Source organism: Moschus berezovskii, chromosome 24, assembly GCF_049115385.1.
Source record: "Moschus berezovskii isolate FMDL1 chromosome 24, NW_MosBer_1.0, whole genome shotgun sequence".
NCBI classification, from domain to species: domain Eukaryota; kingdom Metazoa; phylum Chordata; class Mammalia; order Artiodactyla; family Moschidae; genus Moschus; species Moschus berezovskii.
Window position 1 is genome coordinate 48,211,109 of NC_142483.1, and position 72,089 is coordinate 48,283,197.

The 72,089-nt window shown below is 43.4% G+C and overlaps 1 protein-coding gene across 3 annotated transcripts; it reads right to left on the reverse strand.

The window, feature by feature from the left end:
• Positions 1 to 6,037: 6,037 nt before the first annotated feature.
• Positions 6,038 to 40,477, reverse strand: ENTPD3 (ectonucleoside triphosphate diphosphohydrolase 3). 3 transcript variants are annotated; one of them, XM_055414583.2, is made up of 11 exons: positions 40,402 to 40,477; positions 39,556 to 39,607; positions 35,832 to 35,959; positions 27,037 to 27,154; positions 19,285 to 19,435; positions 16,811 to 16,970; positions 15,620 to 15,853; positions 10,704 to 10,976; positions 10,431 to 10,541; positions 9,433 to 9,570; positions 6,038 to 7,670 (listed from the first exon to the last, which is right to left on the reverse strand). In XM_055414583.2, the coding sequence occupies exons 2-11, from the start codon at positions 39,593 to 39,595 to the stop codon at positions 7,434 to 7,436; spliced, it is 1,590 nt and encodes a 529-aa protein (XP_055270558.1). In that variant the 5' UTR covers positions 39,596 to 39,607; positions 40,402 to 40,477; the 3' UTR covers positions 6,038 to 7,433. The 3 variants fall into 3 exon arrangements, with proteins under 3 accessions (XP_055270558.1, XP_055270557.1, XP_088688110.1); XM_055414582.2 differs by lacking the exon at positions 40,402 to 40,477 and adding an exon at positions 39,908 to 40,351; XM_088831984.1 differs by lacking the exon at positions 10,704 to 10,976.
• Positions 40,478 to 72,089: the final 31,612 nt, after the last annotated feature.

A 72,089-nucleotide genomic window follows, 5' to 3' on the forward strand; every position in this document is an offset into this window, starting at 1 on the left:
AAGAAGAACTAAAGAGCCTCTTGATGAAAGTGAAAGAGGAGAGTGAAAAAGTTGGCTTAAAGCTCAACATTCAGAAAACTAAGATCATGGCATCTGGTCCCATCACTTCATGGCAAATAGATGGGGAAACAATGGAAACAGTGAGAGATTTTAATTTTTTGGGCTCCAAAATCACTGCATAGACTCCAAAATCACTACATAGATGGTTGACGGCAGCCATGAAATTAAAAGACGCTTGCTCCTTGGAAGAAAAGCTATGACCAACCTAGATAACATTAAAAAGCAGAGACATTGCCACCAAATGTCTGTCTAGTCAAAGCTATGATTTTTCTAGTGGTCATGTATGGATGTGAGAGTTGGACTAGAAAGAAAACTGAGTGCTGAAAAATTGATGGTTTTGAACTGTGGTGTTGGAGAAGACTCTTGAGAGTCCCTAAGGAGATCAAACCAGTCCATCCTAAAGGAAATCAGTCCTGAATATTCATTGGAAGGACTGATGCTGAAGCTGAAACTCCAATACTTTGGCCATGGGATGCGAAGAACTGACTCATTTGAAAAGATCCTGATGCTGAGCAAGATTGAGGACAGGAGGAGAAGGGGACAACAGAGGCTGAGATGGTTGGGTGGCATCGCTGACTTGATGGACATGAGTTTGAGCAGACGCTGGGAGTCGGTGATGGACAGGGAAGCCTGGCATGCTGCAATCCATGGGGTCGCAAAGAGTCAGACACGACTGAGTGACTGAACTGAACTGAACTGTCAGTCCATAAGTCCTGTTTTTATGGACTGACTGCTTGTGTGCCCCCAATAATCATATGTTGAAACCATAACCCCCAATGTGGTGGTGTTTGGGTATGGGACCTTTGGGAAGTAATTAGGGTTAGATGAGGTTATGAGGGGGGTTCACTAATCATGATGAGATGATTATAAAAAGAGAGAGCTCACTTTCCCTTTCTGCATAAGCACAGAGGAAAGGTCAGTGAGAGGGTAGCTATCTACAAAGCAGAGAGCTCTCACCAGGCACTGAACTGACCAGCACCTTAATCGTGGACTTCTTAGCTTCCAGAAGAGTGAGAAAATAAACTTCTGTTTAAGCCACCCAGTCTGTGGTAGTTTATTATGGCAGCCCTAACAGACTGAAATATCTGTTTATCTCTTTCCATACAAAAGGTATCAATTTTACCTTCTTTGTTTAGTTTTACCTGTTTTTGAGCTTTATATTAATAGAATTATTCTACCTACCTACCTAATGACTTGCTTTTTAACCTCAACATTATATTTGTAAGAGCTGTCCATATTGAGTATATATTTGTAGTTCTTTTGTTTTAATGCTGTATGGTATTTTCTAGTACCAACATGTTACTATTTATTCTTCCGTTATATGAGATGGGAGTCTTGGTTGCTGGTAAGAACATTCCTAGGCATGTATCCCGATATACATTAGAACACATATCTCAAAGGTATATACTTTGGCCTGGAATTTTCCGGCCATCTGGTATGCATGTCTTCAACATTATTAGATAATAGCACAGGTTCCCAGAATGGTTGCACTAACTTATAGTCCCACCAGCAATGAATGAGAATTCCATTTTTCTATACTTTCATTAATACTTGGTATTGTCAGACTTTTTTAAATTAATTAATTTATTTTTTTATTGGAGGCTAATTATTTTACAATATTATATTGGTTGGTTTTGTGTCAGACTTTTAAATTTGCCAGAATAATGGGTATATTGTGCTGTCTTGTAGTTTTAATTTGCATTGCCCTGTTTAATGAAATTGAGCACCTTTTTATATTTATTGGACATTTAGATTTCTTCCTTTGTAAAACGTCTTTTCAAACCTTTTGCCCACTGAGGAAAACTGGGTCATCTGCCTTCTTCTCACTGATTTGTGGTTCTTCATACAGTTAATCAGCTATATACTTTGCAGATACCTTTTACCATTCTATGGTTTGTTTTTTCATTCTTAGTGCTGTTTTTTGACAAATAGAAGTTCTTAATCTAATGTGATCCATCATATCCAGTATTCTTTTACGGTTAATGGTTTTTGTGTAGTGTTTAAGAAACCCTTTCCTTATTCAAGATCTTACATTTTCCGCCCTACATTCTATTCTGAAACCGTTGTAGGTTTATCTTTCAAACTTACTACCTGGGGATGATATTTTTCAGATCCTTATTTGTTCATTTGGCTGCATCGGGTCTTAATTTTGGCACACAGGATCTTCGTTGTGTCATGCAGGATCTTTCGTTGAGGCGCACAGACTCACTAGTTGTGGTGCATCAGCTTACTTGCTCTGCAGCACGTGTCATCTCAGTTCCCCAACCAGGGATTGAACCCGTGTTCCCTGCATTGCAAGGCACAGTCTTACCCCCTGGACCACCAGGAAAGTCCCTGGGAATGATTTTTGAAAATGTGAGAGGAAGGGTTGAATTTTCCTTATTTCTCCATGTGGAAATCCAGTTGTCCCACATTTTTCACTACTGCTCTGATGAGACACCTCTGTCATAAATCACACAACTATATATGAATGGGTATGTTGGACTACAAAATTCTAAAGTCAGATGCCTAACTGTCATGATATTGACTTTGTGAAGGGAAATATGATGGACATAATATGGTTTCCTTGCAGTCAAAGTGTGGAGTCCTAACCACTGGGCATCCAGGGAATTCCTAAATTTTTGTTTGTTTGTTTTTTCCAAATGTATTTTAGACTTAACCAGACTCTCAACTCACAATCTCCATCTCCAAAAATGCTTACTAGCTGGCAATGCTGGTGTGTTATTTTACCTTTGAGCCCATGTTTTTCTTGCATGGTTATTATAAGGAGTAGGCATAATTTGTGACATCTAATCAAGAAAATTAGAGATTCCAAGGGAACATTTCATGCAAAGATGGGCTCGATAAAGGACAGAAATGGTATGGACCTAACAGAAGCAGAAGATATTAAGAAGAGGTGGCAAGAATACACAGAAGAACTGTACAAAAAGATCTTCACGACCAAGATAGTCACGATAACGTGATCACTGACCTAGAGCCAGACATCTTGGAATGTGAAGTCAAGTGGGCCTTAGAAAGCATCACTACGAACAAAGCTAGTGGAGGTGATGGAATTCCAGTTGAGCTATTTCAAATCTTGAAAGATGATGCTGTGAAAGTGCTGCACTAAATATGCCAGCAAATTCAGAAAACTCAGCAGTGGCCACAGGACTGGAAAAGGTCAGTCTTCATTCCAGTCCCAAAGAAAGGCAATGCCAAAGAATGCTCAAACTACCGCACAATTGCACTCATCTCACACGCTAGTAAAGTAATGCTCAAAATTCTCCAAGCCAGGCTTCAGCAATGTGTGAACCGTGAACTCCCAGATGTTCAAGCAGGTTTTAGAAAAGGCAGAGGCACCAGAGATCAAATTGCCAACATCTGCTGGATCATGGAGAAAGCAAGAGAGTTCCAGAAAACCATCTATTTCTGCTTCATTGACTATGCCAAGGCCTTTGACTGTGTGGATCACAATAAACTGTGGAAAATTCTGAAAGAGATGGGAATATCAGACCACCTGACCTGCCTCTTGAGAAACCTGTATGCAGGTCAGGAAGCAACAGTCAGAACTGTACATGGAACAACAGACTGGTTCCAAATAGGAAAAGGAGTGCGTCAAGGCTGTATATTGTCACCCTGCTTATTTAACTTATATGCAGAGTACATCATGAGGAACGCTGGGCTGGAGGAAGCACAAGCTAGAATCAAGATTGCTGGGAGAAATATCAATAACCTCAGATATGCAGATGACACCACCCTTATGGCAGAAAGTGAAGAGGAACTCAAAAGCCTCTTGATGAAAGTGAAAGAGGATAGTGAAAAGTTTGGCTTGAAGCTCAACATTCAGAAAACAAAGATCATGGCATCTGGTCCCATCACTTCATGGGAAATAGATGGAAAAACAGTGGAAACAGTGTCAGACTTTATTTTTGGGGGCTCCAAAATCACTGCAGATGGTGAGTGCAGCCATGAAATTAAAAGACGCTTACTCCTTGGAAGGAAAGTTATGACCAACCTAGATAGTATATTAAAAAGCAGAGACATTACTTTGCCAACAAAGGTCCGTCTAGTCAAGGCTATGGTTTTTCCCGTGGTCATGTATGGATGTGAGAGTTGGACTGTGAAGAAAGCTGATTGCCGAAGAATTGATGCTTTTGAACTGTGGTGCTGGAGAAGACTCTTGAGAGTCCCTTGTACTGCAAGGAGATCCAACCAGTCCATTCTAAAGGAGATCAATCCTGGATGTTCATTGGAAGGACTGATGCTGAAGCTGAAACTGCAATACTTTGGCCACCTCATGCGACGAGTTGACTCACTGGAAAAGACTCTGATGCTGGGAAAGGTTGGGGGTGGGAGGAGAAGGGGACGACAGAGAATGAGATGGCTGGATGGCATCACCGACTCTGTGGACATGAGTTTGAGTGAACTCCAGGAGTTGGTGATAGACAGGGAAGCCTGGCGTGCTTTGATTCATGGGGTCGCAGAGAGTCGGACACGACTGAACGACTGAACTGAACTGAACTGAAATCATAGTTAGTGATTTATTATCAGTACATATTTCACATGTAAGCACTTGCCCTGTTTGGAGCTTAGGGGCTTGGAGTTCTGTAGTTGTGTTAATTTTTATGACTGTGTAACAAGTGGCCTCAAACTCAGTGCCCTATAATAGCACCCATTTCTGACCTCGCAGTTCTGGAGGTCAGAAGTCTGGGCGGGTTCTCTGCTTAGAGACTCACAAGGCTGAAATGATTGGAGGCTCTGGGGAGATCTGCCTCCAAGTTCACTTAGGTTTGTGGCTGAACTCAACTCCTTGCAGTTGTAGGACTGAGGTCCTTCTTCCATGCTGGCTGTCAGCCAGGGGTTACTCTTAGTTCCTAGGGGTTGCCCTAAGGCCCTTTCCACCTAGCCTTCTCCATCTTCAAATTCAGTTCAGTTCAGTTCAGTCGCTCAGTCGTGTCCGACTCTCTGCAACCCCATGAATCACAGCACGCCAGGCCTTCCTGTCCCTCACCAACTCCCGGAGTAACAGTCAAATCCTCCTAATGCTTTGAATATGACTTTCTTTCCTGGAAAAAGTGAAAGTGAAAGTTGCTCACTTGTGTCCAACTCTTTATGACCTCATGGACTATACAGTCCATGGAATTCTCCAGGCTGGAATACTGGAGTGGGTAGCCTTTCCCTTCTCCAGGGGATCTTCCCAACCCAGGGATCAAACCCAGATCTCCCTCATTGCAGGAGGATTCTTTACCATCAGAGTCACCAGGAAAGCCCAGGTATAGTGGAATGGGTAGCCTATCCCTTCTCCAGCAGATCTTCCCAACCCAGGAATTGAAGTGGGGTCTCCTGCATTGCAGGTGGATTCTTTCCTAAGTAAACTATCAGGGAAGCCTGGAGAAAACACTCTACCTTTAAAGAAGTCATGGAAATTGTGAGTTGCGATTAGATTAGAATTTTGTAGTTCAGTTGCATGATTAGCAATAATATGAGAATTTATGTAGTTTTTAAAAAGTAGTCCAAGAGATAGATCATGATGTGTGTGTGCATGCATGCATGAGTGTGTGCAAGGAATGCTTTGTGAAGGAAATAGAGCTGGGATTGCACCTTGAGAAATATGGTGGTTTGGATGAGTGGGAGGATAACCCACAGTCTAGGTAGGGAAAACTGTGAACAGTGGTGCACTTTGGGATGGGAGCAGCCATTCTGGTTTGGAATCAAGATGTGAGTGGCAGGTTGTAGCCTCACAGAAGCTTTGTAATGTCAGATAAGGTAAGGAAATGTTGGACTCACTTATCTCAAGGAACCAAAGGTTTATTAAAGTGAAACAAAACACTTTGAGCTCTCTGGAATAAAGATGATATTGATGCATGACTTACTTAACACACTAGGAAAGTCTGCTCAAGAAACTTTTTTTAGTTGTTTAGTTTATTTTCATAAATGCCACGTTGGGTCCTTAGGAGAAAGAGTACCATATGCATGTAACAAACACACACACTGCAAGTCACAATAAAATAAGTCTCCTTTATTCTGTACTCAGTGAACAAACTATAATCTGAGAGAATGTTTATTTTTACTTTGTAGCCATTGGACTTGCTAAAGCCCCTTCCCACTTTGGAGTTAAATATCCCTGCAGCTTCCTTTCACCCCTCAAAGTCAGGAACTATGGCTACTGTGCAAAGGTCTACCATCTAGGAAAGTGATTGGTAAGCAAATCAGAAGAGGGTGTCCTGTGACAGCATCAGGTGGACCTGTGGGAATGGTGGGTGAAATATACACAGGGTGCTAATGATGGAAGGGCAACCCTAAGCAAAAGTCTGCTGCTGCCGCTAAGTCACTTCAGTCATGTCCAACTCTGTGCCACCCCATAGACGGCAGCCCACCAGGCTCCCCTGTCCCTGGGATTCTCCAGGCAAGAACACTGGAGTGGGTTGCCGTTTCCTTCTCCAATGCATGAAAGTGAAAGTGAAGTCGCTCAGTCGTGTCCGACTCTTAGCAACCCCATGGACTGCAGCCTACCAGGCTCCTCTGTCCATGGGATTTTCCAGGCAAGAGTACTGGAGTGGGGTGCCATTGCCTTCTCTGAAGCAAAAACCTAGCAAAGGCAAAATGATCTGGAGCATGATAGCCTTGCTAGGAATAAACATTTTACAAGGGCACTCAGAAATGGGAAGGGGAGGTGACGAGGATGATACACACGCAGGTGGCGATCTAATGACCAGAGCCCCGAGAGAGGGAATCCTACTTCAGGAATGGCCTGTAGTGTTCTGGTAGATGTTCTGTGTGGCTCTGCCCTTCAGGTTCTGCCTGCATGACAGAAGCTTGGCTGTGGCCTGTGTCCTTGGGGGTGAAGGAGGATTTTCCCCCAGATACAATATTCTACCAAGCTGAGGGAGCTCAATGTTATTAATGATTGTTAAGGAAATTCTTAGTTAAGGACCAATGAGAGGAAGCCATAAAATGAGATATTTGATTGGACCAGATGCTTACTAGACACCTGCCAGTTTCCAGTTCTACTGGGAAGACTATGGCATTTTTGAGGGAGGGAAAATGCAAACTGAGCCCTGAGGTCAACTCTTCCACATTCATCTGTCATCTTCCAACTTACTCTTCCTGTGGGACACTTGGAATAAGGAGACTGACCTTGATGGCCTGTCTCTCCTCTGTTCCCCAATAGGTCAGCTAGTGGGTAGCAGGGGTCTCTGACAGAGGAATGAGCACAGAACATTTGAGGGACTTCTCAAGAGGTGTTTTGACATAAATCAGTAACTGAGAGGCACAGGACCTAGGCATTGGACTTTAGCTGTATTTCCTGAAGATGAACATTTTGCTTGCATTGTCTGGTGCCCCCCAAGCTGGTTATGGGCAGCTCTCAGGCTCTAGGAACCACTCTGTGAGGCTCACTCAGAGTCCACCATGTTGTCCAAGGCATGCTGGGAGTGCCTCTGATTTCTGGACAACACACACAAGTACACGAGATATGTCAGACACAGCAAGACCACTGCTGCAAAGAAGGCGAGGGTGCCCACGAAGGCAGAAGGCTTGATGGGCAGGCGGATGAGGGGGCTTTCGGCTGGGATCTGGTTGGTCAGGCTGAGCATGTAGCCTAGAGACCAGGCTATGCTGCTGTTCCCCACCTGTGGAGTAGAGGAGACGGCTCAGTTCTCAGGACTGGGCTTGAGGCACCGATTATATCCCCAGGACACACCATGGTCACCCTCCTGAGACACCCCCAGGAACTGTGGCCAAAGGAGGTCAATGGACTTGCCTAAGTTCAGAAATTGCAGAGACTGGGCTAGAACCCAGGTCATCATGACCACAAAGGCTTGAGGTCCAACCTCCCACATTGCAGAGAACTAATCCTCACAGCCTCATCACAGCCAGCGTGAAGAGGGCACAGTTAATAGCAGTGGAAGTCTTCCTATCACTGGGTACAGAAGTGTCTATAGCTAAAGAAAGAAGTGACGCATGTTTTACCGAACCCAGGACCAGTTTCTAAGAAAAGAAGGTCAGTCTAAGTGGGAAGCAGACTGTGCCAGTTTCATCTGGTAGTTCCATCCGTTTTTGTTTGCATGGTTTTAGGCCATTTTAGTAGATGTATAAATGTTTCACATTTGTAATCTTCAATCCTCTCTCTCACTGCAGTGTCTTCTCTTGTTGTGGAGCATAGACTCGAAGGTGCGCAGGCTTAGTAGTTGTGGTGCGTGGACTTAGTTGCTCCCTGGCATGTGGAATCTTCCCAGACCAGGGATTGAACCCATGTCCCCTGCAGTGGCAGGTGGATTCTCATCTATTGAGCCACCAAGGGAATCCCCCAGATATTTTGGATATAAATCTTTGTTTGGCAAATCTCCTGAAGTCTTTTTATATCCTCACATTTGAATACTGATTTGACTGATATTAAATTCTTTATAAATAAAAGAAAGGAACTTGAAACCTAGAATTATGTATCCCCCCCCCCAAATTGGTATTTAATGGAAAATCATAATGTGCTTTCCTGGTAATTAGATTAATTAGAAACAAAGCTTGGAGAGTACATGCCAACAACAGTCCTTATCTGTCTCCAGACATTCTTATTTTTTATGGCTGACTCAATTTTATCTATGTAAATCAGTCACAAGCCTAATACTGGATATTGCTTGCTTTAATCTAATTACTGCTGAAGCTCATATTGAACAGACTGACTCCAGACATACTTCAGGCTTTACATCTGCTATTCCTGAAATGAGAAAACCCTCCAAGAACCTGGGGAACAGAGCACTGGATCAACATAACAGCAAGGCTGAGTCCTGGAAGCAAAGTACAGAGGTGCCTCACCAAACAGTCAGCTGTCATTCCAGCATCAGACCATTCTGGACACTTGAAAGTGAATACAGTGACCTCAGACTCATTCCAAGATCAAATTCTTATTTAATGCTGCTTGCTTAATCCCTGTGCTCTAAAGAATAGATCTCCCTCTGACATCTGTGTAAAATGGAGATCAGTTAGTTACTATTCTCTTAACAAAACTGTTGTATTTGAAGCTTCTTGTCAGGATAAAAAATCTCAGTTCCTTAACATATTTATGGATTCACTTAACAATATTTACTAACAGCCTTCTATGTTCTCAGCCTTGTGTGAGTGCTAGGAATATGAGGATGATAAAGCAAGTCCTGCCCCCACAGAGCTTAGAGTCCACAGTTCTTGGCTTCCTTAGCTCACATAGGTTTCTGATGACCACTTCCTCTAAATTCTCCATATCTCTTCTCATAAGCTCACCAGAGATCAAGCCTCATTGGCTCCCATTCAGCAAGTTTAAATCCCCAATTCCCACTTATCTCCTACATTTCTTTAACACACATACAAACAAACATCTATTTTGAGAGGAAGAAGAGGAAAACAATTTGTGCTTTGACTTACTTCCTTTTTAAAATGTATTTGGCGCCAGCTTTCCTCGGTGAATTTGTATCCACTTACAAGTAAATGGTAGATATAGTGGGCCGAGAAGCAGTAGGAGCGCACATACTGCTCATCAAACTGGGGCAGCAGCAGTGAGATCTGAAGGCAAGTTCAAAACAGGGAGGAGGCAGGTTTTAAAATGCGCATTTCAGAACAGCTTAGTTCAGCAGTCATATTTTAAAGAGTCGTATCACCCAGAGAATTTAATAATTAAAATTACTATAAAATAATGCAATGACAAAAAATCCATGTTTTATGTTCATTTGTTTCATTTTTTAGATTCCACATATATGTGATAAAATACAGTATCTGTCTTCCTCCGTCTGACTTATTTCACTAAGCATAATACCCTCCAGTTCTGCTCATGTTGCTGCAAATGGCAAAATTTCATTCTTCTAAGTGGCTGAGTGATATTCCATTGTATATATACACCACATCTCCTATATTAAAAACAAATCCCTTTACAACATAACTGAGTGGTAAAGAACCCGCCTGCAATGTAGGAGACACAGCAGATGCAGGTTTGATCCCTGGGTCGGGAAGATCCCCTGGTGGAAATGGCAACCCACTCCAGTATTCTTGCCTGGAGAATCCTATGAACAGAGGAGCCTGGTAGGCTACAGTTCATAGGGTCGCAAAGAGTTGGACTGAAGCGACTTAGCACGCATACAATATCATGGAAGAGCAAGCTTAAGTTTATAGAGTGCTTGTTACATGCCAGACACTGTTATAAACATTGTGCCCATGAATAGAAAGACATTTAATCCACAACACAGCTGTGAGGTGGGATTCCTTATTACCCCCATCTTACAGATGTGGTGAAGGAGAACAGCATAAAAGTCAAATTCAGAACATACATACACACATGTACACACACACACACACACACAGGCGCAAATGAAATCTACTCTGCTCTACTGTTTTGTACCAATATGGATCCTTTTTCTTTAAATACTGACCTGACTCCAATTCTTTGAGCAAAAATTCCAGGTGCTCAAGTTGAAGGTGTGCAGAGAAAAGCTACCTGAAAGGTTGAAAGCATTGGCTGTGTAGTAGAATCCTGCAAAAGCCTGTAAGGAAGTTGTACAGAGGGAAATCATTTCTCAGAATGCAATATAATGGAGGTTTCAGGGCAGGGAATAAGAAAGTGGGAAACACCTCAGCAGAGGAAAAGCAGGAAGGTGAGAAATACTCAGTAGGGGGAAAAGGAATCTCTGTTGTTTTTCTCTTACCACAAATGACCCTTTAACTCTTGGCTGATACACCCCGTCAAAGGAACAAGCTTCGTGATCACGGCAAGCGCTGAAGTTAAACAGGGAAGCCACCTTTTCCCTACACAGTGGTGGGTCCCCGGTTCCTTCAAAAGTGATGATGTTGTTGGGATTATATCTTTCAGGTCTCATGTCCTCTGTACACAGGCTGCCAAACACCTGTGCCTCAGTGAAGGTGGTGATGTAATTCTGAGGGTAACAAGGGTTGGTGAACCTGGTTTCAGTGGTATAGTCCTATAGGTACAAGAGTAAGGTGTTAGGAATCCCTCTTGTGGAGGTCCAAGTACTTTCCTTTTGCAAGTCCTCACTGTTGTTCCCCTCCAGTGCCAAGAGAGAAATGGAAAAAAGGCCATTATACATCCAGTGGAAGGGAAGTCCCAGGTTGTCTAGATAACTCTACTTGGGGTGGGGGATTGTCACCCCACACCAGGCACAATACAAGGCTCTGCTCCAGCACTTAGCACAGCTCCATGAAGCAGGATTTATGAACTCCATTTTGATGAGAAAGCAAGATATGTTTAGGTTAATTGACCATTTTGAAGGTCATGTTATCTGTCCACCTACAAATAACAATTAAAAAGGTACAAATAAATGTATTTTGAAAATTAAGGCTCACTCCCACCCACTGTATCTGCCCAGGTTGCCTCCCTGGAAGTAACCACTATTGCCAGTTATAGTGTGTTCTAACAGAGATTCTGTGTATGCTTCTTCTATGCGTGTGCAATTACATTTTCTTTTCCCCTCTGTTTCTTTCTTTAAATTTTAAATCATAAATGGTAGTGCTCTATGCACACTCCCTGTCCCTTGCACTTCTTACTTAAGAATATATCTTTGAGATTTTCCTTTCATTGTCCATGTAAGAGTGACCTCTTCTTTTTACACTAGCTTCTTTCATGCTAGCTACATAGAACTCCACTGTACAAATAAACTGTACTTTATTTAGGGCATCCCATCTAGAGGAAAATTTCCAATCATGTGCCATTACAAAACAGTGATGTAATAAATACCCTGTTACATAGAAATCTTCGATCTGTTTGTAATTTATTTGGTATTAAGATTGTGGTAGGGATTTGATTTTACTTTCTCCAGATGATTATCCAATCTTCTATCTATGGTGAAAAATGTTCCCTTTATTTAATGCTAAATTCCAAAATGTGTTTGGTTCAATTTATGGACTCTTTTTCCCAAGGAATTGGATTTGAACTCTGTGTAATTTCAAAGCTACTAAAGTGTATCTTATCCTCTACAGTAAAATCTTGGCCCAGAAAACACTTAGCTCAGCTCTCTCACTTTACTGCTGAGGAACCTGAGGTACACATCAAAATAATGAAATCATTTAATGAAAGGCAGTCATAGGATTCTGTGCAGATTCCTCCAGAAGTCCAGCACTCAGCTGATATGAGGGTCCTACAGAAAGATTTTAATATGACTATGAACGCAGCAAATGGGCCCCTTCTGCTTCAGTGGCGTGAAAAAGTCTATGGTGTTCAAAAGTTGTTAGGTCTAATTTGTAACATATCACATCATGGTCACCCTATGGCTGAAATAATCATTGAAAGAAAAAATCAAATCAATAGCTAATCATTTAGTTTCCCCCTCCAAATCTGACTTATACTTTTTTAATAATTAAAATACGTCATTTCTGGCCTGGTTTGGAGAAGAAGCAAAATAATATAAATTATTTTTGGCTAGAAGAAGCTTGGTAAAGATTAATTCAGTTCTCTTTGGATCATGAATTATTTGTTATAGCATTCCTGAAATATAACTTGCCAGTGTGCCAAGTTACTTAGTCCCTCAACATTTAATAAATCTTCCCTGAATTTAGTCTTTGCAGGGCATTAGCATGAAAGGGTCATGTACTTTCCCAACACAGTTTTCTTTTTAAATAATGTATTTGGAATACTGCCTGTGCTTGTGCTCAGTCGCTCAGTCGTGTTCAACCCTTTGCAACCCCCACGGACTGTAGCTGGCCTGGCTCCTCCACCCATGGGATTTTCCAGGCAAGAATACTGGAGTGGGTTGTCATTTCCTCCTCCAGGGGATCTTCCCAACCCAGAGATCAAACCTGTGTCTCTTATGTCTCTTGCATTGGCAGGCGGTTTCTTTACCACTAGCACCACTTGGCAAGTCCATATATATACCATATGAAGCCAAATTTGTAAATACACACATTCTCGCATTTAAAAAAAAACTGGAAGAAAATGCAGTAATATGTTGATGATGGGTAATTCCAAGTTTTGTTGTTTATTATTTATATTCTTTATGTCTGTATTTTCTTTTTTTTTTCCTCCACTGAATATGTGTTACTTTAAAACCAGAAGAAAAAATTCTTACTTAACAAGGGAGAGAAAGTGAATGCATGTCCCTAATGTCTAACATGCTATCAGAGTGAGACTTGAGCCTTGCAGTCACTGGAGACCGCTTATTAAGAAAATAATTTGCAAAGTATATATTGGTAGCTCAGATGGTAAAGAATCCACCTGCAATGCATGAGACCTGAGTTCGATCCCTGGATCAGAAAGACCCCCTGGAGTAGGAAATGGCAACCCACTCCAATATTCTTGCCTGGAGAATTCCATGGGCAGAAGAGCCTGGCAGGCTACAGTCCATGGGGTTGCAAAGAGTTGGACACAGCTGCTTAACGCTTTCACTTTTCCATATATCTAGGTGTCACTCTCACCACAGTCTGTAGCCCTTTATATTTCAGTCCAGGAACTGAGACCTGGACTGGAAGCAATTACTCAGGCAGCGTTCATGATGCAATAAGCTTTGGGAACCTTTAAGTTGGGGTTTGGCAACACATCTTTGGAACATGAAAGTATTGGCTAAGCAGGTTGGGACATGCATTTGTGGGTGATCCTCATCACACCTGGATCCTTCCCCACACATGAGTCAGAAGGCTTAGAGGGCAAAGCCACTCTCTCAGGCATCCACATGTTATCAGGCAAGTTGAAGATGCCCCTTGTCCCTGTAAGTTGACTGTATACAGTGAGAGGCAGGGGTGTCCCACCTCTGCCCCCAGACCTGGGCTCACACCTGAGACCTGCATTCTCAAGTTCAAATGAGACCTCACCCAGATGGAGTATTCACTTCTCTACTGTAGACTGTTGGGTACATAGACAGTCATTCTTTAATAAATCTTGTAGGAGTGTGCGCACAAATATACATATACACACACCCTCATGGCCAGCCAAGTTTAAGAGGTTAGCTTCTCAAACCTAGACTCGTCCTGGGAAAAGGGTGATTTCCCCTGCCTCCATTCTCCCATCTGAAGTTCAGAGGAGCCCTGCCCTCCCTGCCCCACCCTTCACCCCTTCTAGGGCCAGAGCTGGAGGAAGGGGCCTTAAGTATTGCTAGAAATAAAAGGAGAGAGAAAAGAGGAGCCCAGTTAGAGAGGGTTGACTAAGCTCCCTGCGGGGTTTGGTTTGGCCGAGTCGGGGGGTGTATTTGGGAGTCTGGCCTGGGCACTGAGTCTCCTGAGGTGTGGAGAAGTAGCTCAGGGCTGCCTGCAGGGCCCCCGCTCTGTCTTTCCCAGGAGTGCCCAGCCCCTCCCCAAAATACATGTGGCATACATGTATGCTGGGGCTCCAGCCTTTCCTGTGAGGCTGAAAGAGGAGTTTTGGGAAGAGGGCCAGACCTGGAGGGTGAATTCTCACAATCCACCCTGCATGAATACTCAGTAAATGTAGGGATCTGAAGATGTGAGTTCTGCTGATGACTCTTTGTAAACCAACCCAATTTTTGTACAGCTGCTGCTGCTGTTGCTGCTAAGTCACTTCAGTCGTGTCCAACTCTGTGTGACCCCATAGACGGAAGCCCACTAGGCTCCACCGTCCCTGGGATTCTCCAGGCAAGAACACTGGAGTGGGTTGCCATTTCCTTCTCCAATGTGTGAAAGTGAAAAGTGAAAGTGAAGTCGCTCAGTCGTGTCCGACCCTTAGTGACCCCACCGACTGCAGCCCACCAGGCTCCTCCATCCATGTGATTTTCTAGGCAAGTGGTTGGGAAATACTGCTTCCTTCCTCATGACCAGAGTCAGCTGCAGAGGTGGGGGTTAGCCTACTGATGCTGTGTCAGCTGCTGACTCAGCCGCTGTGCCCTGCCCCAGGGCCCCTCAGGAGTCAGGATCTGTGGCCTCCAGTTGGCCTCATGCCCCTCCAGGAGATCAAGATGCCTTCCCTCCATCCTCCTTTCATCTTCATTTTCCCTTTTCAGCCATGGCCGAGATGGATGTCCCCTGAGCGCTCGAGTTTGGGGCCCGGGGTCACATCCATGGCACTAGCGCTCTCGTTGCTGCAAACAGTATTCACACCAACTTTAAATTAGTGACAGCCTGACTGATGCCTGACGCGGCCATCATATTCAGTTAGCGCATAAGTTACTGGTCAGTGTGATGGAATTTGGTTGCTCTAAGATCCCGCCAGATAAAGCGTATCAAATCTGCCTAATACAGGCTCATCTAAAAGAAGCCTGAGCCTGGGGAGGTCCTCTACCCTCTCTGTTGTCAGCAAGCATTTCTCCTGTGACCAGGTTTATTATTTTGTGTGCACTCAGGGGAGTCTCTGCAATCTCTGGCTTCTTTAGCTACTAGTTTAAAGCAGCTGTGTTCATAAAGGGATCCCAAGTGCTGAATCATTTATAAAACCTCTGGGGCTCTGGAATTGCCCTGGACTTCTGACTCAAATACACTGGAAGTGGTCAATGTATCAGAGAGAGAGAGAGGAAGAGAGCGCTTGGACCCCTACAAGTTAACAGGAAAATGCTGCTGTTTCCATCCGCCTTCTAATTGGAGTGGAAAGGACAGACCCCAGAAGGCAAGCTATCTTCCCCTCAGCCAAGACCCCCGAGGGAACACCTGTTGCCCCCGGCTCAGGTACCTGAAGGATGGTTGCCAGAAACCTCTTCTCAGCCTCGTTCCGGCCATAGCACTGGAAGCTGTGTGTGTAGAGCGTGTATTCATAGCCATACAGGGTCACCTTCATGATGTCGCTGGTGTTCAGCCCCACCTTCTCTTCTGCTGCAAAGGATATTTGGGTGGAGGCACCACCCAAATCCAGGGCACCTGTGGTCTCCTTTCCACTCGGATGCACCCACATATGCCACAGGTTCTTCTACACAGTTGGGGAAAAAAAGCAAGAAAAACGACCAAAGGTGCCATCTCTGATTGGCCAGGGTTCATCACCCAGGATCCATCTCTTATTGCTAAGAAGTTTGACATGGGGTGCATTGAGGGCCAGATCTCTCCTTTGTTTCACGGGCGGTGAACTCAAATGCTTTCAGGGACTGGACAGGCAACACAGATGAGTGAGTAGATTAGGTGCACCTGACAGGGCATGGTGAGGACTGTGGCCATCTGGGGAATGCATGAGATACAGGCTCTGTTCCAGTTGGTTGTTGGCATGCAGGAATGTGAGTCTGCTGTGACCAGCTCTTTCAACTTTTGGGGAGTGAGGGAGTCCAGAAGAATCTAGAATCATGGATTTCTACATGAATTTTCCAAAATATTAACTAAATTAATTAACTTTAACTAAAAATATATTCAAGGGAGAAGAAAACAGGTCTTGGGCTGGACATGGTAGGGGTATCCTCAGTTTACACCCTCTGTGACACGGTGATTAGCGTTCAGAGTCAGCTTTCCTCTGCACCGAAGGAGCAGGGAGTGTGGAGACTGGAGTGTGAGGAGGCCTGAGGACACAGAGTGAGTGGAGGAAGGCTGCCCGAGGGCTCTGTAAATTCCCGCCGGCTACAGGACTCCTGGGAAGGGTCATTCTCTAGTTGTATTTCAAAAGACTCATGGCCCACTGCAAGATTTAGATCCTCCCTCCCCCCTCAAGTTCTTGTTGGTTGGTAAAATGATTTTCCCCCTCCCCCATGCATTTGTCTTATTTGGGATCCAAGGCTCTGTCCCAGCTGTACATGTCTTTTCTTGACTATTGTGTCACTGCTGTTTCCCTGAAGAAACGATGAAGGACAGATGGCCCTGTCAGCATGCACCTCTGCTTAAGCTACCAACCCCAGGGGACAGAGTAAACAGCGAGATTAAAAACCATGCATTTGTTTTCACACACCTCCAGGAAATTTCCCATTAAATAGTTGGCTGTAATCCATCCATATATCCCTTCCTCTTGCCCAGAAATGATTTGAGCATCCCTAAAATCAAAGGGCTGAGACTCCAAGTAGTTTTCAATGCTCTCAAGGACTTCATTAGCTGCTGTTTCATTTTGCAACCTATGCAAGGCACAGAACACAACAGGCTGAGTGCCCAGACAACAATCTTAAAATAACCTCCCCACTCCCTCAGGCAGGGACTGTTTTCCAGATGTAGGTAAGACACAGGAACCCCCTCTGCAAGTTGAAGCCTCCCAGGCAACCATGAAGGCAGGTTCCACTTATTACCTGTCAAACCGCCAAGCAGGGAAATAGCTACCAGTAAAAATATCACTTGTTCTCTCCTCCCTTACCTGTTCCTATTCTGCTCTCTAGCAACCAGCTAAAGAGCCTCCTACTCAATCACTGTTGTTCTGTCTCAGATGAGCAGAGGAAAGGAGATTAGTGAAGGCATAGGAGTAGCATAAGTATTCGCTTGGGGCACTATGCAAAGAAACCCTCATCAGGCCAGAAGGATGGGGAGCCTAGGAGGGAGGTGGAAAGGGAGAGGGGTTTTTCCGCTGTCCCTGCTTTGCTCTTTGGGAGGGCTTTGGCATGAGGGGATATGATGGCCTTCACGGCTGCTGCTGAATTGAAATCCTTTAGTGTACTGACCCGTGGAGGAGTGGTGACATAGCATTCATATCAGCCATGACATAGTGTATTTGTATCATTCATCTGTGCCATTTTATGGAAGAAAGCTCACTTGGGACACTCTTTTCCCTTTCATCAGTGGGTTAAAGAAAGTCAGGGGGCACTGTCTCACTCTTGGCTGAAGAAGAAAGAGCAACGCTACAAGCTCAAGTCCATTCCAGTTCAGTAGCAATTTATCACTCCCTGGAAAATAATGAATAATTTTCCTAGTTTTATTAGTTCCCATCCCAGAGACTCAAATTATTGTTTTTTTCTATATTTGACTTTTCTAGCAATTAAAATATCAACTAGTTCCTCAGAAGAAATGAATCACCACCAGGAAGTTGTGAAAAAGTTCATAAAAGAAGCATCAATATTTAATTTATTCAAGTGTAACATTCACCTCGCTAAGTGGCAAACTTTCTATTCCATGTTTTTTTTCCATGGCTATAAATTACAGAGCCTTTGAATGATTTCTCACTGAGAGGACTGGGAGAAAAAAGCAACCAGACAAAGTTGAGTTCTTTGCTTCCATTAGAAAGAAAAGGCAGAAGGAAGGGATTTCTATATCATTTCTATTTCAGGTAAACACAGCAATCTTGAAAATACACTGCAGAATCCAAGAGTAAGGAAAGAAATCTGACTTCCTTCCACATTCTACTTGATCACCCAGGACATAGAAATAGAAAAAAAATGAGAGGAAAACTACAAGGAAAAAGCTCAATCCAACTGAAAGTGCTTCATGATCTTTTTGATTATCATCTGAAAGCAACTCTGTTTGTTCCTTTGAAGTTTCTTCATGTGGTGAAGAAAATACATGTAATTTTACATTCCTAGGATCATAGACAAAGTGACTTTGCAACCAAATGAGTGTCATCTTTTGGGGAGAAAGCCTTATTTTCAAAGTTTAGGGCAGCATCTGCCCTTTAATTTCGGTAGTTTTTAAGTTTGATGGGTTTTTAAAAAACTGTTTTTCTCTTATTTCAAGGTCAAGGAAATATTATCATGGAGGAAAAAAATGAGAAAGAACATTCAAAAACAATACAATGGGGTTAAAAGTCATGGCTGAAAATTTAGAAGGAACTGCTTAATTGAATGAAATGTGTATTTTTTATAGTAACTCCAAAGGCTTTGGGGCAAGGAGCAGAATTCCCATTATTTAAAAGCAGATATTTTGGTGACATCTTGTATGTGGTCTAGCTTAGTAGTATAGTGGCTTACATTTAGTGGAACTGGTTGTGCACAAGTATTAAAATTGTTATTTAGTCGCTCAGTTGTGTTCGACTCTTTCATGACCCATTGGACTGTAGCCTGCCATGCTCCTCTGTCCGTGGAATTTCCAAGAATACTGGAGGGGGTTGCTATGCCCTTCTCCAGGGGACCTCCCCAGATCAGGGATCAAACCTGAGTCTCCTGCACTGGCAGGCTGATTCTTTACCACTGAGCCACCAGGAAAACCCCTGGTGGTCAAAAACAGTTTCTCCTTTTCAAGAAAACTAAAGGTACATCCCATGACTAGATTTCGTGTTACTTTCCTTTTTTCCCAGAGTTCTCAATAAAATCACCATGGGGAAGGGAATCAAATATAGAAAGAACTGTTTCTTTCTGTGTATTAAGACTAAAAGTTTCCCAACTTTTAAAGCCTAAATTTATGGCAGAATATGGACTTCTTTCCCAGAAATACAGTTATATTATTGGAAAGGTTCAACACATTCCTGACTGTGTTAGTTCAATGGCTCCTCTGTGCCATTCGAGCTCTTACCTCAGTAATCGCATCCCAGCTGTGGCCCCCAGGTAAACGCAGGTGGACCCATGGAGATTGCCTGGAATGTGCCCCTTGACTTTTTGCATGCAATCCTCAAAGGCTTTGGGGGCATCTTGGGGGTTTTCCGCATAGTTGGAGATCCCAGAGCCTGAAGAGCAAGCATTCATCACTTCTTAGCATTCCCAGGAACCAACAAGAGCCATACAACTTTTAAATAAAGAAAATCAGCCCTGGAAATTAATGGGTTTTGGTAGGGGATTGAAAACAGTGTATGTGCTAAGTTCCATGTGGCCACACAGATGAGTCAGTTCCCAAAATGTAGAAGGAAAGAATTACAAAGGCAAAAAACAATGAGCTGAGACCTGCTTTGAAAAAAGGTTCTCATTATGGAAATTTCAAATATAAATAATAGTAGAGAGAAGAGTATAACAAACCCATGCACCCATCTTCCATTTTTAACAGTGATCAATCTTGCCCCATCTGCACTCTCCCATTCTCTCCCCATGAAGCAAACTGCAGACATGATATCATTTCATTCTATAAATATTTCAGTATGTATCATTAAAAGATAAGACGTCTTTTAAAGAAACGTAACCATAGTCTCATTAGTCTATCTAAAAGTTTAAAAAATAATCACTTAATATAATTAAATATCTAATTAAGATTCACATTTCCCCCATATTCATGTTTTTTTCTCTCCCTCTACCTCTCTCTAATTTGTTTGAACTAGGGCCCAAATAAATTCCATCCATTATAATTGGTTGCCATGTCTTTTAAGTATCCTTTAATATATAGATTCTACCCTCTCTTTCTAATTTTTCTTTGTAATTAAAGACTTTTTCCCTTGCAATCTCATTTGTCCTATAGTTTCCTAAAGTCTAGAATTTGCTGACTGCATCTCCATGGTTCATTTAATATGTTTTTTGGTTTCAGTGTTTTCTATAAATTGGTAACTGAACACAGAGGCTTAATCAGATTCAGGTCTGAACTTCTTCAGAAAGAGTAATTTGTAGGGATGTGCATTTCCAATAAGAGGCACAAGCATCTGGTTGTTTCTCTCCTTGTGCTATTAATAGGCATCAATGATCATTGCTTAGATCCATTAGCCCATTAGGGTTTGTGAAATGGTGATATTTTATTTCCATCATTCTTGTTTCACTTTTTATCTAAAATGCTTTTAAAAGAAGAAAACTTCTCCATCATTAACTACTTGGTTACCCTATAGTACAGTTTGTACAGGGAAGGCTGGATAGATATGTGCTTGATTCTTTCCCTTTATTTACCAGCTTAAAAAATATTGATTGTAGACTTCCTTGGCAGTCCAGTGGTTGACTCCATGCTTCCAATGTAGGGGGCGGAGGTTCAGTCCCTGGTTGGGGAACCAGTATCCCACATGCCACATGACATCTCCAGTATCTTCTTGACTTAACCAATGAGGGATTTTGTTTGTTTAATATCTTTAAGGGCTTATGAATCTACAGATATGTTTGATATGTGATATTGCAGTTATTATTCTTATTGATGGCCCATCTTTATCCAGTGGGGCTTTCTTCACTTTGGCAGCTGAGTCCTTTTGACATTATCCCAGAAACCTTTAAGAACTTCTCTGCTTTCTGATAAGATGAGATGTATCAATGACCTATATACTTCCTGCCCCAGATCTGGAATCTGCCATTTCTCCAAGAAATCCTGATTTCTTTTATTGAGTAATGGTATCTAGTATCCAAAATTTAGAAGTTAGGGTGCTCATTGCAAGCCTTTCCAGAAGACAGATTTCAAGAGAAAACATGTCATGAATTCTTAGTGGTATTTCTAATTCAGAACTTCAATTTTTCCCTTGAATTCACTGATCTTGTATCTTTATCTTCCGTTTCCTATGCTAAAAATCCTGTTCCCCAGCCACTCCAACTTAATAACTCATTTGCTTTCTTTCACAATCCACAAGCAACAGTCTCAGTATGACGATGACAATACCAGCACTACCACCAGTTGGAGGATTATTGAAAACAATTTAAATTTTTTTGAAGTTCTTTTTGTCCTTAGGGTATATCCCATTAGGCATATACAAGTGTCCATTAATAAAGTCTTCTTGAAATACATACATGCTAATTTGTCTCCAGATGGCCTATGGCTGCTTTCATGCTAAAGGAGGAGAGTTAAATGGTTACAACAGAGATCACGTGGCCAACAAATGAAAAATATTTATCCTCTTGCTCTTTGCAGAAAAAGTTTGCTGTCCGCTGACTTAGATGATTTATTGGCACTTCCAACTTAATATATTCAAAACCAGATTCCTTAATCCATGCCATAGCCCCAACCCTCAGTGTTGCCCCCTCTCAGGAGACAGTACCTTCATGCACACAGTCACTCAGGTCAGAACTGATGCTCAGGTACAATCAGCCAGGATGCCATACATTAAAATGATCATAAAATGTTGTTGGCTCTACTTCCAAAATACCGCCAAATCTCAGCACTTCTCACTCCTTCCCCAGAACCATTCTCAATCAGTGTTTCTCAGCCTCCGCACTACTGACCTTTTGGGCTGGATCGTTCTTTGCTGTGGGGACTGTTCTGCAAGTCGTGCAATGGTTAGCAGCATCCTTGTTCTCTACCACTAGATGCCAGCAGCACCACAAATCCCAGTTGTGAAAACCAAAAATGTCCCCAGAGGGACTTCCCTGGTGGTCCAGTGGCTGACTCCATGCTCCCAATGCAGGGGGCCTGGGTTCGATCCCTAGTCAGAGAACTAAGATCCCATATGCCACAACTAAGACCTGGTGCAGCCAAATAAATTCATTAAATAAAAATAATTAAAAAAATAATGTCTCCAGATATTGACAAATGTTCCCTGGGGGGCAAAATTGCCCTACGTTGAGAAGCACGAGTCTAGGCTAGACCACCCAAACATCACCTCCCACTTGCACTGCTCTAGTAACCCTGGTTTCCCTGCCTCTAATCTTAGTCTCCTGACTACATGTTGTACATTGACAGAGTGATCTGTTAAAATGATGTCATCTCATGTTAGCTCCCTGGTCAGAATCTCCTAATGGCTTCCCAATATACTTTGAACAAAATTCATTTGAGTAGAAGTCAAACCCCTTACTGCATCTCAAGGTTCTCCCTGAGCTGGCATTTCTGCTCCAGTCACACTGGCCCCTTTGCTTTTCCTAGAAAATGCTGAGCCGCTGCCACCCGTGGTCTTTTCTCTTGCCATGTCCTCTGCTAGCACATTCCTCAAACATGTGCATGGCTCACCCTCTCATCTCACTTTGGTCTTTGCTGAGCTGTCACCTTCTTTGCTCTCCCATGAAATCGCATGATTACTCTCTATCCACCTAGCTGGCTTAGTTTCTCTTCACAGCATTTCTGACTGACATCATACACCCATTTATTTGCTGTCTCTCCTTCATTAGACTGTAAGTTCTGTAACAGTAGAGACTTCGTACATTTTGGTTATTTTAGAATTCCCAGTGTCAAGAACAATTATTGGCAAATAGCACGCACCCAAATAAATATTTATTAAATATATAAATCAATCAATCAGTGAGATTTTCAGATCAGCCCACCACACTATAGGAAGGGGATTGTGTAGTTCAGTCTAGAGCAAACAAAATATATTTCTGCGAGAGCTGATCTCTGATGGGGACTGGTTAGGAGCCTTGCTAGAATGTTGAAATGTGGGATATTTGAGCATGTCCTTCAGGGACCTGTTTTCATAATGTTCCCTTAAGCCTCCCAGAGGCAAAAGGAGATTGGGTTCACAGGCTCATGGAATACTGGGAAACTCCAACGAAAGAGCTAAAACTGGTATTCCAATCTGAGAAGAGAGGGTTGGACAGCTGGCATAAGACTTACTTGAGGTGGGACAGGAGCAAAAGACATGTTCTGAGCAAAAGATGGTTTTCAACACTATAGTGACCTGGTCCCTAGAGCAACTTTTTAAGGTATTTCAATGGAGATGGTTAAGTCTAGTCTCAGTGGAGTTGAAAAAAATTTTTAACTGCTGGTGTAAAGGGAAAGCATGACTGTCACCTCTGAGAGAAGGCAGCAGGAAGCCTGAGCAGTGCATCCTGCACAAGAGATGAGGGACAGGCAAGGAACCAGTGACCCTCAGAGAATGGCTTTAAAATAAGCAGCCAGAGTAACAGACACCGGCATGGCGACCAGGAGCTAAGGCAGCACCCACTGAGCTTATAGAAAACAGCAGCACCTGAGGATGACGCCCACCACGAACGCCCTGAGAAAGATATTTCTAAGGCCCTGGGCATTCAGGAAACACTGCTAGGCAAGCAAACATTCACCACTCCCTCACACTGGCCACGGCAGGGGAGTCCTGGGGAAATCTGCAACTGAGAAACTAGAAACCCAAATTATGCTTGGCAAAGCCACTTGTCTTCCAGTGGGTGACACTTGCCAAACTTCAGCTCTGTTATTTGAGCTGTAGTTTGTGGTCTTCTGGTCATTCCGAGTATATATGGATCCCTGAGGCTACTGTGATCAAAGAGAAGATCCATTTATGGATGTGGTGTGGGCTCCATGACCCTGCCCCTCCCCTAAATCACATTCAGGGTGGGCCAAGGGCCCCTGCCCCTGAGAGACTGCCTGGGTCCCTCCCCACGAAAGTGCCACCTCTTCTTGCAGTTTGAGCCCATCACGACTGACTTGGCTGAACTGCTATCCCAAGGCTAGAGGCAGATCTTACAACTATGTTAGAACAGCCTTTTAGCAAGAATATCCACTGGGAATTCTAAAGTGTGGTGCCACATAATTAATAGCTAACAATTATTGAGTGTCTACTGTATGCCAGGTCTTTGCTACCTGCTTTATACGTGCTGGTGCTCAGTTGCTAAGTTGTGTCTGACTCTTTGTGACCTCATGGACTGTAGCCCGCCAGGCTCTCGGGAAGATCCCCTGAAGGAAGAAATGGCAACCCACTCCAGTATTCTTGCCTGAAAAATCCCATGGACCTGCTTTATACATATTATGACATTTAATCCAAACCATTCCTGTGGGGTGGGTATTACTGTTGTTATGCTTTTTATTTTAGCGATGAGGGAGTCAAGATGCAGAGAGCTCAGATAAGTTTCCAGAGCTTTCATAGTAGGGTTGAGGGTGATGTCTTAATCACTCTCCCACATTATCATCTCTGCTTGGAGTCGCTGGTCTATCTTTTCTAAAAAAGCATCCTGTTTCATGCTTCAGAGTGAAGAAATAGCTCAGAAGTTAGGAGAACAGAGATGGGATCTCTAGCTGAAGTTTCAGAAAGGCTGCTGCTGCTGAACTGCAGGTAATGATGCAAGCTGTGCTCAGAAGACAGGGAAGTTCCCTATTGTGAGGAGGCAAGAGAAGTGCCACACAGATGCCCCTTCAAATAAAGGCTCAGTGTTCAGATGTTAGTTCCTTCAGGGTTTTCTTTAGCTGCAGAAAACTGTCTTGGTCAACATCTTCTTCCCAAGCTAGCAACATCCAGTAACTGACAGTGACAGGAGGAATCACCATCCAGTCATTTCCGACCATTTATACCCAGTGCAGGACACCTCTAATTGCCTGGAGCTCTGCTACACCTGAGTTGCAATCTGACTTCTCTTTCTGTGCATGCAATCCTCCTCTTTCTGCCTCCTTTCCACAGCTGTGGATCACTCATCACTCCCTTGCACCCCAGCCTCTGTCTGCACATCTGCTTCTTGAGACCCTAACTGTGACACCTATGTCCCGGGGTTGGCGAGCTCCTGGCTGTCCTCCATGGAAGGGCAGATGATCAGAATGTACCCTGGTTATCCAGAGACAACTCCTGATCTCTCTACAGGAAAGACTAATTCTGCTTCCCAACATTTTCTATACCACGATCTGCAAGAGAGTATTCTACTTGAGCAGCTCATTGAGGGAAATGAAGGAAGTTGCTTGGGATGACTGGCCCAGAGTCTAACTCATCCTCTAGGCTGAGGGTATCCCTGTAACCTATCCTGTCCACTGGTTGGGAAGATCCAGGCCAAGTCAAACATCACAGTGCTCTAAAGAGGGTGGCACATACATATACACTCACTAACTGGGCTTGATTATGTGGCCTAAAGACTTAATTGTAAAAGGCAAATTTATAAAACATTTTTGTTTTGATTGTGCCACATGGCCTGAACCTGTGACCCCTGCAGTGGAAGTGTGGAGCCTTAACCACTGGACTGCCAGGGAAGTCCAAAACTTTTGATCGAAAAATATCTTTATGACTTCAAGTTAGGGAAGGATTTCTTAAATAAAACATACAAAAGAACAAACGAAAAGGGAGAAGACTGATAACTGTACCTTCGTAAAAATTGAGAACTTTAATTCGTCAAAAGACATCATGAAAAACTAAAAAGACAAACCATAAACTGTGAGAGATATTAGCAACAATATAATAATAATATAGCAAAGCATTCATATTTGGAATATAGACAAAGAATTCACAACTCAATAGGAAAATGTCAAGCAATTCAGTAGAAAAATGAGCAAAAGACATGAACAGGCATTTCACAGAAACAGAAATAGTCATAAATATATAAAAAGATACTTAACCTTATTAGTAACCAGGGAAATACAAATATCCCTCAACAGGGAAAAATGAACCAGGTACTCATAGCAACATAGATGGATTTTAAAAACCGAGTGGTAGTGAACAAAGCAAATTACAGAATAAGTGTTTGCTTCCGATTGTATAAATATGCGCTTGATTCCATTTCCAAAACCAGGAAAAACTAAATGCATAAGGACAAAACTATAAAAAAAAAACAAGTAAATAGTCAACATAACACTCAGGATATATTGTGGAGGAAGCAGGAAGCGCATGGAGGGTCATTAAAGACACTGATAACGTTCTGTTTCAGAGTCGGCAGCTTCCTAGCCATATACAGTTCACCACCTTCTTTTATACAGACTATGAACTGAGATATTCGTGCATTACTTTTAGATGGTGTTGAACATTTTTTTAAATAATATTTTGTGACATTTGAGAATTATTTGAAATTCAAAATTTCAGGGTCCATAAAGAAAGCTTTACTGGAACAGAGCCACACAAGCCTGTTTGTTTACAGATGGTCCATCTCTATCTCTTTTTACCCTCCCCTCCCACCATACACAGCCAACTGGAACATAATTTTCCTATTGGAGTATAAGTTTCCATGAGTTTCTCGCATTTCTGCATGTCTTATGAGCAGAGGCACTCACTGCGGTTGTTCTGGACTATCTGTTCAGGGATATTTGCATAATGAACAGGCTAAGAAGATACAGATAGTGTTTCCCTCCAGAGCAAGGCAGGCGCCCATTATAAATCTTTCAGGTTCTCTAATCTCAGGGTTCCCTTTTGGTAATATAACCCCCTGTGCAAGCAGGTACCATCTGGCGCTCTCTACGTCACCCTGTGCAAATTGGGGCCCAGAGAACCAGGACAAGAAAGTGCTGATCCTTGGGCATTTGTGTGAGTAATAAACCCTCCTTTGTTTCTGACAGGAGTTTTGGGTCTTTCACCAGCATCTGTATCACACCATTCACAGTTCTTGACCCCCCCACCTCCCATTTTACATATGAGAAATCTGAAATCCAGAGAAGGGAAGGGACTAGCCTAAAGTCACTGTACTGAAGAGTAGCAGCACTAACAAGAGGTCTCATATTTCCCTGACACCCAGCCCAGTGCTCACTCCTCGCCTCCAGGCAGTATTTCAGGACCCCTGCAGGCCTCCAAAGGACATTCGGACTCTCCCTTCTTCCCTTGGGCCTTACCTTTCACGTTGCATTTGAAGGTTTGACTGACCACTCCAGTATTATTCGCCTTCTCTGCTGGCCATTGATACACGTAGATTGTGGTTCTGGAAGACCCGGCATCAAGTACAATTCCATACTGAATAAAAGGGAGGACGGAGAGTTAATTACAGGCTCAGCCTCTCTGAGGACCCCTTTTCCCAGAGAACCCTGAGTCATCCCAAGAGTTTAACCCACACCACTTCCTTTATATAGAACCTGACCAAGAAGAAAAAACTATTGTCTCCAAACCAACTTTGTGTCTGTAGACTGGAGGGAGGGGTGGGGCGGAAGTGGGTCAGGTGTTCTAGGCCACAGTGAGTCTTGGCTCACAGTGGAATCACTTAGGGAGCTTTTGAAGCTCCCAATGCCAAGGCTACACCCGAGACTCATTAAATCAGAATCTCTGTCAGTCGACCCAGGCACAAACAGTTCTTAGAGCTCCCGTGGTGATTCTGATATGCAGCCAAGGTTAAAGACGAGTACCCCAAGGGCTGTGCATGCAAAGACAATCTCCTGATTTCTCTCCATCCAGATTCTGAAGGGTGGAGGTGGGGGAGGTCAGAAGCCACCTGGGTCTCAGGAGGAAAATGAATCGTCAGTCACCTGCTATCGTTTCTTCTCCAAACGTCCAGGAATAAGCAACCAATAGGAAACCAGGGTAGGAAGTACTTAAGGAGGAAAAAACCAAAATACAAAAGATTGTTGATATATCATCTCACTTTGGTGACTCATGTGTGGAAGAATGGACAGGAGGGTATTGCCAGCCATCTCACCGAGCTTGAGGCAGTTACCAGAGAGCCGTGCTTGAAGGTGTGGCCCAGCCCAGGCCCTGGACCAGGCCTGCCCAGGATGGAGCATGCAGTAGCAGCCAAGGGGCATGGGAATGAGTTATGCTGACCTAGGTCAGTATCTGGTTGGGCTGGAGTCAGCCCAGGGCATCAGAGGCTTCTGGGTGGCAGCTTTTCCCCAATTCCTCTGCCACTGACTTAGCCTAGCCTATCTCAGAGAGGAAGATGACGTTGGGTTCTGGAGGCAGGTCAAATCGGATGGATTCCTACTTTTCCGATATTGTGTAAGAGACCTAACCTCTCTGGATTCCATCATCTTCAGACAGCTTCCTTTCGGAAGTAAATAGGAGACCATCTGCCTGATGCTTACTAGCTGTTCAATAAATACAGACTACATAGAAAAACCAGTAAGCAAAGTAAATAAAATTACACAGCAAGAAAAAGAAGAAAGGAAAGTGAATAACACTCCTCAAACCCAACTACTGTTTTAACACCTTGTTATATATCTTTTCCAGTGGTCTTCTGTGCGTACAACTACATATACACTTATGTTTCATATGTTTTTAAATCAACACAGGATTCTACTACACAGAAGCTTCTCCAATGCTCTTTTCTTACTAAAAAAGTATATCAAGAACATTTTTCCCTATCAGTAAAAATACTGACATCATGATTTTTAAGACATTCATCACATTGATTATGAGATGTACAGTAATTCATTTATCCAATTCCCTGATTCTAAACTTTCTGCCATGAACACTTGCTTCATTTGAAATAGGAGCAAATAAAAAAATGTTACTCCAGCTCCTCCATTCTATTAAGATTTAGAACACCCTGTGTACACTGGTATTTGAACTTGAACAGCCTCTTCAGTCTGATGACGCGTGTTGCTTGGGATCCTGACATGACACCCCTCTATGGCGAACAAGGGAGGCATTGTTCACAATCTGTTCCAGGCAGAGGCTCCCCATGAGATTAAACTACAGGTTGAAACTGAAGGAAATCAGGCACTCCAGAGGTCTGAGCCTCCATGTCAGTGCTTTCTTTCCTTCCCTCTGCTGCCAACCTGCTCATTACCCGTCCACTGGCCCCTCCAGGCCAGGTACTGATAAGAGGAGAGCGAGCATAAGAAGGCAACCACTCCAGAGGATACCATACTGTCTATCCCCAAATCTTCTTTAGTCCAACCCTTTATGAAGAAGGCTTAGGGTTCCTGGGCCAAGATCAGAAATAAAGAAGAATGTCCATTTTCATTTGTAACTCCAGAAAAATGGAATTTAGTTTTTACCACAGTGGGTGCAGCCAGAGACTTTGCTCTGAGATTTGCAGAAATGGCGGCCCCTTGGGCACCTGCTGATATACTGACAGGGCAGCCTTGAGGCCCAGGGCTACTTCTCACTAACACAATCCACCCCCACCCCACCATCTTTCACTGGCATTTTAAAAAGTGGAAAAATTGGTTTTTAACCAGTTTTCAGAGTTCATTTCAGAGAAGGCAATGGCAAGCCACTCCAGTACTCTGGCCTGGAAAATCCCATGGATGGAGGAGCCTGGTAGGCTGCAGTCCGTGGGGTCGCTAAGGGTCGGACACAACTGAGCGACTTCACCTTCACTTTTCACTTTCACATATTGGAGAAGGAAATGGCAACCCACTCCAGTGTTCTTGCCTGGAGAATCCCAGGGATGGGGGAGCCTGGTGGGCTTCCGTCTATGGGGTCACACAGAGTCAGACACGACTGAAGTGACTTAGCAGCAGCAGCAGCAGAGTTCATTTGCCTAGATCAGTGCAACTCAATGTGGTTCCATGGAGAAAGGTGTAAGAGGAGAATGAATTTTATTCAGTTCAACGAAGTGGGTGATGTTTGGGTGAAAAGCAGCAAGTCACCCTCTGTTTAATGCACTGTCAGAAAAAAAAACAAACATGGCCTGATGCAGAACTAAAGACACACTCAGTGGGTCAACCGAAAAGAAACAGTCTTCTGTATTAACCCGTGGTCATGGACTGTGTGAGCTTCTAGGAAAAGCAAAAGCAAAGATCATATGATCAGCTTTCTTAGATGTGTTTATCATCATCACCATCATCAGTACTCTTACTATAATAAGAACAGGGATAGTAATAAACATTTGCTGAATCCTTATGTCAGGCATTGCAGAAAGGGCCTTAGTGTCTCTTTTATAAGGCAGGTGTTATCATCATCCCCACTTGACAGATGGGAAAACTGAGGCTTACAGAGGTTAAATAATTAGCCAAGGTCACAGACTTGGGATCAAGCTGGGGTCTGACTCTCAAACCTGTACTCATAGCCCCTGTACTTTCCCTGAGTTCCAAGAAAAACAAGTCTTTTTTAAAATGTATTTTTAATTGAAGGATAATTGCTTTACAATATTGTATTGATTTCTGCCATACATCACCCATAGGTATATATATGTTCCCTCCCTCTTGAACCTCCCTCCCACCTCCCACCCCACCCCACCCCACCCTACCCCACCCCTCTAGGTTGTCACAGAGCCCCAGTTTGAGTTCCCTGAGTCATACAGCAAATTCCCACTGGCTGTCTATTTCACATATGGCAGTGTATATGTTTCCATGCTAGTCTCTCCATTCGTCCCACCCTCTCCTTCCCACTCTGCGTTCACAAATCTGTTCTCTATGTCTGCATCTCCACTGCTGCCCTGCAAATAGGTTCGTCAGTACCATCTTTCTAGATTCCATAGAGATGCATTAATATATGATATTTGTTGAAGAAAAACAAGTCTTAACAGGGTGACTGATTAGTAAGAAGGTGCCTGGTATGGTATGGCAGACTTTGTTCAGACAAAAGCCCCTTGAAAGCAAACTCTTAGTTAAGTGGTGTGCAGATCTGGGTGGAGAGGAGAATGACCAATGTGAATAAGGAGCCAGGGCTTTCTAGAAAGGAAGAAACCAATTACCCAATTCTTGTTTTCCAAGAGGTAAACCAAGGTGGGCCACAGGGCACCTGATACCCAGGCTGATGACTGAGAATGGATGAGGGTTAGAAGGAAATGGTTTTAACACAGCCCGGTCCAGTTGTTGTGCTTTGGAGAGTTGTGTGACCCACCCTGGGCTCTAATGTGACCTGAGCAGGTCATGGCAGAAAAACAGTGTCCCTGAAACCTGGGATTCTACATGCCCTTCTTCAACAGTGACACCATGTGGGTGCAAGCGGCAGTGGCAGTGGCACTGGGATATTGATCAGATGGGATTGAGAGGCTTCAGGGCTTCTAAGCAACTGTGACAGGGTTGGGAGGGTAAAACCTCAAGAGGAAGCTATCAGACTTAATGATAATAAAGTGGCAGGGTAGGTGAAAAACAAAGGCAACATTGTCATGTTTACTCTTCAAGCTGATAGAGCAGGTCAAACCAGTATCAATGATAAAGGGACTGGGGATATTTCCATCTTTGCCTAAGTTTCAATAGTTCCACTGTATGAGATCAGTCCTGAGTGTTCATTGGAAGGACTGATGTTGAAGCTGAAACTCCAATACTTTGGCCACCGGATGCAAAGAGTTGACTCATTTGAAAAGACCCTGATGCTGGGAAAGATTGAAGGTGGGAGGAGAAGGGGATGACAGAGGGTGAGATGGTTGGATGGCATCACTGACTCAATGGACATGAGTTTGGGTGAACTCTGGGAGTTAGTGATGGACAGGGAGGCCTGGCATGCTGTGGTCCATGGGGTCGCAAAGATTTCGACACGACTGAGCCACTGAACTGAACGGAACACTCAGATAAAACAAGGTCAGGTGGGCCAACATTGGATTTAATAGCCAGATATCTTGACCTCTCATGTCTTGAGGAACATTCCAGGGCCACCTATATAGGCAGACCACCGTGGAGCTGGCCCCTCAGAACCACCAGCTGCACACAAAAGCAAGATAAGGCAAGGTATGAAAACACAGACAATGAAAAACTTATATATTTTTTTCATTTTTTTAAATATTCACTGCCTCCACCTCCACACTGCCCTTCCCACCCCCAGCACACATTGCACAACAGAAGGACAGGTCTCTGGACAGCCTGAGAAAAGCTGCATGTGAAGGGCCCCCTTCCAAGCTGTCATTCCACTCCACTTCAGCTGGCCCACAACATCTGTCTTTTCTCACACCTAACTCTCTCAGTGAAACAGGATGCGCCCCTGAGCCAATATTCTGATGTCATACAACTCATTCTCCTACGGCCGGGGCTGAAAAATTAAAAATCCCCTCTCTGAACTGTGTCTGCTAATGAGGATATACATACAGATCCTTCCAAACTCTTGCCTAAGGCCATTGTTCTCTGCTTTTTTCTTCCTTCTATGCCAATTGTGTGTGTGAAGTCGCTCAGTCATATCCGACTCTTTGCGACCCCGTGGACTGTAGCCCACCAGGCTCCTCCATCCATGGGATTTCCCAGGCAAGTGGAGTGGGTTGCCATTTCCTTCTCCAGGGGATCTTCCTGACCCAGAGATCGAACCCAGGTCTCCCGCATTGCAGGCAGACGCTTTAACCTCTAAGCCACCAGGGAAGCCCCTCTATGCCAATTATGTTACTTCTAATCTGTGTAATCGCTAGAAGCTATTTGCCCTTTCTGTTCCTCTGTTTTCTCATTTTCAAAACGGGAATGAAAATAATCTATCTACAGGGTGACAGTCACTGAGGGTTCCCCGCCCACAAGCTCTCAGACCTCACCCCTGTGATGTCCAATTATGCACTTTCTACCTGCCTGAAGGTTGTCTCCATTGGCCCAGCCTACCTGAGCTCACAGTATGCCAGAAATACTAGAGAGCTTATGTCCCCTAGGGAGCAGCCCTCAACTGATGACTAATGGAAGCTGGTGTGTAAATACGCCCTGGACTCAGATGACTGTGAGGCAGGTGTTCCGTATGCCCGTGACAGATTTCATCCCTGAGGTGAGTTCTGCACTGGCTCCCAGGGCAGCCCCAGCTGCCCACAGTGGTAACCTGCTGGGTATCAGCCCCTCCACTGACTGCCTTCCCTTCTGTCTCACTTCTGACTGTCTTGCACAGGCATCTTTGACTAGGGAAACCCCTCTGAACAATGGAACTAAACATGGTCTCCTTCAACAGCGCCCTCCATACTGCTCTGGGACCCACTTTTCTCTACTCAGTTTACTCTTCAGGTCTCTAATTCCTCCATGTCCCTCCAGTTTGAACTTACCTCTCATCTCCCCAAACAACTGTCTTAACCAGCCTATCCCTCATGTTTGAAGGGCCCAGGGACACTTTTTCATAAAGGAAGACTTCTGCCCTGTCCTGCCCCCCCGCCCCCACCCCCCGCCTGTCTTCTTCTCATCCACAGGCAAATCCACAGTGTGAACAGCCTCATGCACATGTATGTTGACTGTAGAAGGTGGGCTAGCTCAGACTATAGACCATGCCCATGCTCTGTCTACTCTCCCTGCAAGCAGCTGCCCCTTTGCCACCCCTCAGATCAGTGGTGAGGCCTGCTCTCAGGGGAAGGCCCACAGAGACCCTGGATTCTGGGGTCCCCAGCATGTTTTAGAAGGGGAAGCATGACTCTTGGTGGGCACATTCCCTTGTCCCATGGAGAGGTGTACCTGGAGTGCAGCTAGAGCTGGTTCCTTTGATTTATGGGGTCTAAGGGCGGTACTGGGCTTCCCAAGTGGCGTTAGTGGTAAAGAACCTGCCTGCCAATGCAGGAGATGTAAGAGATATGGGTGCAATCTCTGGGTTGGGAAGATCCCCTAAAGGAGGAAATGGAACCCCACTCCAGTATTCTTGCCTGGGAAATTCCATGGACAGAGGAGCCTGGTGGGGTTCTCCCCATAGGGTCGCAGAGTCAGACACGACTGAAGCGACTGAGCATGCATGCACAGGGTGGTACTAGGGTCTAAGAATGGTTACGTGCCCCCCAGGTCACTCCTGCAATTCAGCACCTTCCTGTCTCTGTGCCCATCCTCCCCTCCTCCCCTCCCGTGCAAAGGAGAACGTTTTCCTACCAGAGGCCAGTATCTCCTCCTGGGCTCCCTGTTCAGAACTTAGGATCAAGGAGCAGTTGGAAGTAAATGAAGAGAGCCCTGGCGGTGGGCAAAGGAATGTTCAGGTTTCAGTTATGGTCCCACCATCCACTGAGCAAACCTATGTTTCCTTACTTGCAAAATGGTGGTGACAGGGCTTGACCATCTTCCATAGCTGGCACAAGATTTCAGTGAGATAATTCAGGGGAAAATGCTCACTCAACTGACTAGCAATTTACAAAGAGTAAGGAGATGGTATTTCCTGTAGTTGCACTCCTGATTATATAGTCTATAGAAGAAGGCAGTGTCTGGAGCTTGGGAAAACAGCTTCTCTAGGCCTTAGCTAATGTCTTTGGACAGCCAGATAATTTGTTTTCCTCTCACCACTGGACAGCTGCATGAGGCTTTTACTTTTCTTTTTTATTCATGTTATTCATGGGAGGCTGAGATTCTTAAGTAAAATAGAAAATAACAAAATTCTATTATCTAGAAAAGATTTTAGGAAATTCTCTGGCAGTCCAGTGGTTAGGACTTGGCATTCTTACTGCTGGGGCCCTGGGTTGGATCCTTAGTTGGGGAATTAAGATCCCACAAGCTTCTTTTTGCAGCCAGAAAAAATTTAATTAATCTAAAGGCAGACAGACAGAAAGAAAGAAACAGGTTTTTCTCTGCTCCTTTAGCAAAGTGGACTCTGGATAGTAGATCAAATTCACCCACAGAGTCAAGGCAAAAATGGTTCTTTTTATCTTTTAAAAACCTCTATATCAAATATAGCCTATGAACAGTCCCTAACAGCAGGAAGATATAGAAAAGACCCAAGGTCAAAGATAAATACTAAAAGAGGTTCAAATAACATGGTTCCTATGGCCCTCCATCTACGAGTGGTTTTCATAGCTTTAAAGAGTCATAAGAAGACAAAAAGAAAAGAAGATATGCAATAGAGACTATAAATCGTTCTCAAAACCTAAAATATGTACTGTCTGACTCTTTACGGAGGAAGTTTGCTGACTTCTGCTGCTGCTGCTGCTGCTAAGTCACTTCAGTCGTGTCCGACTCTGTGTGACCCCATAGACGGCAGCCCATCAGGCTCCCCCGTCCCTGGGATTCTCCAGGCAAGAACACTGGAGTGGGTTGCCATTTCCTTCTCCAATGTGTGAAAGTGAAAAGGGAAAGTGAAGTCGCTCAGTCATGTCTGACTCGTAGCAACCGCATGGACTGCAGCCTACCAGGCTCCTCCGTCCATGGGATTTTCTAGGCAAGAGTACTGGAGTGGCTTGCCGTTGCCTTCTCCATTGCTGACTTCTACTCAATTTAATTGAAGGACTCACTGATTCTCTTCACCTTTCACTCGACAGTCCCTCAGGGGATCACCTCCTGTCACCCTTACAGCCAAGACAGAGGGCTGCATACAATTCTGTCTACCAGAGTCCATCCATTTGGGGATGGTTTTATCAAGGGCTGAGAGAGGTCTCTGGAACTTAGCATAATTTCCTGAGTTATTTCGGTGGGGGGAGGAGTCAGAGGGATCATGGCATACTTCTAGACTCAAGAGAGGTAGCACAGCACAGATCAAGGAGACTTTTCAGGTCCTTGATTTTGTTTACCCAGGCTAGGCCAGAAGAAGAGCCTGGGTCTCCTGGTTTCTGCTCATGAGCAGGGTTGGGTCATCTGGGGAGACTGACAAGCTGGTAAATCTTTGGTAGTCATCCATAATTCTTGGCAACAAAGTCTGGCTTTGGTTCCAGCAGTCAGGAGTCAAAGCAAGACCACATCATCCTAGGAGAAGGTGTCACCACTATCAATCTGTCACCTCAAACACCACAAACCTAGCATGTCCAGTTTTTCTCCCTGGGTCTTACCCCACCTTTCCCTGGCTCCAGCTGGAGGTGAGGAAGGGCAAGAATTTCCTTCTCTTCTAACTCATAGCTTGAGAGTCATTGATGTCAGAGCCCATTTCTTCCCTTCAGTGCTAACCCCTTCACACCTACCTTTGGTCCTGGAAAGAGGACCTCTTTCTGGTGTGTCTGGATGAGTGTGATAGCCATAAGTACCACAATGCTCAAGAACAAGACCGCCAAGGCAACGATGGCTGGCGTTCGGGAGAGGACCTTGAGGCCTAAAATGAGGAAACCCAGAAGACACATGAGAGGGAATCAGGAACAGGGCCCTGGCCTTCTTCGTAGAATCTGTGAATCGGGTGCTTACCTGGGTGCTTAGCTGCATGCATAAGTCACTTCCTCTGGCTTTAGTGAGACCCAAACATTTAGAACTACAACTGGGCTCAAATACCCATTTGAGTATCTTTCCTGCAAAGAGTGGACTAAAACAGTGTTTTCAAGGAGGGTGTGCATAGTCTAGCTCTCTGGTGTTTCCCAAAGTGTGTTATGCATATTACTGGTTGTCCCTGAGATGATTTCCAATAACATTTACTTCAGTGTATATTTGAAAATTATGAGTTTCCTATTAAAGCAGGTGATAAAATATTTCATTTAAAAATAATCTCAGATAAATAAGAAGAAATTCCTATTTTATTTCAGATATAATCAATGCTTATAAAATGTAGTACTTGGTGACACTGTCAAGCAAATGGTAATGTGTCTGAATTCCTAAGATGTGTGGGTGCCCAGTAAAAATTCAACCTCAGTCATTTTCTGTGTGTCAATGGTAAAGACAAAGACATCTTTACAAATCAAGAGTAACTAGACCCTAGTCCACATGTTCCCTCCCGAAGGGGTCATGTAATCTCTGGTATTTACATTTTATACTTTAATCACAACATGTAAATGCAAAAGAAAAAAAATGTAGCATATGAGTTGTCTTCAACTAAATATATAGCCTCTAAGTAATTATATAATTATATGCATTATATGATAATATATAATGTATCATAATAGACTATTTCTACTTATTAAATTTAAGCTAATATTTCTTAACTAGATGATTATGAGCAAATATTTACTTGGGTCTTAACGTACCAGTGCTGGCTAATGAAAATTTCATAAATAAAGTAGCAAATATATTTATTTAAAAAAAAAAAAGAAAAGAAGGAAAGAAACTTTCTGAAATGATTCCATTTATGGTAAGCTCTAAAACAGGTGGGTGATAGAAATCAGAACAGTGATTGCATAGGGGTTTGGGGCAGGCACTTTCTAGGGAAATGAAAATGCTCTTATATCTAAATAGGGGTATATGAGTTTGTGCATTTTTCAAAATTTATCAAACTTTCCAAAGTCCTTTGGAAAAGAACTGAAAATCACAGCAAACCAGCTCCGTTAGATACAATTTCCCTTAAAAAATATTTTTATAAATTGTCCATTTCCTAAAAACATAATCCTTCCAGAAGGTGAGAATACCAAATTTAGGGACACAACTTAAAATCTATCCATTTCACTATATATGAAAGAAGTGGAAGTCACTCAGTCGTGTCAGACCCAGGTCTCCCACATTGCAGGCAGATCCTTTACCGTCTGAGCCACAAGGGAAGCCCACAAGGGAATCAAACGTGGGTCTCCTGCATTTACCAGCATAAAGAATCCACCTGCAATGTAGGAGACCCGAGTTTGATCCCTGGGTTGCAAGATCACCTGGAGAAGGAAATGGCAACCCACTCCAGTATTCTTGCCTGGGAAATTCCATGGACAGAGGAGCCTGGTGGACTACAGTTCATGTGGTCGCAAAGAGTGGGACACAACTGAGCAATTTAACCACCACCACCACTACCTATCACTATATATAACTTATACCTAATTTTTTAAAAGACATTAAAGTAAAATATTGACAAAATAATAGTCTTGGTAGAACTATTATAGCATAAACATAAGTGGTGACACTCAAATGGCTGAACTGTGATAAACACTAGCATAATAGGAAGATCACTGAATTCAGAGAATCCAAATATGTCTCACCGAGTATTTAAATTAATTAAAAGTAAATAAAATTTAAACATTCAGTTTCTCAGTTGCACTAGCCACTTTTCTAAGTGTTCAGTAATCAAAAGCGGCTACCATATTGGACAGTGTAATTACCCAACATTTCTACCATCACAGAAAGTTCTATTGAACAGCAATGGGGTAGAACCTGTCCTATTCTGGAACATCTACTTTTAGATCATCATAAGCTATTCTTTACATTATTTCTAGGAGATATTTTCTTGGAAGAAAAAAGAGCGTGTATTTACTGCCATATAGAGTTAGATTCAGCCTCAATATCCAGTCTCATCACAGTGCTCATTACTTGGGGAGGTCAGTCATGCAGTGGGTCTCAGTATCTCAGAAAAGCCAACTCTTAACTACCTCACCTGACTCCCCTGCAGTATAAATACTGCCACAGACACATCCTGATGTCCAAGGTGCCTTAATTTTCCTACCTTGTCACCGGGAGTGAACTGGAGGGGAATTTGTCAGCATGTATCAAAATTGCAAGTATATATACCATCTGCCTCACAATCCCACTTCTGGGAATTTATTCCACAGAACTGGTCCCAAGTGTGTTAAATGACTTGTACACCAAGTTACTCACTGCAGAATCGTTTGTCATAGCACCTGGAGGGAGGCCAGCCACTGTGAGTTAACCTTCAGAGCCTCTGAAGGGGTCTTGGCTCACTTTTCTGTGATTCCAGATCAAAGGATATGACCCAGACAGAAACCGGTTTATCCACAGAGGCAAATTTTTGCATCAACTGTTAAACAGTGCATATGCCAGGTCAGTTATATACAAGACAAGGTAGAAGTTTAATCTGCCAAGTTAAACTTGTCCTTTGGAAGGAATGTAACAAGTCAGTCTGCATGTGTGATGTTACAGTAAATGTGTTAAACTATCAAAGTGTTTGGAATACCAATTTAGGGGCACCACTAAAGAACATCTATCCATGGGGCGGAACTGGGGGTGATATGTAAGCAGTCTCCTGACCACAGCCACGAGCCTGGCCTCCTAAGTCTTCTGCGCTTCAGCAGTTTTCAGGTAAAAAGCTGTGATTACTTTAAGCAAACCCTTGCTCCAGCAGAAAAGCCTATCATAGACCAAAATGGACTGGACCAGGTCTCATTCATTTAGGGAACTGCAGCCTAGAGCTGTGCTGTCATTAGGGCTGGACAAACACTGTAATTACCAGGTGCCTCCCAAGAGTGGAGAGGCCAGACCCTTCTAGGCTTCCACAGGGAGCAACTGCAAAATGTGCTCCAGAGGCAGACAGGACAAGCTCAGAAGTGTGTGTGTATGTGTGTGTGCGTGTGTGTGCAAATTCTGTCCATGTGCCTGCAGTAAAAGGTGGTAACAACGCTGACCACGGGGGCGGGGGTGGGGGTGGGTGGGGGAAGGGATGCTGTAGGCGCCAGGCCAGCAGTAACTTGGATGGAAAGAGAGGCAAGCTCCAAGTACTTTACAGTTCATCACAAAATCAACAATATTCTAAAGCAGACCTTACACACAGCTGGGTAAGGGAAACCACAAGGGCCAAATTAATGGATTATGCAAACCGGAAAAACCATTTAAGCGAAACAAGCATGCTAGTCCTTGTTTTGTGTCGCTTTGACAAAAAGAATTACTTTTATCTGCTGAGTGCCGGTGGTGAAAGCCCGGTGATGACTCAGTCTCCCACCAAAGAAGTTAAACCGTCTTTTGCTGGGGACGTGGATGAAAGAGCCTGTGGGCTGAAGCTGGGATTCTTCGGTGATATGACAAAATCATACTCGCTGCCTGCTGAGTGATACTGACCTGCTTGCTCACAGGGTTGGCGGGTCAGCACCGTGAACATCTCTCCTTCCAGCTGCAGGTGAGAGAACATAGAATGACGGCGCGAACTTGGTCCCTGACTTAAGTTCCTAAAACTTGCACCGCGTTAAAACACAAACCCACTTCACTTTTTCCAAAGGAAAGCCTTCTGGGGGCCAGATGAACCTAGAACTTCCCAGGCAGACCCAAAGCGGGGCTTATATTCTAGAGTCATCTCTCACCAACCCCCACTTCCCACCATGCAAAAAGGAAGCACGGACTTGCTGAAATTTTAAATTCAAAAAAATTTCGAAGAAGTCGAGCTTTTCCTGCAGATTCTCCCACCTGTACACACCTCCTGGGGCAGAACAAATCTTCAACCTATTATCAACATTCACAGTCTGAGGCAGGGCTGTTTTTCAAAGCACGCCAGCAAGGGAGGTCTCTTTGTGTGTTCGCGGCTTGCGAGCCCGAGGTCGCCCTTTCAAGATCCAGGACGAGTATCTGTCGCTGCTCGCTGGCGACCATTGCAAGAGGATGTCGGGCCCCCGGCATCCAGCGCCCCAGGATCTAGGAGGCCCCACTCTGGACTGAATCCCCACAGAGTCAAGGCATCCAAGCTCCCGGCGCTCCTTTGGACCCGAAGAAGCGCTTGGTTAAAGACGCATCCACCTCTCCGGGGGCCGCATGGATCACCTCCCCACGGCCCGAGGACGTGGGGCTCGCGTACTTCTGACCCTCCCTCCGGCCCCCTGAGGAATTCGATTCCGTTTCCTTCCCTCCCAGATTTCGGCCCCTCGAAGCTCCCACTCCTTCTGCAGCGGCTCAGACGCGGGGTCCTCTCCTCACCTGTGCGCAGACGACCGGAGGAAGGCGACTGGCGCTGCCGCAGTGCCAGCCGGCGGCCAGAGCGCCAGGGGCTCCTGCGGAGGCGGGGCGGGGGCGGGCCGGGGCGGGGCTTCCGTGTCCTAGGCCCGCCCCCTGGTCCTGGCCGAGCACCTCCTCACCTTCCCTCTTCTAGTTCACTATCATGCGGAGTGGGGGCGGGGAGGTTTGAGAACCGCGGCGGGGCCTTGGCTCTCCACTAGCGATCCCGCCCGGGCCTACCTGAGGAGAGTGGAGCGGGGGTGATGTCTTCTACCTGCTGCCCTCTTTGATGTCAAGGCCAAGAGCCTTTTGGCTTATCTGTTAGTTTCCTTCACTGTTACCCCAAGCCTCAGTAGAGGGGAAGCGGGGTCAGGGCAGGGCAGAGACTAGGCACTCTGTGGGCGTGCTCCATCTTTCCGGCACGTCGAGGACACCTGTAAACATCTGTAATGGTGGGGCTGAGACAAGTAAACAGACTGGTCCCTGGGTCACTTGGACCAGGAGAGCAAAGTAATACAGAATCCTTCCCTCTCAGTTTAGCAGAACTGCCTTCACTATGCCCAGGGACATTCTCGCCAGTTACTGAGCAATGCTCTCCGTCACTGCATTTTGTAGGCCAAAATTCAGTCCAAGCAATTCTTGGAAGAGGCCAAATAGGAAAAGTGGCAAAGAGGCAGCCATTCACATGCCCCAGGAGTCTGCTTTTAATACACCAGCAGGTGGCCTTGTGGCCCCTCTGAGTGACCCCCAAGGACTCTTGGAATGATCTCAGCAAGATGCATAAGCAGGCTTCTGTTGAATCATCCCTCTTTGTGGCTCCTGAATTTTTGAAAGGAACTGCTGAGACCTCGACTATGTCCTTGGGAACTAGGGCCTGTGCGCCACTAGTTTTCTGTCCTGTGCAGGTAGGGCCAAACCCTTCATGAGACAAAAGGGCCTTCAGAGAACAGTACCCCTGTTTTTTGAGACCTTTGAGCCCAGGGAGGAGGGTCCCAAGCTGGGTGTGTGTATGTGGGTGCACACACACACACAAGTATGCAAGGGCACCAATCATTCACCCTAAGTCTGGTGGACATGGACTGTTGAACAGGATTTGTACAGAGTCTAGAGTGGGGCATTCAGTAAATCCTTGCTGAATTGCAAGGCTTCTTTCCATTGAAAGCTGAGCGTCAATGAAACACAAGGCTTAGGACTGAAAGGTGAAGGACTCTCTGCACCTGGAGGGTCATAAACCCACAAACAGCTGCTGACGCTGCCCCCAGACCTGGGGTCAACACTGGCTCGAAGGGATGAATAACTGACCTTAACATCCCCTAGGGTTTCCCAGCAGCTGAGAAGAGTTTCCTGGGCCAAAAACTTTGATATCTTTAAATTAGACTTTTTAAACCGAGCAATAGCAAAGCTAAAACTATCTATGAATGACTATCATCAAAAAGAGCACAAAAACAAATGTTGGTGAGGATGTGGAGAAAGGGGAACCCTCATGCATTGTTGATAGGAATGTAAACTGGTGCAGCTACTGTGGAAAACAGTATGGAGGTCCTTCAAAAAAACTAAGAATAAAGCTACCATAAGATACAGCAGTTCCCCTAAGTTGGAAAGGATACATGCACCCCAATGTTCATAGCAGCACTGTTTATAATAACCAAGATATGGAAGCTACCTCAGTGTCCATCAGCAGATGAATGGTTAAGGAAATTGTGATGTGTGTGTGTGTGTATAATATCACCCATAAAAAGAACAAAATTTTGCCATGTGCAGCAACATGGCGGAGAAGGCAATGGCAAGCCACTCCAGTGCTCTTGCCTAGAAAATCCCATGGATGGAGGAGCCTGGTAGGCTGCAGTCCATGGGGTCGCTAAGGGTCGGACACGACTGAGCGACTTCACTTTCACTTTTCACTTTCACACATTGGAGAAGGAAATGGCAACCCACTCCAGTGTTCTTGCCTGGAGAATCCCAGGGATGGGGGAGCCTGGTGGGCTTCCGTCTTTGGGGTCACACAGAGTCGGACACGACTGAAGTGACTTAGCAGCAGCAGCAGCAGCAGCAACATGGATGGACTTGGAGGGCATTGTGGTTAGTGAAATAAGTCAGAGAGAAACAAAGTACTGTTTGATATCACAGATACATGAAATCTAAAAATACAACAAACTAATGAACGTAACACCACCACCAAAAAAGATCTATGATACTCCATGTTGGAGAAGCTGTGCGGGAAACAGGCCTTTTTGAAGCTTCTGGGATGTGACTTGCCCTGGTTTTGTTCCCACCTCCTAGAAGCTTTTCGCTAGTTTGTGATCTTCTCCCAGGAGTTTCTCAACAAGTAGTCCCGGGCCCTCTTTTCTTCTCACTCTATACTCTCTTCTTAGGTAATCTCATCCATGCCCACACCTTCTCTTCTGTTCATAAAAGCCCCTCCAATACATGTCTCCTGCTCAGGATTCCCCCCTTGAGCTGTAGACTTAGAGAACTGGCTGTTTGACTTCTTTGGATGTCTTAAAAGGCATCTCAGTTTATGAGGCTTCAAGCTGAATTCCTTATCTCCTCCCACCAGATCATCACCTCCTCCAAAATTTTCTCGTTTCGGTGGATGCCACTCCTGCTCCTCCACTTGGGCAAGCCAGCAATCTGAGGGTTATCTTAGATAATCTTTCCCTCATTCCTCATAATCAGCCACTAATTACTGTGGATATTAGCCTCTTAATTATCTCTGCATTATGTACTCTGTCTTCACCACCACCACAGTCTGAGCAAGGGTTTCCCGGTCTTTGGCACTATTTGTATTTCAGGCCAGATAATCCTTTGTTGTGGGGGCGGTTCTGTGTATCATAATTTAGTAACATCCCTGATTTTCACCCACTAAATACCAATGACATCCCTCCACACGTAGTGGAACAACCAAAAATGTCTCCAGACATTGCCAAGTGTTTTCTAAGGGGTAAAATTTCTCAATTTGAGAACCACTGATCTAAGCTACTATTGTCTCTCTCCTGGACGTGGGCAGTGGTCTCACTTTCTTCCTTTCTGATCCATTTTCCCATTGCTACCACCCTCCTGTTTTCAAAAGACAAATCTCATTGTGTCAGCCCCGTCCTTGACAGACACTCTATGCCAGCAATTTCTCAATCGATACAGACTCAAATCCTCATATAACCTAGGTCCTGCTCTGTCTGGTCCCAACCTTCCTTTCTCTGCCTCTTTGAGTCTCATCCTTCTTCTTACTTTATGCCCCGAGGGCACGCCAGTTCTCTTTCAGTTTTTTAAATTTGTAAATTTGGCTGTCCTGGGTCTGAGTTGTGGCATATGGGATCTTTAGCTGGGGTGTGCAAACGTTTAGTTGTGGCATGTGAGATCTAGTTCCCTGCCCAGGGATGGAACCTCGGCCCCCTGCAGTGGGAATGTGGAGTCTTAGCCATTGGCCCACCAGGGAAGTCTCCAGTTTTTCAAATATATTTCCTCCTGCCATAGGCCAGTTGCACATAATTTCCTTTGCCTTTGCCTAAGCGACAGGGTAGTGTCTGCCTCTTCTTTTATTTTTCCCTAACTTTTTTTATTTTTCCCTTCTTTTATTTTTCTGGTTTATACTTTCATTCTCAGCTCAGTCACACCCACCCTTCAGTGGCATGCTCCCTCAGTGGGCTTTTCTTTCCTTCAGCTGTGGTTTCATTATGGCAGTTGTGGAGCAAGTGACACCTGTGGCCTCCCACCTGGAGCAGCAGTACCAGGGTGTCCACCCACTGCATGGTTCGCAGGTGTCGGGGTTGCCAAGAAAGGGATGGATGCTGGCTGTTGAAGCTTCTCTCGCTCACACAGGCTCCGGATGGAACAACACTTTCCCCCTGTAAAGAGAGAGCGAGAGCAGCTTCAACAGCCAGCATCCATCCCCTGCGGTCAGCGGGTCTCACTCCATAGCCCAGAGTAAGACAGGGAGGTGGTGCACGAACCCCTTTTCTACTGCAGATGAAGGACACCCCCTCCCCCATATGGGTTTGAAATTCAAAAAGTTGGGGACATGCCTGAGGGCCAGTGAGCCACGTGCTCAAGAAGAACAAAAAGGTACACATCAAACCTGGCACAGGGGAAGATGTTCCAAAGCAAAGAAGTATGGCTGGTACAGGCTGTAGGGCTTATTCTATCTTTGTAAGGAAGTGTTCCCGGCCCAGGGCAGCCCTTCCAGGCAGGAAGCAGGAAGCTGCATGTGACTGCCCTTCCCAACAATGATTTCTGATGAGTCTGTCTCTGCCTACTAGATGGTAAATCCCATGCCAGTAAAAACCATGCAGTTTTCACTCGCCATGATATTCTTAGTGTCTACCACAGTCAAGCAGCTAGTAAGTTCTCAATAAATATGTCAAACGGACAGGATGCTGTCTTACAAATGGAGGATATTAACCCTTTGACTATCTTATATGACACATACTTTCCCCCAGTTTTCCATTTAAGACTCAGCATTTTTACAAGCTACTGCTGTCTTTCTGACTGCATGTTGCAGCTTGAAGTCTTTGAGTTGAACAAAGCATATCTAATTGGAGATAGTTCATAGTTGCTCATAGACCAGAGGAACAACTGGGTTATCCAAAGGAGTGTTAAACTAATATTCAGGAAACGCGAGTTCTTAGTCTCTGCTCTAATTACCAGCAGGTACCTGACCCTGAACACATCTCTAGACCTCCTGGATCCTCAGGTTGTTGGTTTGTTTTTTTCTTTTAACCTGTGTAATGGAGACAGTAGTTAGCATCTGTCTATGATTCCATTATTTTTGAAAGCTTAAGGCTAGAGATATACATCATTAGTGGGTGGGAATGGTTGGAGTTTGGAGAGAGACTAGAGAGAACCAGCGGAGAAGGCAATGGCAAGCCACTCCAGTACTATTGCCTAGAAAATCCCATGGATGGAGGAGCCTGGTAGGCTGCAGTCTGTGGGGTCGCTAAGGGTCAGACACGACTGAGTGACTTCACTTTCACTTTTCACTTTCACACATTGGAGAAAGAAATGGCAACCCACTCCAGTGTTCTTGCCTGGAGAATCCCAGGGACGGGGGAGCCTGGTGGGCTTCCGTTTGTGGGGTCACACAGAGTCGGACACGACTGAAGTGACTTAGCAGCAGCAGCAGCAGAGATAACCAGGAGTAAAGGTCTAATAATGGAGCCTCACGGTGGAAGCCAAATTGCCAGAGGTCATGAAGAGTGGTTAAGGGGGAAGTGGAGCAGGTGTGTATGTGTGTGTGTGTGTGTGTGTATGTGTGTGTGTGAGCATATGCCCCAGATGACCTTAATTCCTGCTCTCTTCTAAAGCAGTCCTCACCTTCACTGTTTGAACCAAACTTAAATCCCACTGAAATTCATCACCTCATGTTTCTTAATGTTCTTTTGCTGCTCTAATGAATTAAGTAAAGCAAAAGAAGCAGTTTTTCTCTGTACTTATGGTATGTAACATTTTTACGTGGATGATTTAAAGCATATATATATAAATATATATATATGGAGTTGGAGTTATTGTGAGGAATTGGCTCATGTGGTTATGAAGGCAGAGAAGTCCCAGGATCTGCTGTTTTTGACAAGCTAGAAACCCAGGAGAACCAATGCTGTACTTCTAGTCTGAGACTGAAGGCCTGAGAACCAGGAGAGCTGATGGTGTAATTTCAGTGTTTCAGTTTGAGTCCATGTCTGAAGATAGGAGAAAACTAATGTCCCAGCTCTAAGACAGTCAGGCAGAAAGTATGCTGTCCCCATTCTGCCAGTATTTGTTTAACCAGCTAAGCATTTAAAGATCCAGTCAAGCTAACACATAAAAGTAACCATTATGAAATCCAATTGCCTCTTCTTGAATTTTATGATCCTGGTCCTGGATCCAAGACTTGCCTGGGTAGTATCATATAGGGCAAGTCATGCCTTGCATTAAGTGTTCTGGGCTAGAAAAACCTCATTCGAACATGCTTTTGTGGAAGACATTCAGGAAGATTGACAAATGTGCTTTGGGACAATGGCTCTAGAGTCTCATTTATAAAGGAGAAAAGCAATTTAGAACCAGATGGGTGAAATTAAAACTTAAGTTAAGTACGTGATTTTAGGTGATGTGGAGGCTCAGAAGATGAATAAATCCTTCCCCTGTGGTAGCTCACTGCGAGTCTCCAACCTCCTACGTCTACTCCAGTGCCAGACCTCATTGAATGCCCCAGCTTTCATGCAACACCTTCTACCCCTTTGACCCTTCTTTCTTTCTAGACTCATAAGCCCACTCAGTGGGCCAGCCCAGTATATTCCACCTCATAACTGCCTCCACGCCACTTCCATTTTCCATTCATTTAAAAAATTTGACTTAGTGGCCTCGTGTTCCAAGCACTGTTCTAGGTGCTGGGTCTGGGCAGGAAATGAGTGACACCTGGGGATTGAGTTCACTCCTGTCCTTCACCCTCTCATTCTAGCTCTCTCATCACTGGTTCAGACTTTTTCACAGCCTCCAAGGATCTGCCCCACCTTCCCCTCTTAGCCATCTTACTTAGTTTTCACTTCTTTTTTTTTGCAATCATGGACCCTTTTTGTAGTCTGGTGAAGCTGATGGACATTCTCAGAATCTTTTTTTTTTTTTAATGTATAAATGAAGCACATAGAATTGCAAAGAAATCTTTATGTTGAAATGCATTTTAAAAATGTTTCAAAAATCAGATTTGTGTTGTATGTACTTCTTTATTAACTCATTAAGTCATGAGGTCCACTAGCAGATCTAATGCCTGGTTTAATTTCAAAGTGTGATGAGGTAATGTGACATGAAAATATCTGTGATTTCTCTTGGTGACAAAATCACAGGTCTTGCCAATACCATTATGCTTTGTTGACTATATTCATAATTGAAGGAAGCACTCCATTTCCTGAAGATAAAAAAGTACCCCCCTGCCCCATGCAAGGACGTAAGCCCCCTGAGTTTTGTCTCTGGACTCCAGTTTAAGAACCTGCTGGATGATTCTTACAGCACAACTGTGGGTTTCTGGCTCAAAATCTTTTGATGACTCATTCATTCAACAATCAATTCTCACTGCCTACTGAAATGTCCATCAGCCTGGCATTCAAAGATCTGCTTCTGCCAATTAATTTTTTTTTCTGCCTTAAAAAAATTTACTAATGTTGTTTATACTATTCTTTTGCCACTTGTCTTTTTCATTCAAAAGCTTTTCCCCCTGAGACTTATCCAAGTTGTTGTCTATTTTGTTGCTGTTGTTTATGGATAAGTCACGTCTGACTCTTCGCGACCCATACCATGTAGCACGCCAGGCTCCTTTGTTCTCCACTGCCTCCTGGGGTTTGCTCAAATTTCTATCCATTGAGTCAATGATGCTATCTAACCATGGTAGTTAAAACCCATGAAAAATAAAACCTCTTTGGGGTCTGAGGAACTTGTGTTCTAGGCCAATTCTACCTGAGTCATAGACTGGCACGTACTAAACCCCCCTTAGACTTGGAGAGGGAAATGGCAACCCACTCCAGTGTTCTTGCCTGGAGAATCCCAGGGATGGGGGAGCCTGGTGGGCTTCCGTCTATGGGGTCACACAGAGTCGGACACGACTGAAGTGACTTAGCATAGCAGCAGACTTGGGTCCTGTCCATGCCAGGGACTGGGCAGGCATGGGCAGCCCAGTCAAAACCTTTCAGGTGGGGTAAGATTTATGAACAAGTGCTTCTCTTGTCCCTTTGGGCACCAAGTTTGATTGCAATCTCTTTCCATTTTTTAATCACCTGATTTAGGGGAATGAAATTCTACACTCCTTGTTGGAATATGCCTCACTTCCTTCTTCACTTGACCGGCTTTAAATTATCTTTTTTTCCACCTGATTGGCTCCTACATTATTCTCATAGTTTTCTTGTTTGGCTATAGCCACAGTTCTATTGTTATTTTATTAACAATCTTCTTTACAATGTGCCTTTGTTTAGAATTACACTGTGAGTAATTTTTTAAAAAGAATTCCTCCTTTCTACTTAAAAATTTTTGTTGTCCTTTTTAACTTCTTGAGAAAAATGGTTAGCTTATTATTTTGTAAAATTTCTGTCTTCTGTATATATTTACCTGAGATTACATTCCAAGGCTACGCTCTTTACTTCAAATGCCACTTCAGCTACATTCCACAAGTTTTCATAAAGAACATTTTTGTTATTATTCAGCTCTAAATATTTTGTGATTTATATTATGATATTCTTTGACCCACTGATTTTTTAAAAATGTCTTTTCTTAGTTTCCAAAATTATGAGGTTTGGGAGCAAAATTTTTCTTTTTTAAACTTTTACTTTTGTATTGGGGCATAACAGCTTAACAATGCTGTGATAGTTTCGGGTGAACAGCAAAGGGACTCAGCCATACATACACATGTATCCATTCTCTCCCAAATTCCCTGGTAGCAAAATTATTATAATTTTTAGAGTTATATTATACTGTGGTTAGTGAATTTAGTGTGTATGATAGTTTTAATATTGCCTGCTTTAATATTGCCTTTGTGGTCATGTGCTTTGTCAAAAGTGTAGATAATTTATTGGGCTCCCAATGGCACTAGTGTAAAGACCCTGCCTGCCAATGCAGGAGACATAAGAGACGCAGGTTTGATCCCTGGGTCAGGTAGATCCCCTGGAGCAGAACGTGGCAATCCACTCCAGTATTCTTGCTTGGAGCGTTCCATGGACAGAGGAGCCTGGCAGACTACAGTCCACAGGGTTGCAATCAGTCAGACATGACTGAAGCAACTTGGCATGAATAGACTAATGCTTTTAGGATTCGGTTGGAAAGTGTGTTTACATGCATAACATTCCTGGTTTTGGAGTACAGTTCTTTAAGTTTTAGCAGATGAACAGAGTCCAATGACTACCTACCGCAATAGAACCAGAACCATTCTAGCAACCTCTGCTGCTCTTTTGTAGTCAGCCTCTTCCCTCACTGCCAGAGCACCTGGCAATCTCTAATCTGTCTTGTGCTCCTTTCATTTTGCTTTCTCTAGAATGCCATGTAAATAAAATCATAAACTATGTGACTTTTTAAGTCCCACTACTTTTATTTAGCATAATGCATTTGAAGTTCATCCGCATTGTTGCATGTGTCAATAATTCATTCACTTTTCTTGCCGGATTGTATTTCATTGTATGGCTATACCACAGTCTGTTTATCCATTCACCAGCTGAAGGACATTTGTAAGATTTTCAGTAGCAATGTATGTTTTAAATTATTGGGAGTAGACGATGATATACGTCCATTATATGAAAGCTTTTGTGTTGTTCAAATTTTCTATAGACAGAAAAATGTAGTCTGTTGGGTCTGTCACTTTCTGGGAGAGATATTTTAAAACCTCCCACTATGAGAGTATATTTGCTGCTGTCTCCTTATAACCCCTATGATGTTTTATTTTTATATGCGAAGCCCATGCTGTTAGTTTCATACAGGTACAGGATTGTTATATCTTCCAGGTGACTTGTTCCTGTTACCATTAAGCAAAATTCCTCTTTATTCCTAATAATGTTTACTGTCTTAAAGTCCTTCTTACCCAGTATGAAGATTGACATGCCATTTGCCCCGACCCGATATGGTCCCCACCTTCTCTTCCCTGCTCTGGCCCCCAGACTGCATCAGCCAAGCTCCCTTGCCAGCTGCCTTGTGGTTAGGTCACCAGTGGGAGGCAGGAGTTGTAGAATGGAGAAGAAAGAGGTCAAATATTTCTTGTTCCGCCCTCCTCCATCTAAGCTACATTATCTGGTGGAAGCTATGTTCCTCCATGGCTGATGGAGATCTCTCCTCGGGGTTCAAGAATACTCTGAGGTCTGACAAAACTTATTCCTCCTGTCATTTCCAGCCTGAGAGTAGCAACAGCTTCTCTCTGTTTTTCTTGCCTATTTATTTCCTGAATCCCACCTCCCTATGTGCAATGTCCCTAAGCCGTCTTATCTGGATTCTGCTGGGATGCAGGTTTTATGTACTTCTTAAAACCACTCCATGCTTAAGATAAATTTGTAACTGCTGATAGATGTTTATTTATTTTCTATCATCTTATTTAGTGATCTTCATTTTCTGTGCTTTATCTCTTTGTCTTTGCTTCTTTATCTCCCTCTTTCCTGCCTTCCCAAATTGAGTTTTCTTTATTCCCTTGTTTTCCATGCACCAGTTTTGAATATATACATTCTATTTTTATTCTTTTGTTGGTTGCTGTGATGTAGTAAGAAATATATATTTGGTCCCTGCTCATGGTTCCTGACACAGAATTCCTAAATCCCTCGGAAGTTCCCAGGTGATAGAAACATCTTTTGTTCTAATGAGGCAAGTCTTGGTGGACTCATGGATGGCTGGTCACCAGAAAGGTCAAACTTGACTAGAAGCTTGGAACTTTCAGCCCCTGCCATCCTCCTGGGAGGAGAGAGACTGCAGATTGAGTTAATCATCAATCATAGGGACTTCTCTGGTGGCTCATTGGTAAAGAATCCACCTGCCACTGCAGGAGACACAGGTTTGATCCCTGGAGCAGGATCCACACATCGTAACTAGAGAGTAGCCCCAACTTGCCATAACTAGAGAAAAGCCCGCACAGCAGCGAAGACCCAGCACAGCCAAAATTAATTAATTAAAAAAAGAGTGAGTTGGGAAACATATCCATGTGCCAGGAGGGTGGCTCATCCCAACTCCACTGCCCCTGGAACATTTCTGGTTCTTACCTTATGTACTTATCTATCCGACTGTTCATCTGTATCCATTATTATATCCTTCATAATAAATTGATAAATGTGTTTCCCTATAGCAAATTATTAAACCTGAGGAGAAGGTTGTGGGAACCCCCAATTAGTAGCCAAGTAAACTTTGGGTGGCAACCTGAGACTGTGATTGGCGTCTGAAGTAGAGGCAGTCTTGCAGAACTGAGCCCTTAACCTATGTAGTCTGCGCTAACTCCAGGTAGTTAGTGTCATAATTGAATTCTGGGACGTCCAGACAATGCGAAGAATTAGTGTTGAGAAGAAACTTGCAGAAGTGGGTCAGAAGTGTTGAGATCAGAGGAAAATGTTCTTTCCTTCCTTTTAGTTACTCTTTTGTCTTTAATATGTATGCTCTGCTATGTGAAATACATGCTTGATGAAGATAATCTGTATCTTTATTTTACTCACAAAGAGCACACAATCTATAAAATGCAATCCCTCTGATCCCCTCTCCCATCTACCACTCTTGTTGCAGTTTATCCATTGTATTAGTTTACTCAGGTTGCCATAACAAAACACGAGACATTGGATGGCTTGTTGTCATGCTTAATCACTCGGTCATGTCTGACTCTTTGCGACTGCACGGACTGTGGTCTGCCAGCCTCCTCTGTCCATGGGATTCTCCAGGCAAGAATACCAGAATGGGTAACCATTTCCTTCTACAGGGAATCCTCCTGAACCATAGATCAAACCTTTTTGATCATTCAAAAGGTCATTCTATTTTTTTTTGGCGACACGGCATGTGGGATCTTAGTTCCCCAACCAGGGAAGGAACTCATGACTCTTGCGATGGAAGCATGGGGTCTTAACCACTGGACCACCAGGAAAGCCCCAAATTGGGTGGTTTAAACAGCAGGAGCTTATTTTCTCGCAGTTTTGGAGACAAGAAGTCCAAGATCAAGGTGCTGTCAGGGTTGGTTTCTGGTGAGAACCCTCTTCCTGGCTTGCAGATGGTCACCTTCTCTCTGTGTCCTCTCATGGCCTTCCCTGCATGTATGAGAGAGCGAGAGCACACACGAGAGAACGAGGGGTCTGGTGTCTCTACCTCTTCCTGTAATATTTGTTTGGATAGTTTATCGCTTGGTAAATGAATTTTTTTAAGGCAACTGAGAGGTGACTGAAATGAACATTTCTATGGAGAGATCTGGTCTCACTTGATTTCATGAAATAGTCCCCAAATAATAATGACCATGAAACGTATACACACATATACTCTAGCACATGCACTTTAAAAATACAAAGGCAGAACCTGTCAAGTAAGAATTTGCCCCATATCCACATACTGCCAAGAAACTATTAGTCCAGTTTGCCCAGGGTGAGTCTGGGATCCATGTGGAGGTTTATGAAGATTTGAGTACATCATGCGAAATGCCGGGCTGGATGAAGCACAAGCTGGAATCAAGATTGCCAGGAGAAACATCAATAACCTCAGATATGCAGATGACACCACCCTTATGGCAGAAAGTGAAGAGGAACTCAAAGGCCTCTTGATGAAAGTGAAAGAGAAGAGTGAAAAGGTTGGCTTGAAGCTCAACATTCAGAAAACGAAGATCATGGCATCTGGTCCCATCACTTCTTGGGAAATAGATGGGAAAACAGTGGAAACAGTGTCAGACTTTATTTTTTGGGCTCCAAAATCACTGCAGATGCTGATTGCAGCCTTGAAATTAAAAGATGCTTACTCCTTGGAAGGAAAGTTATGACCAGCCTAGATAGCATATTAAAAAGCAGAGACATTACTTTGCCAACCAACGTCTGTCTAGTCAAGGCTATGGTTTTTCCTGTGGTCATGTATGGATGTGAGAGTTGGACTGTGAAGAAAGCTGATCGCCGAAGAATTGATGCTTTTGAACTGTGGTGCTGGAGAAGACTCTTGAGAGTCCCTTGGACTGCAAGGAGATCCAACCAGTCCCTTCTAGAGGAGATCAATCCTGGGTGTTCATTGGAAGGACTGATGCTAAAGCTGAAACTCCAATACTTTGGCCACCTCATGCGACGAGTTGACTCACTGGAAAAGACTCTGATGCTGGGAGCGATTGGGGGTAGGAGGAGACGGGGACGACAGAGAATGAGATGGCTGGATGGCATCACTGACTCTGTGGACATGAGTTTGAGTGAACTCCAGGAGTTGGTGATGGACAGGGAGGCCTGGTGTGCTGTGGTTCATGGGGTCGCTAAGAGTCGGACACGACTGAGCGACTGAACTGAACTGAACTGAGACAGTATATTGAAAAGCAGAGACATTACTTTACCAACAAAGGTCCATCTAATAAAAGCTATTGTTTCTCCAGTAGTCATGTATGGATGTGAGAGTTGGACTATAAAGAAAGCTGAGCGCTGAAGAATTGATGCTTTTGAACTGTGGTGTTGGAGAAGACCTTGAGAGTCCCTTGGACAGCAAGGAGATCCAACTAGTCCATCCTAAAGGAAATCAGTCCTGACTATTCATTGGAAGGATTGATACTGAAGCTGAAACTCCAATACTTTGGAGTTTCAAAGAATGATTCAAAGAACTGACTCATTGGAAAAAACCCTGGTGCTGGGAAAGATTGAAGGCAGAAGGAGAAGGGGACGACAGAGGATGAGATGGTTGGATGGCATCACCGACTCAATGGACATGGGTTTGAGTACGTTCAGGGAGTTGGTGACAGACAGGGAAACCTGGTGTGCTGCAATCCATGGGATTGCAAAGAGTCGGACGTGACTGAGCAAATGAATTGAACTGAATAAAGGAAAGGAAAAATAAAAGAATAAGAGAAATTGGGACTTCCCTGATTCAGGTCCAGTGGTTAGGACTTGACGCTTTCATCCTTGTGGCCCAGATTCAGTCCCTTGTTGGGGAACTAAGATCCTCCAAGCTGAGCGACATGGCCAGAAAACAAAAACCAAAGGGACCCTCCCCCCCCAAAAAAAAAGAGAGAGAGAGAACGGAATGGATGAATTGCCCCCATTGAATTCATTTCTGTCAATGATTGTTTTCTCTCTTTCTAAAATGAACGTATTTCTGTAAGGAAGAAAACAGATTTTAATGGAAGAATAAAGCAACCCCTTCTGCTTGCTCCTCAAGGCCTGGCTTCCTCACCTTGCACCCCCCAGAGTAACTCCCCAGGGGGTGCTCTAAGCCCTGCAATGTACTATTTTTGCTGTAACATTAAGCGGAGACAGTAAAACTCATTATTGCCCGTTTGGAGAAAATAGTTTTGTTTTTTAGTTTTGGTTCACCATTTTTTAACATCTTTGTAGCCTCCTTGGGTAGTGAGGGAATGGGGAAATTTGCAAAAATGTTACGCAAAAGATTTTCTTTCCCTGCTGCTGCTGCTGCTAAGTCACTTCAGCCGTGTCCGACTCTGTGCAACCCCATAGACGGAAGCCCACCAGGCTCCCCCGTCCCTGGGATTCTCCAGGCAAGAACACTGGATTGGGTTGCCATTTCCTTCTCCAAAGTGTGAAAGTGAAAAGTGAAAGTGAAGTCGCTCAGTCGTGGCCGACCCTTAGCAACCCCATGGATTGCAGCCTACCAGGCTCCTCCATCCATGGGATTTTCTAGGCAAGAGTACTGGAATGGCTTGCCATTGCCTTCTCCTTCTTTCCCTGAGGTTTTGCAAATTTGAAGAATGCAAATAATTGATTCATTCTTGTATGCTAAGTCTGCAGCCCTGTGTCCCTGATCTTTCTGGGCACTCTCAGAGTATTTTGCTATATCAGAGGCCCAAATAAGCACAGCTAAAGGTTTGATCAGTGTTACTGGTACTACCGGATGCGATGGAGATGTGTATCACTAACATGACTCAGCTCAGGAGTTCCCATCTCCTCAGGCACAATCATAGGGCTTCCACCACTGTGGGTGTCCAGGCTCTCAGCCAGGTTTACATTTTCCTGGGGTATTCCTGGGCAGAGCCGAATGTGACAGGGCACTCAGATAGGGACAGAACCAAGTCCCATTGCAGTGATGGGTTTTGCTTCTTTGAGAAATCACCAGGTGAAGAGCTGAGGCATCCAAGGTGAGATTCTGACGCAAAAAAAGAAAGGAAAACTGGAGAAGGTGGAATGTTCAGCTGGTGAGACCTCAGGCTTCTGATGGTGCCTTTCACAATGATCCTGCCCAACACAACTGCACGGGATGCCATTCACGTGGCCTTCAGCCTTGACGTCATGCAGCATGCAACCTACACAACCGAACGCAGTGACCTGGGCTTGACTGGACACGCAGGCTTCCCCTCAGTCCCTGCTTCTTTCCTGTTTATGTCCATAACTTCTCCAGGGTCAACTTCCAAACTTGGAAATCCACGTGTCTACCTTCCTGAGCTGCTCAAGAGTCCTTATGGGACTGTTGAAAGACACGATTCTTCATGCCTTTAGGAACTGTGAATGGGTTTTGGTTGCTAATGATTTTGTCTCCCATAATGATGGGCTGTCAAGATTGTTGCTTAGGGGCTTCCCTGGTGACTCAGTGGTAAAGAATCCCCCTTGCAATGCAGGAGACACGGGTTTGATCCCTGGTCCGAGAGGATCCCACATGCCGTGGAGCAGCTGAGCCCGCATGCCACAACTATTGCGCCAGTGCTCTAGAGTCCAGGAATTGCAACTACTGAGCCCATGTTCCACAACTACTGAAGCCCCTGCACCTTGAGCTTGTGCTCTACAACAAGGGAAGCCACTGCACTAAGAAGCCCATGCACCACAATGAGAAGGTGGCCCTTGTTCATCACAACTAGAGAAAAAACCTGCACGGCAATGAAGAGCCAGCATAGCCAAAAATAAATAAATAAATAAAACTATAAGAAAGGATGGAGGAAGTAATTTTTAAAAATTATTGTATAAATATGTCTATTTAAACACATATATAATATCTATGGGTGGTCAGATGGTAAAGAATCTGCCTGCAATGCAGGTGACCTCGGTTCAATCTCTGGGTTGGGAAGATCCCCTGGAGGAGGGCATGGCAACCCACTCCAGTGTTCTTGCCTGGAGAATCCCCGTGGACAGAGGAGCCTGGCAGGCTACAGTCCCTGTGGTTGCAAAGAGTTGGACATGACTGAGTGACTAAGCACAGCACAGTAATATATGTATATTATAATCTATTATAATATACATATAATATGTGTAGATATATGAATTCATGAATATAAGCCTAGAGTTTGTGTCTAGGCCTAAGAGTGGCATAGATAGGAACACCCAAGGGTAGGTACTATGCCTAGTCTCTTTTTTTTTTAAATAGTCTCTTTTTATAATGTTTTTTATAAATATTACAGCTTAGAGAGATATAGTGATTTGGCCAAGAGCCCCCTAACGTGTGATAAAGGTAATTCCTAGTTTGTCTGACCCCATTATGGTGAAACTGTTCTGCCTGATTAGTGATTTCTAGTGAGGGAAGAGAGTAAAATGAGCTTATTGAAGTAAACACTTTATACACAGTAAAATGCACAAGTCTTAAATGTTTAGTTCAATGAATTTGGAATGTGTAAACACCACATAGTTCAAGATACAAAACATATTCATCCCTCCAGAATGTTTCATCATACCTCCTCCCAGAGGTCATCGCTGTTCTGATGTCTGTTGTCATGAGTAAGCTTTGCATGTTCTTGAACTTCATATGAAAGAATGGCACAGTGCGCACAGGCTCCCAAGCGTGACTCCTTACTACGGGTAATGGGTGTGTGTGTGCTAGTACATGCTCATGGGCTGCCGGGTCTTGTTTGCCTTTCTTGGTGACACAGTGAGTATGAAGCCAGAAACGAACAGCACACACTGTGAATGGATGAGCTGAGTCACGGATGTTCTGCAGATCTTTAATAGCTGAGTTTGGGGTGAGGCAACATCTCAAGTGAATTGGCTCCATTTATATTTGTTTCAAGCACAATAATGAAAATCATTGCCTGGGTACGGTTTATCTGTGTTTAATAACTTCCATTCTTTAATCGCATTAGATGTTCATTTGGAAACAAAATGAATTCCATTGGAAAAGCACTGCTTGAGAAAATGCTTTATCCCGCTAGATCATAATGCAGACAGTAAGGAGTATTGAAATCTCAAGTTTTTAAAGGCTGGGGGCCATCCTCTATTTCTTCCATTTCTTTATAACACTGTGCTGGGTAGAAACACACCCAAAGGAAAAAGAGAACTGCGAGCTACTGGCCTTGAACTGGGCAGGAAGAGTCTTGTTTTTCCCCTTTCTTTTCTCTCCTCTTTCATTAGTGTTACCATAAGTGTTGGTACAGGCAGAAAAGAGAAAGACTTCATGTCCTGCAAGCCATCTCCTCCTCTGTCTCTTAAAGGCAGCGTAACTAGGCGATACTGATTCAGGCATTGCCATCTCCTGCTTGTGTGACTTTGGGCAGGTGACACCCTTTCCTCAGCCAGGAACTGTGATGAACATTCAGTTCAGTTCAGTTCACTTCAGTCACTCAGTCGTGTCTGACTCTCCGCGACCCCATGAATCACAGCACGCCAGGCCTCCCTTTCCATCACCAACTCCCGGAGTTCACTCAAACTCATGTCCATCGAGTCGGTGATGCCATTCAGCCATCTCATTCTCTGTCATCCCCATCTCATCCCACCCCCAATCCCTCCTAGCATCAGACTCTTTTCCAGTGAGTCAACTCGTCGCATGAGGTGGCCAAAGTATTGGAGTTTCAGCTTTAGCATCAGTCCTTCCAATGAACACCCAGGATTGATCTCCTTTAGAATGGACTGGTTGGATCTCCTTGCAGTCCAAGGGACTCTCAAGAGTCTTCTCCAGCACCACAGTTCAAAAGCATCAATTCTTCGGCGATCAGCTTTCTTCACAGTCCAACTCTCACATCCATACATGACCACAGGAAAAACCATAGCCTTGACTAGACGGACATTGGTTGGCAAAGTAATGTCTCTGCTTTTTAATATGCTATCTAGGTTATGCTAACTTTCCTTCCAAGGAGTAAGCGTCTTTTAATTTCCTGGCTGCAATCAGCATCTGCAGTGATTTTGGAGCCCCCCAAAAATAAAGTCTGACACTGTTTCCACTGTTTCTCCATCTATTTCCCATGAAGTGATGGGACCAGATGCCATGATCTTCGTTTTCAGAATGTTGAGCTTCAAGCCAAACTTTTCATTCTCCTCTTTCACTTTTATCAAGAGGCCTTTGAGTTCCTCTTCACTCTCTGCCATAAGGGTGGTGTCATCTGCATATCTGAGGTTATTGATATTTCTCCCGGCAATCTTGATTCCAGCTGGTGCTTCTTCCAGCCCAACGTTCCTCATGATGTACTCTGCATATAAGTTAAATAAGCAGGGTGACAATGTACAAACTTGACGTACTCCTTTTCCTATTTGGAACCAGTCTGTTGTTCCATGACCAGTTCTAACTGTTGCTTCCTGACCTGCATACAGGTTTCTCAAGAGACAGGTCAGGTGGTCTGGTATTCCCATCTCTTTCAGAATGTTCCACAGTTTATTGTGATCCACACAGCCAAAGGCTTTGGCATAGTCAATGAAGCAGAAATAGATGTTTTTCTGGAATTCTCTTGCTTTCTCCATAATCCAGCGGATGTTGGCAATTTGATCTCTGGTGCCTCTGCCTTTTCTAAAACCTGCTTGAACATCTGGAAGTTCATGGTTCACATATTGCTGAAGCCTGGCTTGGAGAATTTTGAGCATGACTTTACTAGCGTGTGAGATGAGTGCAACTGTGCGGTAGTTTGAGCATTCTTTGGCATTGCCTTTCTTTGGGATTGGAATGAAGACTGACCTTTTCCAGTCCTGTGGCCACTGCTGAGTTTTCCAAATTTGTTGGCATATTGAGTGCAGCACTTTCACAGCATCATCTTCCAGGATTTGAAATAGCTTAATTGGAATTCCATCACCTCCACTAGCTTTGTTCGTAGTGATGCTCTCTAAGGCCCACTTGACTTCACATTCCAAGATGTCTGGCTCCAGGTGAGTGATCATGCCATCGTGACTATCTTGGTCGTGAAGATCTTTTTTGTACAGTTCTTCTGTGTATTCTTGCCACCTCTTCTTAATATCTTCTGCTTCTGTTAGGTCCATACCATTTCTGTCCTTTATTGAGCTCATCTTTGCATGAAATGTTCCCTTGATATCTTTAATTTTCTTGAAGAGATCTCTTGTTTTTCCTATTCTGTTGTTTTCCTCTATTTCTTTGCATTGATCACTGAGGAAGGCTTTCTTTTCTCTCCTTGCTATTCTTTGGAACTCTGCATTCAGATGCTTATATCTTTCCTTTTCTCCTTTGCTTTTCACTTCTCTTCTCTTCACAGCTATTTGTAAGCCCTCCTCAGACAGCCATTTTGCTTTTTTGCATTTCTTTTCCAAGTGGATGGTCTTGGTCCCTGTCTCCTGTACAATGTTACGAACCTCCGTCCAGAGTTCATCAGGCACTCTATCTATCAGATCTAGACCCTTAAATCTATTTCTTACTTCCACTGTATAATCATAAGGGATTTGATTTAGGTCATATCTGAAAGGTCTAGTGGTTTCCCCTACTTTCTTCAATTTAAGTCTGAATTTGGCAATAAGGAGTTCATGATCTGAGCCACAGTCAGCTCCTGGTCTTGTTTTTGCTGACTGTATAGAGCTTCTCCATCTTTGGCTGCAAAGAATATAATCAATCTGATTTCGGTGTTGACCATCTGGTGATGTCCATGTGTAGAGTCTTCTCTTGTGTTGTTGGAAGAGGGTGTTTGCTATGACCAGTGCATTCTCTTGACAAAACTCTATTAGCCTTTGCCCTGCTTCATTCCGTGCTCCAAGGCCAAATTTGCCTGTTACTCCAGGTGTTTCTTGACTTCCTACTTTTGCATTCCAGTCCCCTATAATGAAAAGGCATCTTTTTTGGGTGTTAGGTCTAAAAGGTCTTGTAGGTCTTCATAGAACCGTTCAACTTCGGTTTCTTCAGCATTACTGGTTGGGGCATAGACTTGGATTCCTGTAATATTGAATGGTTTGCCTTGGAAATGAACAGAGATCATTCTGTCATTTTTGAGATTGCATCCAAGTACTGCATTTCGGACTCTTGGGGTGCAGATATCTTTTTGAATTAGAGTTTTCACCTTTTCTGGATATATGCCCATGGCCCAGGGGTGTAATTACTGGATCATATGGTAGCTCTATTCTTAGTTTTAAAAGGAACCTCCTTACTGCTGTCCATAGTGGTTGTTACCAGTTTACATTCCCACCAACAGTGTATGAGGGTGCCCTTTCCTCCAAACGCTCTCCAGAATTTGTTAATAAAATTTTCTTTTCTCCAATTTACTTTATTGTAAGAATACAGTATATAATACATATGTGTTGTTGGTAAGGCTTCTGGTCAACAGTAGGCTACTAAAAGTTAAGTTTTGGGGGTCAAAAGTTATATGCAGATTTTTGACTGTGTGAGGGTTGGCGTCCTTAACCCCCATGTTATTCAGGAGTCAATTGTATAGAAATACTATAGGATATAGGCTCTCCAAAAGTAGGAATTTTAGTTTTGTTCACTAATGTAAACCAAGAATAATGCCTAGGACAATGTGCATATTCAATAAATATTTATGATATGGGTGCAGTTTAAAGGTTTGATAAGAATACAGATGGGGCTTTCAAAAGTAAGAATGTTCAGGACCTACAGAGGTCTTAAAATAGCTCAGATGAGTTTTTGGATATGACTGAGGTGCTGGTTATGTCACATGTTGATGAGAGAACTTTGATAGATTCTTTGGGCTCCAGCTGATGACATGAAGGAGACAAAATTCAGAGGTGAATTTTGAAACTACATTTAATCAAAACCTTTCTCATGTTCTTCTATTTTAAAATTCCTCTGCCCCCTATTGTTATTTTTAGATAAGAAAGCTAAATGCATTCATTTGAATAATGTAATTTAAAAATGATTCTGAAGCAAAGTCATGAAGTAGTAGTCTGCTAAGCTATACTATTTTAACTTAAAATTTTAATTTTGATTTTAAGATTTAGTTAATTAAACTAAATTTAATTCTTAGTTTTAATTGTGAAGTTTTTTGTTGTTTTTAAATATACAAATGTCAAACTCTAAAGCCATCACAGTTTAGATGGCATCAGTAATTATGGTGACAGCCACAGATATTAGCATGAAGTCATTACCAAAATAAATCAGACTATGGATAATGGGAATCAAAGGAGACAAGCAGTAGGACTAAATAAATGAATATGTTTTGGCTCTTTTTTCTTTGAGTTAGTTTTTATTTTGAAACTGTAAGCCAGAAATTGCTCTTCTGGTATAAGAAAAAATATGACGAGCCAAGTAAAGGTGTTTTCTGACTTTTGCAAAATGGATGAAAATATGAGCTATGAAGAAATTAAAGGTTTTCCACCCTTTATTTTTATAGCAAAGACAGAATGTCATAACCATATCCAAACCTTGGTAGTATGTTTAGTATCTTTTCATATTTTATTGACCATTGCAGTTTTTGTTTTGGCAAACTGGGCGTACATATAATTTATTCATTTTTTTTCTATTAGGTTGCTCACATTAAAAAAAAATTTTTTTTTAAAGGTAGAAGATTAAAAATAAATTTTGTATCCAGAGACCCTCCACCTGCTGGGGTTTTAGGGGACTTGACAACATCATGTTATTGGCTGCAGGATCCAGGGATAGACGGCCTGGCAATTACAACACAGCTGTAACTCCTTTTAGTCTTGCTGTCTGTGTTGTGGGGCACCCAGACACAGACTTTACAGGCAAGGGCTGACCTCAGCATCTGTGTGTGTTACAGAACCAAACTTGGGTCAGTTCACCTGATGTATAGCAAAGCCAGACTACTGATGTGGGGTTGTGGGGAAACTTATTGCAAGGTACCCGATAAGGGGCCAAGCAAGGAGAATAGGCAGCTCATGCTCAAAAGAGCTGAACTCCCTGATGGCTTTCAGGCAAGGTGTTTTAAAGACAGAGTGAGTTGCAAGGTACATGATCAGCTTGGGCACATCCTTCTGATTGGTTGGTGGTAAGATAATGGCATGATGTTTTGGGAATCTCAGTTATCAACCTTCTGGTTCCAACTAGTCTGGTGTCTACCTACTGGTGGTCAGCATGCAGTTAGCTTCTTTCACCTAGTAGGGGTTTTAGTATCTGCAAAACAATGTAAGGATATAGGTCAGAATATTATCTAAAGGCCTTGAGGAGGAATGAAAAGTCCTTGAGTTTGTTTTATGGCTAAACTATTATTATTTTGCTTGCTTGACTGTTTTCCTTTATTTCTGCATTTTCTAACTTCTCTGAGAAATTAATTTTAAAATTAAAAGTAAAATTGGTCTTTGGAATTCAAGGTTAAAGCTTCTCTACAAATAAGAGGTGGGGGACATGGTGGGGGGAGTGTGTCCCCAGGAAAGCCCCTGAAGGGTCCTGCTTGGTTTCCTGTGGATGCCAGTGCACCAGAAGGAAGGTCCAGGCTCTGAGGACAAGCTGCATGAACACTGCCATTCATGGAAGATGAATTCTGGCTGCTCCAGGAAGCCCACAAGGACATGTCCTGCCCCAACAGACTCACTTGAGCCACCATGGAGAGATGGCAAGCGCCCCCTCATCCAGGGCACTTGCCTCTATGATACTTCCTCAACCTGGAGCCTGGATCCAGCAGCTGGACCAGAGTGGGCACAGAGGGCTGCCTTGGACCTGCCCCTCTGTGAAGACAACTGTCAGTCCTTGTGGGAAAACTGCTGCACCTGCTTTACTTGGAAGTGTGCCGCACAATGTGACCAGTGTCCAGTGGGGCTTCCTGTCACCCCTTCGATTTCTACTTCCCATACCTCCCATTCTGCAATGAAATCAAGAGTGGCTCCTACACTGTAAGCCAACTGCAGCCAAGGGAGAGGTTGCTGCACCCAGATGTGGTTTGTTCTGGCCCGGGGAGCCCCAGGGAGGAGGTTCTATGCTGTGACATTGCACTGGGGCTGTGCCCTGTGGGGCTGGCATCTTCTGCTCACTCTGCCCCTGATGGCACTCAGATGAGCTATTTCTACTGTCTGCTACCTGAACATCCCAACTTGTTCAGTCCCACAGCACCCACACCCTCAGTTTCTGCTCAGTTGTGGGGTCTCTGGCAGCCAATTTAAATAAATAGACACTCTTGTCACTCACACAGAAGTCTTGCAAAAGGATATATGATGCAAAGTAATCCTTCCTCCAGTGACAACTGCATTTAATCGTTTCTTATAAAAATGGGATGAGAAAACCATAATTGAAAAATACACATGTACCCCAAAGTTCATTGCATCTCTATTTATAATAGCCAGGACATGGACAGAACCTAGATGTCCATCAACAGATGAATGAATAAAGAAGTTGTGGTTCAAATATACAGTGGAATATTAGCCATAAAAACGAATGGAACTGAGTCAGTTGTAGTGAGGTGGATGGACCTAGAGTCTGTCATACAGAGTGACATAAGTCAGAAAGAGAAAAATAAATATCATACATTTGTGCATATATATGGGATCTAGAAAAATGGTACTGATGAACCTATTTGCAGGTCAGGAATAGAGACACAGATGTAGAGAATGGACTTATGGACACAGCGAGGGAATGAGAGGGTGGGATGAATTGGGAGAGTAGTATTGACATATTTAGGCTACCATATGTAAAATAGATAACTAGTAGGAAGCTTCTGTGTAATGGGGCGAGCTCTGCTCAGTGCTCTGTAATGAACTAGAGGGGTGGGAGGGAGGCTCTAGAGGGAGGGGTTATATGTGTATTTATAGCTGATTCATGTTGTTGTATAGCAGAAACCAGCACAACATTGTAAAGCAATTATCCTCCAATTAAAAATAAATTACAAAATGGAATATTGGAAATGCCCTGGCAGTCCAGTGGTTAGGACTCTGTGCATTCTCTGTAGAGGGCATGGGTTCAATTCCTGGTCAGGGAGCTAAGATCCTGCAAGCTGCATGATACAGTTAAAAACAACCCACAAAAGACAAAAAAATAAGAATGTTGTTTTGAAAAAATTTCAGATTTTGCCAAGAATTTACTATTTCTGTCTTTTTTTTTTTTACTTAGTATTTAAAGTCCTTTTCTCTGCAGAAAGCATATCTTCACTTGCTTTACTATTTTTGAGTTTAGTGAACCGTAATTTTTTAAAAGAAAAATTGGAGTAAATTGTGATATCTATTTAGGAAGGAAAACTGCCCTAGGATGTAGAGAAGTTCAAGAAAAGATGGCCAGTAGTGATCATATTTCTCCTCTGGGCTTTGACATGGACTTTACATGGAGGTCATAAAGGAGTGTTTGGGGATGTTTTGTAGAAAGAGCCTTATCTGGAGGAGCCATCTGAAAAGGTTCAGGCTGGTTCATTCATTTTCTTATGGTCAGAGCATTTTATGGCTTCATCACAGGAGATTATAGCTGGGTGTTTTGAGGTTCTCCTAGAAACAGTCCAGATTCTAGGAGACTGGCTTGGATGATTTATTTGGTGCCTGATGGTGACTGAATATCTCTGCTCCAGGCTGAATGGTGAATCTTAAGTATGAACCAATAGCCAAGACAGAACAAAGCTGCCAACATGCACGACAGAGGGAGAGAAAACAAAACAACAGTAATAACAAAAACAGGTCAGAAAAAGGAATTCAGAGAACAAATAAGACGGTGGACCTAGAGTAGCAAAAGAAAAGATAAACAGCAAACCCCAGAATCATTAAACTTCTGAGAGACTTGAAGATACTGTATCTATAAGAAGAAAGGAAACACAGTGAAACAGGAACATTTAGAGTGCATGGAACGTTCTGTTGGGCATTTAAAATATGAAAGAAGATGAAGGGAAGAGTCCAGTTGACTGTTTGGAAAATAAACATGGGGAAATATATTAGGATTAATATATACATGTATTATAAAAAGATAAAATGGGAGAGAAATTATAAGAAAAAGAGGATCAATTCTGTAAGTACAGCATTCAATAAAAGTTCCAGAAGTAGAGCAGAGAAAATGGAGGGGGAGAGATTATTAAAGAAGTAATACAAGAAAACCCTCAGAATTGGAGAAAAATAATGTCCAGATTGAAATGCTAAATTAAGTGCCCAGCACAATGGATAAAAAAACAGGCAAAGAAGGCATGTTATTTTCGAAACATTGATGATGGCAAGAAGATTGGAGAGAGAGAAAGGGAGAAAGAGAACAGTTCACTTACAAAGGAATGAAAATCAGAGATATTAGGCTTCTTAATAATAACATTCAGTACTAGAAGATGGTGAAATTATGCTTTAAGATTCCCTTCTATGATCAAATAAAATGGTGATGATGGTACAAATTACTTCCAACATACAAACAATAGCTAATTTCTACTGGCTCTTTACAAAGTGTCAGGAAGTAAGCTAAATTCTTCACATTGACCTTCATGTTTAATGCTCCCAACAAAGCTATGTTTTATTATTATTCCCATTTTACATATAAAGAAGCTGAAGAGCAACATGGTTAACTAACTTGTTAAAGGTCAAGCAGAGAGTAAACTTTGGAGGCAAAATGAGTTTCCAAAAAATTATGAAAATACTTGGATCGTGCAGTAAGATGTTAATGCTACATCTGTCATACAGGGCAAGAGAGTTAAGAGAAGAAAAGAATAAAAAGAATTTGACAAAGATTCCTCCGTTTTAGGTGCAAAACAATGATCAATCAAGAAGGAAAAGGGAAAATAGTTTTGTAGCACTAAGTAACTGTTTTACCCCTGTGCTAATGAGTCTTGTTGCAAAGTTTTTGCCACTGGGGAATGTGTGATCCTTTGCATCTGCTATGACACTGGGCACCAAAATAAATACTCAACTACTGATGAAGCCAGCTTATATCCAAATGCGTTCTGCTGTGAATGAAGCATATTTGCTCCTTGAACCCCACTTACCTTGTGAAGCAGGAGAGGCAGTTCAAGGTGAAAGCATACAGGGTGTTTTGGCAGTCCATGGAGAGGCAGGAGATGTCCCTTGAGGAAACAGAATTTAATTTACCTTTCTCCAAGTAGTACTGTGTTGGTAACAGAGTCTTGGTGAAAAGTCAGTGTGAGCAAAGAAGGGTTTCAGGAAGAGAGTGAATCACCTTGGTTACTGTAGCTGATAATCATCTTTGATAATCTTCAAGACAGGCAGAATAAAAAAAAATTTAGGGGAAATCTGATGCATTTGGGCATTTGGGAAAATTATTGTTAGACTTGTGATCTTTTAGATCACTTGAAAAAAATACCATAGAAAATGAAACAAACAAAAACTGGGGGAAAATAAAAAACTGTAAAGAGAAGGAAGCAAATCATAGAGCCACTTGACTCACCAGCAAATAATACTTACACTGGCTATTTGTTCCACCAAAAAAGTTGTGATTTAACTGTATTGCACAGATGAAGAAGAGGAAGCAGGTGGTCATGACATGTAACAGCATGAAACTCTCAAATACCATAACTGGAAATAAACTGACATGCTCTAAAACAGATAGACCTAGAAGGGGCAACAAGAGCATCCTTCTTAAAATGTGAGACCAGGTATGAGAAGAAGCAGCTGAAGGAGTGGAAAAGCAGACACTTCTGAAGAAGGACAGAGCGAGGGTGGGGGTGGAGATCAGTGCGGCAGAGAACTTTCTTTTGACATGATTTGTTTTTAAATTATGTGCCTGTATTATTCTTTTAATCATTTTTTTTTTACAATAGAAAGTGTTTTCACATGTTTCAAAATTCGAATGGTACGGTAAAAAAGTCTGCCTTTTCTCTCACTCTTTCTTCCCTGGCTCCCCTCTGCAAAAGCATCCAATATTTTCCCCTTGTGCATTGTTGCAAAAATAATTTAATTGTATTTAATATTGATTTTATTAAAGTGAATATTAGTTTAAAAGGAGCTAAGGCAAAAAGAAAATCTACTGAGGTATGTAGTTGACGTGGTCCAATAAAATAAATTTTATCTTAGTGCAGTGAAGTGATTTTTGCAGAAAATTAATAGAATGTCCTAATTCCTTGACATCATCAATTGTAATTCATACCATTGCTTTTACAACACTTTTTAAAGAAATAATTCTGTCATTACATTAAAAATCAACAAACTTGCAGTAATGACAACTTCTCTTTCCTTCTTAGAGGCATGGGCTTCAGATTTTAAGTGTCTTATATTTGCTGCCACTTTTAGAAGGGAAAGATGCTGACTTCAAGTCAAATGTCCTGTATCTTACACTTGATAATAGATCCCTCTCCCAGAGCTAATGGTAAGTTTAGCTGCAGGTTTACCTAAAAGTCAATTACAAATATTGGTAAAGACAAGAAGCAATTTGTGGGCAGCCTAACTTGTTATTAACTACAAGGTGTTTTATCCAGTCTTGTTAAACACTTTGCACTGGTCTCTAAGGATTCATTCCCAAGCATGATGTCTAGCAGGTAGAGGAGGCTGAGGTGGAGATGGGGAGGGAAAACATCTCAAAGGCTGCCCTGTTTGACTGTAGAGGAGGTGAGAGAAGCCCAGTCCTTATAACTCTGTGACCATCGCATCATTTACCACATCCACAACAAAGCAAGCTCCAGACAGTCTGTTAAAATCCTGTGTGTTCTTTTATTCATTCATTCAAACATCACCTTGTATTGATTGCCTCAGTTCAGTTCAGTTCAGTCCCTCAGTCATGTCCGACTCTTTGCGACCCCATGAACCGCAGCACTCCAGGCCTCCCTGTCCATCACCAAATCCCGGAGTCTACCCAAACCCATGTCCATTGAGTGGGTGATGCCATCCAACCATCTCTTTCTCTGTCGTCCCTCTCTCTGCCTGCCCTGAATCTTCCCCAGCATCAGGGTTTTTTCAAATGAGTCAGCTCTTCGCATCAGGTGGCTAATGTATTGGAGTTTCAGCTTCAACATCAGTCCTTCCAACGAACACCCAGGACTGATCTTCTTTAGGATGGACTGGTTGGATTTCCTTGCAGTCTAAGGACTCTCAAGAGTCTTCTCCAACACCACAGTTCAAAAGCATCAATTCTTCTGCGCTCAGCTTTCTTTAGAGCCCAACTCTCACATCCATACGTGACTACTGGAAAAACCATAGCCTTGACTGGACAGACCTTTGTTGACAAAGTAATGTCTCTGCTTTTTAATATTCTGTCTAGATTGGTCATAACTTTCCTTCCAAGGAGTAAACGTCTTTTAATTTCATGGCTGCACTCACCATCTGCAGTGATTTTGGAGCCACCCCCAAAATAAAGTCAGCCACTGTTTCCCCATCTATTTGCCACGAAGTGATGGGACTGGATGCCATGATCTTCGTTTTCTGAATGTTGAGCTTTAAGCCAAGTTTTTCACTCTCCTCTTTCACTTTCATCAAGAGGCTCTTTAGTTCCTCTTCACTTTCTGCCACAAGGGTGGTGTCATCTGCATATCTGAGGTTATTGATATTTCTCCCAGCAATCTTGATTCCAGCTTGTGCTTCCTCCAGCCCAGTGTTCCTCATGATGTACTCTGCATATAAGTTAAATAAGCAGGTGACAATATACAGCCTTGACGTACTCCTTTTCCTATTTGGAACCAGTCCGTTGTTCCATGTCCAGTTCTAACTGTTGCTTCCTGACCTGCATACAGGTTTCTCAAGAGGCAGGTCAGGTGGTCTGGTATTCTCATCTCCTTTAGAGTTTTCCACAGTTTATTGTGATCCACACAGTCAAAAGCTTTGGCATAGTCAATAAAGCAGAAATAGATGTTTTTCTGAAATTCTCTTGCTTCTTCGATGATCCAGCAGATGTTGGCAATTTGATTTCTGGTTCCTCTGCCTTTTCTAAAACCAGCCTGAACATCTGGAAGTTCACAGTTCATGTATTGCTGAATCCTGGCTTGAAGAGTTTTGAGCATGACTTTACTAGCGTGTGAGATGAGTGCAATTGTGCAGTAGTTTGAGCATTCTTTGGCATTGCGTTTCTTTGGGATTGGAATGAAAACTGACCTTTTCCAGTCCTGTGGCCACTGCTGAGTTTTCCACATTTGCTGGCATATTGAGTGCAGCACTTTCACAGCATCATCTTTCAGGATTTGAAATAGCTCAACTGGAATTCCATCACCTCCACTAGCTTTGTTTGTAGTGATGCTTCCTAAAGCCCACTTGACTTCACACACCAGGATGTCTGGCTCTAGGTGAGTGTGAGTGATCACACCATTGTGATTATCTGGGTCGTGAAGATCTTTTTTGTACAGTTCTGTGTATTCTTGCCACCTCTTCTTAATATCTTCTGCTTCTGTTAGGTCGATACCATTTCTATCCTTTATTGAGTCCATCTTTGCATGAAATGTTCCCTTGGTATCTCTAATTTTCATGAAGAGATCTCTAGTCTTTCCCATTCTATTGTTTTCCTCTATTTCTTTGCACTGATTGCTGGGGAAGGCTTTCTTATCTCGCCTTGCTATTCTTTGGAACTCTGCATTCAGATGGGTATATCTTTCCTTTTCTCCTTTGCTTTTCACTTCTCTTCTTTTCACAGCCATTTGTAAGGCCTCCTCAGACAGCCATTTTGCTTTTTTGCATTTCTTTTTCTTGGGGATGGTCTTGATCCCTGTCTCCTGTACAATGTCACGAACCTCCGTCCACAGTTCATCAGGCATTCTATCAGATCTAGTCCCTTAAATCTATTTCTCACTTCCACTGTATAATCATAAGGGATTTGATTTAGGTCATACCTGAATGGTCTAGTGGTTTTCCCCACTTTCTTCAATTTAAGTCTGAATTTGGCAGTAAGGAGTTCATGATCTGAGCCACAGTCAGCTCCTGGTCTTGTTTCTGCTGACTGTATAGAGCTTCTCCATCTTTGGCTGCAAAGAATATAATCAATCTGATTTCGGTGTTGACCACCTGGTGATGTTCATGTGTAGAGTCTTCTCTTGTGTTGTTGGAAGAGGGTGTGTGCTGTGACCAGTGCGTTCTCTTGGCAGAATTCTATTAGCCTTTGCCCTGCTTCATTCTGTACTTCAAGGCCAAATTTGCCTAATTTGTTACTCCAGGTGTTTCTTGACTTCCTACTTTTGCATTCCAGTCCACTATAATGAAAAGGACATCTTTTTGGGGTTTAGTTCTAAAAGGTCTTGTAGGTCTTCATAGAACCATTTAACTTCAGCTTCTTCAGCATTACTGGTCAGGGCATAGACTTGGATTGCGATGATATTGAATGGTTTGCCTTGGAAACAAACAGAAATCATTCTGTCATTTTTGAAATAGCATCCAAGTACTACATTTTGGACTCTTTTGTTGACCATGATGGCTACTCCATTGCTTCTAAGGGATTCCTGCCCACAGTAATAGAAATAATGGTCATCTAAGTTAAATTCAGCCATTCCAGTCCATCTTAGTTTGCTGATTCCTAGAATGTCAGTGTTCACTCTTGCCATCTCCTGTTTGACCATGTTCAATTTGCCTTGATTCATGGACCTAACATTCCAGGTTCCTATGCAATATTGCTCTTTACAGCATCGGACCTTGCTTCTATTACCAGTCCCATCCACAGCTTGGTGTTGTTTTTGCTTTGTCTCCATCCCTTCATTCTTTCTGGAGTTATTTCTCTACTGATCTCCAGTAGCATATTGGGCACCTACTGACCTGGGGAGTTCCTACCTTGTGCCAATGCTTGATTACATTTAGGAACTAGACAGAGGAGGAGTGAGGCAGACAAGGGCTGGTTGGCAAGATCTTCTTTATTTTTTGTGATGCCAGGACTTGATGAAATCATAAATTCTGGAGCGGGAAGCTTCCTCAGGCATTATCTTTCCAGCTGGGGCCCAGTGAAATTAAACAACTGGCCCAGAGCCTCACTGGTATTTGCTGAACTGAGATGAAAACCTCCTTCCAACCTGGTTGGCTCCATGCGATAGTTTATCAAAGGTGTAAAAGAGCTGTTGACAATGACATTCTATAACTCTCTTCAAAGTAAGTTTCTGGAAACATGACTGAATGGGCTTCTTGACTTTTTCAGACTGAACAACTTACTGAACATCTATGTCAAGGGGAAGGGAATTACCCTCAGGGATCAGGAACCTCCCTGACCCTCTAGACCTGCTGCATAGCCATGGCAGTAAGAGCCCCAGAAAGTGATGGCTGGACAACAGAAACTGTGAAGGGCGATTCTGGAAGTGCAAAAACCAGAGATAAAAAGTCTCTAGTAACATCCATGGAATGTGGAGGAAAGAAGGAAAAGCAGGTGGAAAGAAGGGATGGGAGCCCTTAAGTTTGTCATGCACTAAGGAGGAACGCTATTGGAACTACTGTGTTCACAGGTCCCTGTGAGAAAGGAAAGCATTGTCCCCAAAGGAAAAGCCTATCATTTTATATACTATAGATGAGGATGAGAAGGTTTCTCCTACCTCCTCAAGAACTTCTGATCCACAGGGAATAAAGCAAGCATGCACCTTTCAGAAGTGAATGGTAGACAAATTACATTTTTGAAAAAGAGGGAATACATCTCACTCAATTTTCAGAAGTAAGAATTAGGAACCTGAAACTCCAGCACGTGCAGTTGACGGTAGAACATAGTCATTTGTTTAGCACTATTGCTAGTCCAGTCGCTGGAATGAAACAAGGGTGGGAGTAGTGTGAGGGGGGTCAAAAGGAAGAGAAGCAAATATGAAAGGAGAAGGATAGGGTTAAGACATAAACAAATGGGAAGAACAAGGGTGGCGGGTAAAGACCCAAAGAGAAAGAGAAGGAAAGAAAAAACACACTCTCAAGAGAGACAAGTGAGATTTCAAAGGAAGAGCATGAAGATTCCTCATTTGCTGCTAAACCTCCCTGCCCCATCCCCAATAGCTGGCAAGTCCAAGATTTCTGGTGCCTCCATTTTCCACTCAGATGAATCAAGCTCTCCAATCTAGCATCCACCCCACCACCGCCTCTACCCCCATGAAATCATTAAAATCTCTATTTTCTTTAGCTGGTGTCCACATTACTATACTTCTACTGAAGCCTTCTTTTAGCTCCTGTGCCTAAAAAATATTGTAAACCTGTCTACCCTTCACATATTTCTAAGTTAACACCTAT

Coding starts and splice junctions, on each gene's coding strand:
- ENTPD3 (XM_055414583.2), bottom strand. CDS start 39,595: ATGTTCACGGTGCTGACCCGCCAACCCTGTGAGCAAGCAG. Junction 35,960..39,555: donor CCAACCCTGTGAGCAAGCAG/GTCAGTATCACT, acceptor TCCTCATTTTAG/GCCTCAAGGTCCTCTCCCGA. Junction 9,571..10,430: donor GCTCAAAGAATTGGAGTCAG/GTCAGTATTTAA, acceptor ACTTGCCTTCAG/ATCTCACTGCTGCTGCCCCA.